The sequence below is a fragment of the Camelus ferus genome, chromosome 8, assembly GCF_009834535.1.
Source record: "Camelus ferus isolate YT-003-E chromosome 8, BCGSAC_Cfer_1.0, whole genome shotgun sequence".
Classification (NCBI taxonomy): domain Eukaryota; kingdom Metazoa; phylum Chordata; class Mammalia; order Artiodactyla; family Camelidae; genus Camelus; species Camelus ferus.
This window is the reverse complement of record NC_045703.1, coordinates 66,730,835-66,791,782: the sequence shown is the minus strand read 5'-3', so window position 1 is coordinate 66,791,782 and position 60,948 is coordinate 66,730,835. Positions and strand designations below refer to the sequence as shown.

At 41.7% G+C, this 60,948-nt stretch overlaps 2 protein-coding genes across 4 annotated transcripts in view; both read left to right on the top strand.

Moving 5' to 3' along the window:
- The first annotated feature begins 14,303 nt into the window (after positions 1-14,303).
- TAGAP (T cell activation RhoGTPase activating protein) lies at positions 14,304-27,293 on the top strand. Of its 3 annotated transcripts, XR_004322095.1 has the most exons (12): positions 14,304-14,640; positions 15,245-15,329; positions 15,417-15,470; positions 15,781-15,847; positions 17,114-17,280; positions 17,957-18,118; positions 18,611-18,720; positions 20,169-20,364; positions 20,958-21,072; positions 21,736-23,025; positions 23,845-24,066; positions 26,207-27,293. XR_004322095.1 is itself a non-coding variant. In XM_032485274.1 (11 exons), the coding sequence occupies exons 2-10, from the start codon at positions 15,303-15,305 to the stop codon at positions 22,980-22,982; spliced, it is 2,145 nt and encodes a 714-aa protein (XP_032341165.1). In that variant the 5' UTR covers positions 14,304-14,640; positions 15,245-15,302; the 3' UTR covers positions 22,983-23,025; positions 23,845-24,127. The 3 variants fall into 3 exon arrangements, 2 of the variants coding, with proteins under 2 accessions (XP_032341165.1, XP_006179068.1); XM_032485274.1 differs by lacking the exon at positions 26,207-27,293 and having other exon boundaries at positions 23,845-24,127; XM_006179006.3 differs by lacking the exons at positions 23,845-24,066; positions 26,207-27,293 and having other exon boundaries at positions 21,736-23,798.
- An 18,462-nt stretch (positions 27,294-45,755) lies between these two features.
- RSPH3 (radial spoke head 3) overlaps positions 45,756-60,948 on the top strand; it is a 20,572-nt gene continuing 5,379 nt past the window's right edge. Inside the window, 6 exon segments of the mRNA XM_014554454.2 lie at positions 45,756-45,854; positions 45,901-46,041; positions 46,043-46,572; positions 52,353-52,440; positions 58,867-59,008; positions 60,558-60,703. Of these exon segments, the coding sequence (XP_014409940.2) occupies positions 45,756-45,854; positions 45,901-46,041; positions 46,043-46,572; positions 52,353-52,440; positions 58,867-59,008; positions 60,558-60,703 (1,146 nt within the window).

Sequence of the window (60,948 nt, the reverse complement as noted above, 5' to 3'; positions counted from 1 at the left end):
CAAAGGGGAAGCTGTTGCCTTAAAAATCAGTGAGGTTGACATTTTGTGCCAGGTTCAAGCAAAGCAAAAGGTTAGCAATTACGTGATGCGTGCAGGCAGGGTCAGTAATGGTCACAGCACAAGCCCCTCGTTCATCTCGGTTAAGGGTAGTTCAGGACTAGGCAGAACACAGGACTATCTAACTACCTGGAGACATAACCAGAGATAGGGCTGGTACAGTCTTTAGAAAGCTGTGTTTGCGAGAGGAGCCAGCAGTCCTAGCAGTCAAGATGATCCTTTTCAACTAGTCATTTAGCTGCTAGTCATTTTGTTACCCACTTGTGCTCTTACTGTTCAGAATTTGTTAATTTCTTCTTTAAAACCCACATTGAGTCAGACTGAGTTAACTCTGCCCTGGGCATTTCCATCACTTGACATGAGCTTCTTAGCAACAGCCGGAGGCGGGACTTTTTGGCAAATGATGTTTATCCATCTTTGAAATGAGACATTCACTGCAAGCAGATTTAAAAGGAAATTCCTGTAAAAGCTTTTTTTTCAATGATAGTCTTTTCTTTCTTTTTTTTTTTTTTTCACTTGCCTATAACTTTCTGGAAAATTCTACCTTGGGCTGAATTTTCTCATTATTGTTTTCAGTGTAAATTTGTTTTGTTTTTTATTAATGGAAAGTTCAGAGGGGGAAAAAATCCCTTTGGTAGCTTTCGAATTATGAGAATATGAAAAAATATACTTTTTCCAATTAAAAGAAATCTTTGGCCTTTTTTACAATCAAAACTTTTACATCTGAGGACTATCGTAGACTCTAAGCAATGATTCTCAACATTGGCTTCTCTTTGGAACTGCTTGAGGGGCTTTTTAAAATGCAACTACCTGAGTCCAAAGATTCCAGAAAAATTGGCCTGGGTCCAGCCAGGGCCCTGGGAGCATTCAGAGCCTCCCGGTGGCTCTGACACCCAGACAGCGATGAGCACTGCTGTCCTAGGACACAACCACTCCAGTACCCAGCCTCAGAAAAAGATGCAGAGGCCTGGTGATTTCAGAAGGGAAAATCAATTATTAATGGGGGTAGTTTTCTTCCTGTTAAGAAAAAAAATAGTTACACTAAGTGAAGCACACAGCTCTGAGAAAGATGCGAAGGAACTTTAACTCGAAAGCCTTTATATCCCCCCAAGTGTCACCAACAATCATGGGCACAGCTCATCACTTTCTGTGGCTCCAGGAGTGACCGGCTCATCACTAACACTAGTAGTGAGGAATCCTCCATCCGGCTTCAGACGAGGGACTTCTCTCCGTGCATGTGGGCATCCGTGAACAAGAGAGAGACTCCGGGGCACTAGCCAGAGGTTTTCCTCGCTCTGTGCCACCTTCTCCCATCATTCAGGGCCTCTTCCTGAGCACTTGTAAATGTTTTCTATACAGTGCCTCTGCTGGGGCAGCTGGGATAGACGTCTCTCTACCGGTCACACTATTTGTGTGACTTCCAAGACAGACCACAGAGAAAACCAGACTCAGTACCACGTAGGAACCAGACTCAACACTAGTCTTCTCCCTTCCCATAAAGCGCCCACAGAGGGACCATGGCCCTGCTTCCCCTGCCTCCGTATTCTGGGCCAACACTTGGACGAGCCCAACTAATGATTCTGCCTCCGTTTGAGGACAGTCTGTCTCCCTTAGCTGCAGAATCATGGCCACGCGGACTGTGTGCTCACAGATGGTCCCTACTGGAATTCCTTTCTTCAACAAGCCTTAATTGGTTGCCCCTTCATGTCAGGAAATGTGGAGAGAATGTTGGTTTTTATAAGACACAGCCCCTGCCCTCACAGAGAGACAGAGGCAAACCACTGCTTGAGCCGTCCCCGGGGCCTCCTCTTCAGCCTTGTTGGAGCGTCAGGGCACCTGAAAGCCATAAGGAAGGGTTTTGATCACCATGAAGTGTTTATCTGTTGATTTAGAATAGCTACATAATTTTGTACTAAATCAAATAGCATCACGGAGTAGGTTAACGAGAGAGACAAGTGTTGGTGGCAAATTCACAACAAATATGGCAGGACAACTTAAAACGAGGCAAGTTTTCTCTCTCAGCTTCAAGTCTGTGAATCAGCAAGAGACCACCGTTCTTCCATTTAGCCACAGACCCCTGGAGACCAGTTGTGGGACACCAGGCAGGCTCTCTGGGAAGGCAGTTGAAGACCTTCTGCTGTTTGACATGCCACACACGTCCCTGCATTGCGTCAGAGGAGACTCGGGGTTCCCGAGTGATTCCCAGACATGGCTCTTTTTTGGGGGAAAAAGTAGTCCCTCTATTGAGAAGAAGCAGTACAGGAAATATTTATATGTTTTACTCATTTAATGAGCCCTGAGTGAAATGTATACACCTCTGTGCCCAGGGCTCATTGTTGTGCAAGCTCTCCGAGGCTTCCTTCTTTAATGTTTTTCAACCCCATCAAGACTAAAACAAACCCAACCAACAAACGAAAGTGTGCCGGAAGGTAAACTAACTACAGAATTAAAACCCACAGGAAGATGCCCCGTTCGGGACCCTTGTGGGGCAGTGCAGCGTTCCGCTCGTGTTGACTTCTGCCTGTGGGATTCGCTGTCTACAGGATCTGATGTTTTCATCCGGGCATTTTTGTTGACAATTCCAGTTTTAGGATTTCAATGTAACATTGTCTCACTGTCTGTTCCTGGGTAGGCTTTTCGTATTTCTTTTTCGAAACCCTGTCTTTCCTCCTCCCGCCGCCAGCAGGAGGGCGGCTCCTCCCACGGCGATGGCTCCAGCCCCTCTTGGGCAAGGCTGTGGGAAGCCCCCTTTGGCTGGCTTCAAAAGCATCCACCATGGAAGGTGAGCAAAGGTCTGTTAGACTCGTTTGGGAAAAGGTCCCTCAGGCGTGAGTATTGAATAGATTGTATAACACAATCTGTTGAGTTTGTAAAGCAATACATGATGCTGGACTTAGGCAAACAGCCTCAGTCCTGCTTTCAGATTTCCTAGTTCTCTGCAGAGTTCCCCTTCAGTTAGGAAATGTTTCCCTTATCTATCAGACAGCCTGGCTTGTTATGTGAAATGCCTCCAATGAGAGAAAATGGGAACTAAGTGACTTTCATTTAAGGAAGTCCCAACTGTCTGTCACATTAAGGAGAGTTTAAAAATGAGAAGGAAGAAAAGAGCCGCCAAAAAATGTAATTTCCTCTTTGACGGTTATTTCTGAATAGGAACTTGCACAATCTCACCCAACAAGGTGGGGTTTTTATCCCAATGAACTTGCTCAGAGGGGCATATATTAATGTTTCTCCTGAGAGCCAGGGCCCTCCAGACTTCCTGCCGCTTTCCTGGTCCCCTCTTCAGTGATTCATTCTTGAGTATCTGCTGCTTCAGAACCACCTGCTTTCCTCTTCCTTTTGCCTTTATCTGTAGGTTTTAACATAAGACAGAGAGCTGATACTAACCCAGTGACAGAGAAACAAATGCAGGCACACTCCCTGTCAATGAAAATACATATATACGCTGAATACATATCCCTCCACACACACATAAATTAATATGTTGAAACCCTAACTCGAGCGAATTACCTTAGATCGTGACTGTATTTTGAGGCCTTGTAAGGGGTGGTTAAGTTAAAAGGAGGCCATCAGGATGGGCTGTAATCCAATAAGGACTGGTGTCCTTATAAGAAGAGGAGATTAGGATACACAGAGCAATGCCAGGGATGTGCACACACACACAGGAAAGTCCATGTGAGGATGGTGAGAGGGCGGCCGTCTGCAAGCCAAGGACAGAGGCCTCGGGAGAAACCAACCCTGCAGACGCCGTCATCTTGGACTTCCAGCCCCCAGAGCTGCGAGAAATAAACTTCTCTGGTTTAGGCTGCCCAGTCTACAGGATTATGTTTGGAAGCCCTCTCAAACTATTCTGTTGCATGTGTGTGTCTGTGTGTGTGTGTGTGTGTGTGTTTCTGTGTGTGTGTGTGTGAGTGTACACACACATGCGTGTAATATAAGGAGGTAATAACATGTGAGTGGTTAGTTGCAAGGCAGAGCCTTCTCGTTTAATTAATTGTAGATGCTGAGTCCCACAAATGTGTTGCCCAGTAGAATCCCCTTTCAGGGTTGCTGGATGAGAAGTTCACTTCTCCCAGCTCCGCTCTCCCATCCACAGAACCCCCATGGAACACTGGCTCCCCTCCTTCACCTTGAAGAACCACAGGACGCTTCCACAAGAGCTGGATTTGAGTTCCAACCATCAGGATTGAGATACATATGTTGTCAGCAGCTAATAACTTGGAAAACTGGAATGATGGGATAGGAGCATGATGCCTGTCCCTTGAGTTTGGGAACCATGTCCCTTTCCAGTCTTGTCAACACCCTGTAAAGCACTTCGCCCATTGTAGGGACCCAGAACATGTTCATTGACTGAACAAGTACAGGTAATACCAGAACTAAAATTACGGAAGTACCCCAGTTCAGCTCCCTGAGCCCTGGGAGAAGGAGAAAGTCATTCTCTTCTGGAATTTGTAAATGTATTATTCAAAGTTTTGGATACTTTAGCCTTCAATTTTGCAGCTGAAAACTTTCGTATGTATAATTTGTATCCATAGGCACTGATTTTTTTTTTTGGCATCTTCCACTGATTGATTTTTATTTTAAATCTCTACAGTCTACTTTTAACTTTATTATCATGAAAAAAAATGCATCAGATGCTCACTGTGAGAAACAGCATGAAGCTACTTTAAAATAAAAACTCTGGCTGAGAAAGAGATTAAATCAGTGCCTTTGGAGTCAGCACTGGCAGGGCCATGCAAAGCTGTCCTCAGGCCTGTGTGCCAACGTCATGAGAACAGCTGGTGGAGCCACTGCTGGTTTCAGGCATTTGTTCTTGAGTGACAGCCACCCCAAAACGCAGGCTCTTAAAACAACAGCAATTTCTGATTTTCCTACTGGCGGGGCCGCTCCTTCGGCTGGTTTCACATGAGCTCACTCAGATTCAACCGGAGAGTCCCTGAGTTCTGCAAGTGGGTGCTGGCTGGGTGGGGTGCCTGGCTGCTCCTCCATGTGGCCACTCACCCTCCGGGAGGCTGGGCTGGCTGCCCACACCGTCTGGGAGCTTCCTGGCGACTGGAGGCCCATGCTCCAGAACTCACACAACATCCCTTCTGCTACATTCTACTGGTCAAAGCAAGTCATGAAACCAGCCCAGCGTCGAGGAGTGGGGAAGTAGATGCCACCTCTTGATGGGAGCAGCTGCAAAGAGTTTGTGGCTACATTTAGTCAACCAAAAGATTGCAGCAGATCCAAAGTCACCAAACTCTCTCCCTCTGTGAGCAAAAGGGCAAAGCCAGGGAAGTGGTTCCCCTGCACCAGTGTTCTTCTGAGGAGGGACACTGAGACCAGCTCCCCCTGGGCTGGGAGTGCACCTGCTGTTTCTAAGCTTGTCCGGCGCCTATGGCTGCAGAAAAGGATCCCGTTCAGAGTGAACAGCTCCATTTACCCAGAAAGCTGTTGCTGAGGTCCCTGGTTCTCAAGTTTGGCTGCAAAGCATAATTCTCTGCAGAGTTTTTTTAAAGTACTGATGTCTGGACCCTGTCTTGAGAAATTACAATTTCACTGTTATAAGGTGTGGCTTGGGTACTAGGGATTTTAAAAGCTCCCCAGGGGATTCTAGTGTGCAGCTAAGTGTGCAAAGGACTGCTTTTTAAACTTGAAACTGCCTTTTCTCATTTGGCAAGAAAGATTCAACTAACACTTATTTATTCTGTCTGCCTGGTTATTTGTGATGTGTAAGCGAAAGGGATGGTGTTACGTGCTCACACGCACACGTGCACACACGCGCACACACACGCACGGCATGTTCTGGTGGGTGATAACAAAGGAAACTTGCCTTCAAGTCAAACCAGAAGGGTGTTTTCTAGACAGATGAGCTTTCCCAGTGAGAAACAGGCACCCTGTGGGCAAAGTGCTGACTCCAAGGTTCAGAAAAGGCCAGTGTAACTTGTGGTCCATTTGGTTTCCTTAACCCAGAGCCACTGGAGGTGAGTCACCAACAGGTGATTACCACATTTATCTGAAAAATAAAAAATAAAATGAGCAAAACTTCTGATAGATCCTGGGATGCTGAGTCAAGCAGTACCTGCCTTATCTCTATAGCTGCCTATTAAAAGGGTCTTAGGATTATTCTGAATACGGACGTTGCACAATGCCTTTGGAGTAGCCCCCACATTTTTTATTTGGAAAAACAGCACTGAGCATAGCAACCAGGAGCAGAGATGCATTCAAACATCTGATAAAAGCAGAAGTATAACTTCTGTCTCGGGGAGTTGTCATTTTACTCATCCTTAAACAATGGGCATTGGTGCGCTTCCTACGGGGCCCTACAGGCCTACAGGGCTGGCTCGGGGTGTTGGAATGAGTTTCTCCCTCATGAGGGCCTGCAGGCTCACTTCAGGGGCGAGACAAATGCAGGAAAGTCAGCAAAGTGCGAGACTCACGGGATAACCTAGTGAGGGTAACAGTGTCATTAAGTAAACCAGCCCGGCGCCCAGGAAGCAGGACTAAAGTGCGTCTGCTTTTTATTTTTTCATGACACTTCACCAGGAGGCTTCCCATACCAGCAGCCTCTGCATCGCCTGGGAACAGGTAGCCCGGTCTCAGGCCTCTCTCCAGACCCGCGGAATCAGCAGCTCTGGTGTGAGGCCCATAGTCTGTGTTCAGTGAGCCCTCAAGGTGATGCTGACATGTACTCAAGTCTGAGCACCACAAACGGCAGATTTGGAAAATGGATGCCCTTTGAGATCTACTGAACTTCTCACAAAAGATACAGCTCAGAGAAATGGCATTTGGGCAAGTTTCATGATCAACATATGTAAAATTTAGGAAAGATACAAGAATTTTTTAAAAATATGTCTCATGATTCCTAGCGTTTTGTGTAACTAAAGGCAGGAAGCAAAACCTTGTGGTTCTTTTTTCTGTAGGAAGAGCCCAGGAACAGTGGGCTACAAAGAACAGAACAGGGGCCTGGTCCCTTCCACCCACCCCAGAAAAGGAGGGCTGAGCTATCATGACTATCAACTATGTGTACACACGACCAGACCTTCTCCCATGGCCTGGTGTAACTTTGTTCTCATTCTCTCGGTCCGTTTTCTCATCCCCTTTTCTCTGTGGGAGGTAATATCAGGCTCACCAGAACCATCGTGGACTCACCTTGACCCCTCTTTTCAAAGACTCTTCACAGGAACTCTATGCAGTACCCCAGGATCTAAATCAGAACCGGTCTGGACTAGAGCATCAGAAAGACTCCCATTACCAAGAAAAGGAAGCACCTCTAAGGGGTAAGGGACGTCGTGTTAAGTGGTTGATAGCTGCCCTGAACACGAGAAGACCCAGCCACCCACTGGGCCCAGAACCCTAATCACAGAGAAGCTCGTTCAAGCCAGGTTGGAGTTTGGATGGAGACCCCCCCGCCCCTCCTCCCCGGGTGGGAGCTGCAGGGATGCTGGCCACACTGCCTCACCCACGGCCACACCACCCTGAACGCCTAGCCCTGGGAGCCAGTGCCGCTTTCAGAGGCCATTCCCAGGAGACTTTCTCAGGCGACACCAAATAAGGCACAATAGCTGAGAAGGGGACCACACACATTCAAAATGACAAATACTTTTCTTTTTACAAATTTAAATAGGGAGGTAAAAGCCCTGGATAATCTTTTTCATATGACAAATGAAAAAAGCATTAAGTTTAAAAAAAAGTCAAAGGAAACTAGAGTAAATATCTCTTTAAAAGGCATTTTGGAAGCATGCGCTAACTAAACATTTTTCCATAGTTTCTACTTTTTTTGCTCAGAATTTTTTTTAAAGCCACACATGAATTTCATAGGCTACTAATAAAGAACCTCAGTTTTCATAATTTTCTTTTTCTCCCCCTAAAAGTCTGCTGAATTATGCTACAGTTAAGTGATGTTCAGGGTTGCTGACATCGAGTTTTCTTTGTACAGTTTTTCAGGCCAAAATATGATCAGGAAGGAAGGATCTTAGTTCTTATAGTGATAGATGCAAGTAAACTGGACCCTTGGCTTGCCTGTGACACCGTGGTAGTTATATCATTAGCAATTCACAGAGTCCAATCTCCTAATCTCAGGATATTTTATTTCTAATTCTTTATCTTGATCTCAGTAAGTGGAGAAGGCAGTTTAAAAAGAACATTTTGTTCTGGCTTTTCTTATTTTTCAAGCCAGCTTTCTGAAAACACAGAATTCTTCAAATATTATTTTATGCTGGGGCTATTTTATATTCCAATACAAAGACAAATTAATTATCACAAAGAACTGAGAGGCGAATTTAAAATATTTTTATTTTATCCATGTTTAAAATGTAACACAGAAACGCAGGTGTTTTTTCTGCAAGACACCATGACACTCACAATATTGAGGGATGGTGTGGCCCCAGCAAACATTGGAGACGGTCAGGTAACCCTCGTGTAGTAGCATGAGTTAAAATTTGGCTGGAGGACAGCCCTTTTCCTGCCAGGAAAAAAAATGACCTTGAAGGACATGGACTGGATTTCCTCTAGCCCAGACCGAGTCCCCACCTGCCCTCCGCCTCAGGCGGCCTTCGTGGGCCGCTGGGCTGGGGGAGGTTGGGGTGTTTCTTCCAGCCCCGTCAGACTTGCCTCGAAGTTCCTTAGGGGAGAGGCAGGCAAGGAGATTTTTACTGCTAATTCATTATCACCCCTGTCACCGAATAAAAGGAATTTAGCGGAGCTGATTGCTTTGTCAGTTAGTGGAGCCCATGCCGTCATGTAAAGGTGAGAACCGAGTCCAGTCTGGCTGGAGGACTCAGGGCAGCAGAGGGTTCACAGCAGAGAGAGGCCGAGCCTCAGGCCATCGCTGACTCCACTGTCCCCCGGTCCTTTATTCCACACCCTGGTATCCAGGCCATCTCAGGCCATGCACAGCATGGAACATGGCCCGGGGGCCATCTGGCCTCCCTTCACCTGGGGAAGATGAAGCTAGAGGGTCCAGGGTGAAACATCAGGGGCTTTCCCGCTCCGGGAGGGGGTGAGGCTTTGGTGGGCAGAAGGCGGGAGGTGAGGAGACAGCCTTGGGCCCTCCGAGTTCGCCGAGAGCTGGCATCCCAGGCTCCGTGTCGTCTCGAGCCTACCGCAGGTGACGCTGCCTTACTTCAGGCAAAACTGGAAAGACCAGGGGCCTAGTTCTAGCACACTGGCGTCAGGTGAGCCTGTGGATGACAGCGAGAGGGCTGATGACACGTCACGACCAACGTCATGGGCCCCCATGGAGGCCACTGTCGTGTCCCAACAGAGAGAAGAGCCTTCTCGACGAAGTGGAGACGGTGAGGCCACGTAACACATTTCCACACAGAGAAGCACAGTCAGATTTAAGTGCTTTCATTTAATAACAGAATTTTACTGTGGAAAACAACAGAGTACAGCAAACGCCTATTCTGTGCCAAGCACTACGCAGGGCCCTCGTGTGGACACACCGTGAAAATTGTTCTCTGCTTTCTGGAGGCGTAGGGTGAGCTGCAATGCAGAACCAAGGAAGGAGCTTGATTTATTCTGGAAGCATCTGGGGATGCCTCTTAGAGGAGCTGGGGCCGGAGCTGGACTCAGAGGGAGGGAAGGTAAGGTTCTGAAAGGCCGATGTCATGGTGAACGGCCTTCATCACAGCCATGGAGACACGTTTAGGGAAGGACAATAGAATTTGTGGCTAAAACAGGACCAAGTTGGAGGGGAGGAGAGTCATAATCAGAGAAAAGGCTGGATTCCTTTTCAATATTTTTTTATTTGTAACTTGAAGAACTTTCTAGATCACTGTATCCATCTATCATCAGGTAGCCAGGCACTGGGGTGAGGCAGAAGTCCTCGAGGACATTGTGACCTCTCTGGGAAAGCAATCCTCTCTGCAGGAAGTGGTTAATATCACTCTAATTAAGGAACTTAGGGCCCTGGGTCACTGAGCAGTCCAAGAGGGAGAAAGGTAAGGTGAGCTTGGAAAGGAAAGACGGTTCTTGAGTCAGTGTTCCTACAGGCTGGCAGGGTGGCACAACACAGTCTATCTGGGAAAGATGCTGAATGACTTACCAGTCTGGTTCACAGCAGTCAGGACTGAGGTGGTCACTGGGCCTTCGTGAAGGGGGTGTCCTGAGCCAGCCTGGAGGGGCGGGAAGAAACCCAAGTGCTCTCAGTAACACCATGGAAAGGCACCCTCAGCACAGAAATCACAGACCTGTCATGGAGTTTATTGTCATGAGACGCTCTGCACAGTAAAAACAAAGCCAGCTCTTGGGAGAAAAATCGGTTATGACCAGGAGCTAAGTCATAAATGTCCTAGCACGGAATCATCTTTGCGCGTGTGTGTTTCTTCCATCCGACCCCCTGTCTCATCTAGTTCTGTTTGCTAGCAAAAGCCACTGAAGTTCCTCTCCACATTTTGAAATCCCTTGTCATGCAGGGTAGGAACTTGCTTTGCAAAAGAAATTGTAGGAGGCAAGACCATAGAGAGAGAAACCGATCTTTCCATCTTGGTGTCTGGTTTTTGATATGGCTGCTTTCACACTCACAAATGTTTTTACTATTGTGCAGAAAACTGTAGTCAGTTTACTCTGAGATTTTTCAGAATCAGGTACAGGAACTGTCCGCTGCTACTCTATTTCCACAGCAGGAACCACATGCCAAACAGGGCAGCACTAATGCTAGGAGAATGTCCCCTCTGTTCTGCAGTTGGAGGCTTTCCATCACTTACAAAACTTACCTACTGATCAGATGATGCCTGTCAGAATCTCCCAGGAGCATCAAAAATGGCTCTTCCCTCTCAGTTCTTCCATCAGTGGTCCAGTCTATAAGAAAAGCCAAAAGATATTACTGCTTTAAAAGATGCCAGGGCCCTAATTCACTCTTCTCTATTGCCGTATTTACTACTAACTTTGCTCAAGTAGGGCACAGTAGGTTGATGGAAGAATTATAGATACATGAAAGGTGCTACTCTGTCTATGTAAAGGTCTCTGCCAGTCACTGAACTACGTGCTATGCATTTTTTAAAGATGCTGTAACTTGTATTCTATTTATTATTATTAATGAAATTGACAGAAAGAGATTTTGAAGTTTCAGGACAATTGCCCAAATCTGACTCTCTCTGCTAGGTCTGCGCTCCCCATAAGGATCCACGTGGTCTCATCAGGCCCGTATTGGTGTACTAGGTCCCAACATCGTGTTTCCCTTTATAAATGAAATCACTTAAGGGATTATCCTTAAGAGAAATCATGGAAAGAGCACTGGAATTAGTATTAAAAGACCTAGGTTCAAACCCAGCAGAGTGGCCTTGGGCAAATTAACTGCCACATGGAGTCCCAGCTGTGCCATCTGTAAGATAGGGAGAGTGACATACTTGGTGTTGTTCTGATAATGACGTGAAATGAAGTGTTTGAAAATGCCTGGGACAACCTCGGGCACACAGTAGGTGTTAGGTAAGTCAGTCTCACCACCCTCTCTTTACCCTTGAAATCTTAGCATACAGAGCTAGTGACGGATGCCAAGAAGGGGGATGGTGTTTAAAGGAACACTACCTACTTAGAAGTGTTTCTGTTTGTTTGTTATGGGGTTGGGGGGGGTGGGGCGCAGCAGGGGTTGAGTAGAAGGAGCTGAAAGTCATATCTCCCAGAACAGAATGGGCTTTAAAACAGAAAAGTTTTTCAAGACAGGCTTCACTTCGACATAACCAGGAGCCTTCTGCTGACTTAGGGAATGGCTAACTAGTAGTAGTGATGCCCTCAGAAAGAGAGGACTTCAAGGACGATCTGTAACGGAAAATTAGGTGAGGGGTTGCCGCAGAGATAAAAACATCAGGGTATGGACAGGACGTTAAATCAGTTGCTTGCTTAAAACCCATTTGGCCCTAAAATTCAATGCCAGTGAATAGCCACATCTAGTCCTGTACTTCAGCCTCAAAAAAAAAAAAAAAAAGAAGAAGAAAGAAAGAAAGAAGAAGAGAAGGAGAGGAAGAAGAAAATAAATGAGATTAGAGAGAATTTTTAATTCAATATAACTTGTAGCATTTGCATTTTCTTCCTGTTACAAAGTCCAAATGTCTTGCAACATAAATAACAAACATTCAACCCTTTATTCAGCTTTTCAAAACAATTGTTACTGAAATGAACATGTTTATATGTCTATTTCTTATTGTATTTCATGATAAATTTAAAGACGGGTTAAAGATCGTTTAAAATGATCCTCTACATGAAAAAAATATATAGTCCCCCGCAAAATCCAAATCTCACTTTAAAGTTCAAAAAGTTTTAGAATGACATGTCCAGAGGCACTTTCCTTATATCCAGCTAACTTCCTCATTTGCCCCCATGGCCATGTATTGATGGCTGAGTTTACAGTGAGGGGTGTTTGTGTCACTAGGAGGACTAAGAACTGTAGTGAAGTGATCGCCATAAAGAACATGAGGCTCAGAAGTGGAGGAAAGAGGGTGAGGACCGCTTGGGGGCAGCTGCAGGCACAGGGCCATCGTGAAAAACATGGAAAATCACATTGCAGCAGATTTAAAGGAGCAGGGAAGAGTCCCTTCTTCACTCTAAGACTATCAAAACAATCAGTAAACAGTGTGCAGTGTGGAGTGACGGACTGTCAGACAATGCACCTTGGCAATGATTTGCATTGAGAACGGCCGTGGCCGTAAGTAAGGTGAGGATAATGGGTATAATGTGTAAATGAGACAAGTATGTAGAATTTGTTTCACCTGCAAAGATGTAGATCATCAGTTTCCAAAATTTTGGGTTCTCAGGAACCCTTTACAAAATTATTGACAACTCTAAAGTGCTTTAATTTATCTAAGTTACATCTACCAATATGTATCTCAGGAGAAATTAGAACTGAGAAATGTTTAAAACACAAGAAATGCAAGCCTGCAGTCTCATAGCCGTCAGAACAGCCCACATCATGTGGCCTCTGGAAAACTCCACTATATACTCTTGAGACAATAAGGCCCAAGGGCAAACAGCATCTCAGTATTGTTGTAAAATAGTCTGACCTCGTGGGCCCTCCTGCAAGCCTCCTAAACGCCCTTTTTCATAATAATCAAAATCAGAGTTCATTTTGGAGGTTTGTTAGGGGAGAGGGAAGGTAAAAGAGCAGTAACATCTACAGATGAGGCGGGGACGTTGCGGGAAGTCGGGCAGTTTTAAGAGAGGGCGCTTCCAGCTGGAGACCTGGGCACTGGATCTGTCCTGAGATCACCCACTGAGACACTGAGCTACGGGGCAAGTTTTAACAGTGCTGTGCGTCAGTTTCTCAGCACGTGCTCAGTCATGACCTCCTTTCAGTATAAAAACAATAGCTCTATCATTATGAAAAAGGCTTAGAATTACAGGTGCTGATAATGAATTAGGTCACGATATATGTACAGACTTTTTGTTGAAGAATAACATATATTCAGAAAGGTGCACACAAGACTAGAAGCACCCAGATCAAGAGAGAGACCGTTACAAAGTCCCTCTCTGACCCCTGGGAGCCACTACCCACCCTCCAGGGAAACTGCCGTTCTGGCTTCTACTAGCACAGGTTACTTTTGCTGTTTTGGGTCTTTGCACGCAAGATACATTCTTTACGTCTGGCCTCCTTCACTCCACGTTATTTTGTGAGACCCCACCATATCGTTGAATGTAGTTAGAGACTCTCCATTCTCACAAGACTCCACTGTGTGGAAATGTCACATTAATGTATCCATCCTACTGTTGAGGTCTTTGGGTCCTGCAGAGCCTCGAGCCATAGAGAAGACCAGAGATTTGCTCTTCTCCAGGAAGAGGGATCCACAGATGAAATTCACCATCTCCTTTCTACTCTCAAATGATCTGATCAAAGGAATTTCTGTTTTCCTCCCATGCCAGGATTGGAGTTGATCTACAACTTAAGCACTGAGTTAGAGAAAGAAGAGTTTAGGCGGCTGATAGCCCGCTTAGTGGGCTGTCTTCCTAATTCCAAAGGAAACAGACCAGGTTTTTGATGGTGACTATTTTTCAAAAGAGGCAGCATGACCTGGGTTTTTTGGAGGGACTATATCCTGCACCCAAAGGGTGCTAAACAATTTTATGGTGACCTATGAACAGAGTAGGTGGTGAGTGGGAAGGGAGACAGCACCCAAACAGGATACCAAAAAGGGGGGGCACCTGAAATTACCACTTTAGATATAAAACAATGTTTACGTACAGATTAACACAATCTCTTACTCACACATCCCACCGTGACATTGATCCAGAGCCCTCACCTATGGCCACATGTCATCTTTTCCACTCTTAGTAGATCACAGATGTTTGCTTTGAAGTGGAAGAAGAAGAAAAAAAAAAAGAAAGAAAGAAAAGAACCAGAGCTGCCCTAAAAGGAATGAGGAAGTGAGAGCGCTCCAGCGTCTGGCTGGCTGTGTCCGTGTGACAGCCCGTGATGTTCTTTCCGGTCTCGGTAATATTCTGAATTTCCACCTGCCCGCCCCCTCTCCCTTATAACACAGAACACGTGAAGCTAGAGCGGTTCAGTCTTCTGTCTAACGGTGAATTCGTCGGAGCAGAGTGTCATGCTGTTTCTCGCATTTTCCACAGTTCCCAGGAGGTAAAAGATCTCTGGCTGGAGGCCCTCCGAGGGTAAGTACCATAAATTAACATGACGAGAAAGTAAGCTTTCTAGCGGGACACTGGGCTTTAAGATCACATCCAACAGAAAACAGCTGTACCGTGGAACATGCAATAGATAGTGTTATAAAGAACAAACTCGGAGAGCTTTGCTTTAACGTGAAGCCTGCACTTTGGGAGTATAGGAATTCTGTAAATGTTATCTTTGTTTTATGTCTCCTGTAAGCAGCATCCTAGGAATAAGTTCTTTCCTTTTCGGGTTAGATGGGAAAATCCATGCAAAGCACTTAATACAGACAGTACCCTGATACATAGTGAGCTGTCCAAAAAATGTTAGTTGTAATTCAAATTGTTTTCAAATTATCTCCTGACAGGAATATAATAAATGAATAACAAAGTTTGGCATAAGGAAGATATGAGACTTAAAACATTTAGCAATGTGTGCTTTGTGGTGCTGCTCTTAATAGCATAAGCTATTTGGTAATATGTAACTGACTTTAAATGAAAACTTTTCTACCTCATAGTTTCAAACTGTGTGTTTTGTCAGAGTGGCACTGAAATTGGCCAGTGCGTTATGTGTCTCCCTCCTAACGCTTTCCCATATGATTTCTCGTAGACAGAGCCAAGGCCACACGGGAGCAAAATTCATCACCAGACAGTCAGCCCCAACTCTGATGAAGTTGACCAGCAGCTGCAATGCTGTAGGTGCCCTCCCGATATTTAGAAATTCATGCTTTCTCAAGGCAGGAGTCAAAGATGTTTACCCAATGTATTTTTTTCTCTTTTAGTCAAAAACACTAAATGCCACTAATATGGAGACATTAATTGAATGTCACTCAGAGGTAAGAAAGCAATTTTTAAATCTTTTTATCTGCACTGTGAGAAGATGGAACACTTTGTTTTAATTGACTATCGCTTGTTGAGTTATCAGATTAGAAAATTAATATAATAAATGTATAAATTAAGCACTAATATTGTTGAGATCCTATATGATAAGCCAGACTGTAATATTGTTTCTAGAAGCTAGAATAAATTAATAGACTCTATGGACTAATCTTTAATATGAATAAAATGTTGAAGGTGTATTTTGTGGGGAAGACTGGGCGGATTTCTTCAATCATTACTTTTAACTAAGATAAATAATATTTCTAGGGTGATATCAAGGAACATCCTCTGTTGGCATCATGTCAGAGTGAAGACAGCCTTTGCCACCTAATTGGTGAGTTTTGAAAGCATACTGATCTTATATGTAAATGCTAACAGCAAATGCTCTTGGTTTGCAAAACCACAGTGCTTTACTAGGAATCTTTTCTAGAATTGTTCTTTTAAAGACCGCAGAGCATTAACACTTACATGGCAGGAAGGCTCCAGCTCACTGGAGAGCGAGTGCTCTGATAGAAAAACTCCTCCCCAAGCCAACGCCCCAGCAATCCGGAGGGGGTCTTCCTGGGGTTACAGACCTCCTAGCCATTTACGTCTTGACAATTAAAGTGTGCATGTGTGTGAAAAATACACAGTGCCTTTTCCATTTTCTTCCTTCTCTAATGGAGAAAATGATTCTAAGAGCCCATGAAGCAATTGTTGCTAATCGCAAATTCCAAAGAACCCACCGTTCACTCTTCATTTTTTCCACAAGTCATTGCATTATCATGTCACACTGACCCAGTTCTCCTGAACTATAAGAACAATCCAGTTCTCTGTCCCTCCTCTTCCACTTTCACTATAAGATGTATAGAAACATGTGGCAATGCATTTAGAAAATACAGCTTTTTATAACTAGAGAAAGAAGGAAACTTGTGAGATGTTCTACCCATTGCACACACGTCTTCAGGATTCTGCAAGGATAGGATATCTTGGTACAGTTTTACTGACAATTTTCCAGTTGCTGGGTCTAGTTTCAAACCTTCCCGCAGGAATTTGTGGCTGCCCTGCCCGGGAAAACCCTGCCAGTGGCTGCAGACAGGCTGAAGGTGTAGCTCCCTCTAGTGGCGCGTGCTAGCGTGGCCACAGAGGTTTAAGGGCCCGCCCAGAGCAGAGCCTTCAAAATGGTCTTGAGCAAGTCACTTCCTCTCCCTGTGTAAGTTTCATTTTCTTCACTAATCAAAGGAGGAAATCAAAATACTCTATTTCACATGAGAAATGTTCACTGTGGCTATTTAGGTTAAGATGGTTGTTTATGACCTGTTTAGCTGGGTTTTGTTAATTTTCTGTAGCAAACAGCTGGTGAAGAGTAAAAACAGGAAAGGTGGAGACTTTGAGGAACCCTGGTGTTGATGCTGAGGGGCTGGTTGCCCTGGTAACAATGTGGTTGTTTTTCGGGTCAGTTTGTCTAGATTAAGATTCACACCCTTTGCTTCCTCAGTTTTTCAAAATTATTTCCCCCACTCAGCAAACCATAGAGGACAGTATCTGTTGTCTTATCCGGACCTTCTGTGCAGTCAGTATTTTAACCTCATTTCTCTTTGCCTTGTTTTCTCGGCTGTAGAAATTAAGAAGAGAAAGAAGGTGCTGTCCTGGCTCTTTCTCATGAGAAGGCTTTCCTCTTCGTCAGACTTTCCTGGGGCTTCGGAGCCAGAGTTGAAGGCGTCGCTATTTGACCAGCCCCTGTCAGCCATCTGCAGCAACAACGACACGCTCCCCAGACCCATCCAGGTGGGCGCACGGTTACTCGTGGCCCCACCTCCGCCAGCCGGGAAAACCCTTGGGAAATCTGAATGTCACTCTCATGCCAGACTTGTTGGGGCCGTTCTTGAGTTTTTTCCACTTTGGGACATGGTGTTTCCACTTACGAGTGCAGTGGGGAGAACACCTGGCTACTTACATTCTGGAAAGCAGTTGTATTTGCCTGTGAGCTCAGGGTGATGGGCCCTCCATCCTTCTGACTTCATAGAGTTAGGAATGCTGAAAATGTGTAGCTTCTGAAAAGTCAACAGACAGAGACTTACAGAGTTTCTGATCAGAGATCCAATGTTTATATGCCATGACTTGAAAGGGAGGCCTGAAATAGTTCTAGAATGTGCAAATTCGAGTTTTCACAATTTACCTCCTCTTAGACGAATGGCAGGGTAGAGGAAGACAGTTGACAGCAACTGGACTGAAAGGGGAAACTGGCGTTAATAGCCTCTTGTTAAGACTGTCTTAGTATCCTGGAGAACTCACTGTTATGAAGAGGACTGTACTGTATGACAGTAAAGTCAGCCACGGTCACGCCCGCCGTCTTAATTCCCCTTGTCCTACCTAAGCATAGATTTCTCCTGTATTAGTAGCAGCAAAGTGTGTCTTCAAACCAAGGGTAACCATCTCCTGTTTCTGCTCCCCTTCCCTTCAGGATATCCTCACTATTCTGTGCCTTAAAGGCCCTTCCACTGAAGGGATATTCAGGAAAGCAGCCAACGAGAAAGCCCGCAAGGAGCTCAAGGAGGAGCTCAACTCTGGAGGCGCGGTGGACCTCAAAAGCCTCCCTGTGCACCTCCTGGCCGTGGTCTTCAAGGTGAGTTCCCGGCGTTGGTGCCAGATAACCTGCTGACGGGCTCTGACACACCAGCTCTCAGGAAGTAAGAGGTGGGCTCTTCGCCCTGCAAAGCAAAGGAAGCTGACCTTGGACTTAAATTTTTTTAGTTAAGCCCTTTATTATTTATTTATTTACATCAGCATCTCTGTTTCTGTGACCCCGGATTCCAACAGAAAGTGATGCATTAAATTTCCTCCAAATTGTGATAAGAAAAGGCACTTGGACCGTCCCATGGCCTAGTCCATTCCCCTTAATCTGGTGGCCCCTTGGCTGATGGCCTTACTGGGCCTGTAGTTAGGAAGTTGCTGAGAGACAAGCAGGTGAGAGAGATTCCCCTGACTAAGTGAATGCAGGAAGGAAGCGGTCGCAGCCTGCGGGAGGATGAGCAGAGTCCCTGAGATGCAACAGACAAGGTGAAAGTTAAGGTGGCAGCACGTTATGTAACACGAACCATCCCTGTCCATCCTCCAGGACTTCCTCAGAAGTATCCCGCTGAAGCTTCTGTCCTGTGACCTGTTTGAGGAGTGGATGGGCGCCCTGGAGAAGCAGAGTGAGGAGGACAGGATTGAGGCCCTGAAGCAGTAAGTTCACGGTCCCCTTCCTTTGATTCTTCACATAACTGTCAGAGTGTTGTACCAATACTGCAGTGTGTAGGGAAGTAGAAGAAATGTCCATCTACTCCCAGAGGGAAAATCAAGAGGTACCCTGGAAGTTTCTAGAAAGTACTTTTAGCCAAACGAAAGGAAGCACCTCTTCAAAAGGCAGAAAGCAAACTTCGGTGCTCACAAACTCCAAGAGGTGGGGGAGTCAAAAAATATGTCATAGGTAAAGCCTCAAAGCAGGCTAACCAGCCAGGTGTGGGAATCTGGGGTGTCCTTAACCTGTACACGCTGGTGTCACGCCAAGCAACGGTTCTCCCATAAAACATCCCTAAAAGCATAACAAACAATCTAGGATCGACTGTTCATTAAATTCCATGGCATTTCATACTCCTCTAATTAACGAAGATGAAAACAATATAAAAACAAATTCCAATGAGAGCAAAACATAATTACATACGGAAATGAAAGCATGCCGTGTTAGTGACTAGAGAATCTTAAACACCTAACTTTAAAATTTCAGCACTTTTGCCAAATCCTGTGATAGTCTGTGTATTATGATCGTCTCACGCTGCTAAGGATTTTCAAAGAAATATATGTTGAACTGAAGACATTAGAGTGTCTGTCCCCAAACTGAAAATCTGAAGATTATCACAATAAGTTTCTACTTAAAGACACAAAAGCTCTTTCATAACGATAACTTCTTATGAGAAATGAATGGTTCTTATGTAAGAGCCATCATTTCATTTTTTAAAAATGTGAGGCTTTACAAGCCTAATTTATTAGTAGTGGTACCAGTGTTGCCGTGTAAGTGCCCCTTGACCATGGTTTTGAACCTGCTCGTACAGCCAATTTATTTTCCATCAGGTTTTCTCAAAATGGTGTAGAAAATGTGTCATTTTCGTTTGATGAGCACAATTCATAAAAATTCATACATCTAAGTGGTAGAGCACATGCTTAGCATGCACGAGGTCCTGGGTTCAATCCCCAGCACCTCCGTTAAAACAAAAAAAGCAAATGATTGTGTTCTTAAAAAATCAGTCTTGCAGTGTTAGAAGCAGAGACATTCTCCATGGCTAAATGATCATTCAACAGGATAATTTTCAAAATGTATTAAACTATGGAGGTTATCGCAGGAGTTAATTCTTTATAATCTAAGATCTATATAAATAATAAAGGACTATGTTACTGGCATCCTCATCATAAAGACCATTTTCTGCGGGCTTGAAGGTTTTGTGGTTAACTTGTTCGTTCCCTGTCAGTGGCCACTGGAAGTGTCTGAATGAACATTTTGCAACATTTCTTGTGAAAATGCACCTTCCTCATTTTGAAGGAAGTCTGGGTTAGGCAGAAACTTTCAACTTGCTACACTGAAGCCGAGCAGGCCAGGAGCTTCCTCTAACACGAGCCTCCCCCGAATCCCGTTCCAGGGTTGCAGCGAAGCTCCCGCGGCCCAACCTCCTGCTGCTCAAGCACCTGGTCTCTGTGCTCCACCTGATCAGCAGGAACTCTGAGGTCAACAGGATGGATGCCAGCAACCTGGCCATCTGCATCGGACCCAACATGCTGACCCCAGACAACGACCAGCACCTGTCGTTCGAAGCCCGGAGAGACGTGAACAATAAGGTTGGCTCCTGGCTAGTTCTGAGAAATTCCCAATGTCTGGTCTCATTATCTGTTTGCAAAAGCCAAGCAGTAAAACACCTCTGACTTTCTCACACGCACTCAAGACCACCATGGAAGTGCACAATGCGAGTGCTTTCGTCATGGTTCTCTCTTGGATGCCTGCATTTGACGAAACTGAATAAAATGAGGCCTTTGTCCTCTGTCCTCCCAGACAGAGGACAAGTGCTGCCCGTCTCACGTGACTGTTCCCCCGGGTGCAAAGGCCCGTGCGTTTTTTTTTTTCTGTTTCTTGCATCACACTCTGTCAGTCCAATACCAATTTGGGAAACTTCTTACTGAAATGAAAATGTTAGTTACTTTAACGTAATAGATATTTTTTAATTCTCGAATTAAAAATGCACATCTCAAAAAGAATTTTAATATAGATGATTGTTGCTGATTTTCTGGATGCTCTTTTCAGACACATAAAGATCTCTTATGCTCACTTGGCACCTCCCTAATGACCCCCACTATGCCCCCATTCTTAACCAACCCCCCACTTCTAAAAAAAAAAGATCTCTTTAAGCTGACGACCTGTTAATTTTTCTTCACAGGTTAAGATGCTGGTGGAATTTCTCATCGATAACTGCTTGGAAATATTTGGGGAGACCATTCCAGCACATTCCAGCACTGCTTCTGATGATTCCCTGGAACACACTGACGGTTCAGGTACAGAGTGTGCTGTGGATTGATTTTGACGGTGGGGTCAAGTTCATGCCCGTCTACCAGTCCACGCCAGTAGTGGAAGGCATCTCTGGTATCTGAAGCAGAAATTACCTTCACAAATCACCAAGTCAGGGTAGACTCCAGTCTGGAGGGAAGCTCTTAAACATGGAAACTTTTCTCTCAAATTTTCCTGCAATATCACCTCAGGCTGCAGATCCCTGTTCAGCCTCAGCCAGGAACTTACCCTTCCTTCTGTAAAATCATGAGAACTGATGATTTTACTAAGTAACCTTAAGCTAGAGGGTTGGGATGAGAAACTTCTGCTTCCACACGATGGAATATGGGTCCATTAAAATAGGGGCGGACTCAATTAAATAGCCATCGAAAGGACCAGTCTTAACATTTCAGATCAGTCCGTTTTCAGTGAAATACTGCTTTCTCGCTTTTCTCTCCCTCTCTCCTTTCATTTTCCAACTTCTCTTCTCCGCCTCAGAATGCTAACTGTGGAAACAAAAGTTTAACGTGGCCAGTGTCTTTCACAGCAAGCCTCAAAGCAGCATCGCCTAATCACCCAGCGCCTCACTTGACACCAGCAGGGTGGACTGTACTAAAACTTATTTCTAAAAGTAACGGAACAAAAACTCAGCTGTCCCTTTACTTCCCCAGACATGTCAACCCTGCTGAACGACTCGGCCTACGACAGCAACGATCCCGACCCCGACATGGACTCCTCCCCCGGCAGGCGGCCCCAGGGGCCCTCGGACCCGGCTGCCGGCCTGGAGCCCAGAGGCCAGCAGCACACCTGGGAGCCCATTGCCAGCACGGTGGCCAGACTGAAGGGCTCCCTCAGTCAGGTGGACCGGAGGTACTCGGACCCCAGCATGGCATCCATCCCCAAGCACCTCGAGGGCTGGAAAACAAACCAAAAATTAACGCGAAGTGAGGATGACTTCACCCTGGCCCGGGCAGCCTCCTGTTTTGCAAGCGAGGAAGCTGAGGACCCATTTTCTGAGGAGGTGTTTCCTGCAGCTCAAGGCAAAAACCAGAGGCCCCAGGACCTGAGGGTGCAGGACTCGACTCAGGTTTTGGGGTTACCGCATAGACCGGCGCCCCAGGCCGCCTCCAGTGGCTCTCTGGACACTTCCCCCGACGGCTCGCCCGTGACTTCTCCTTCCAGTCCCAAAAGAAACTTCTTCTTCACCAGACACCAGTCTTTCACAAAGGCTGAGAAAAGTAAGCCCAGCAGAGAAATCAAAAAGCACTCCATGTCGTTCTCCTTTGCCTCTCACAGAAGAGTGCTGACCAAAACCCCCAGCTCTGAGGCTGTGAGAGCCAAGGCCATCACCAGGGACCAAGCAAATAGAGGGTTGAAAAAAGAAAGCCAGCTCGCTGGCCGAATTGTCCAGGAGAACGCCTCTGAAGTCCACGGCCAAACAGCTGGAGAGTTTCACTCGGGGTCCTGCGCCCTCTCGGTGGAGTACGTGTTCCCTCAGAGGAGCCCGGGAAGCCCACCCTCCTACGAGGAGGCCATGCGGCACCAGGCCTTGGAGCTTGCGGCCGTCGGGGCCCAGACGGTGGGCAGCATGAGGGCCAGGATGCTCAGCCTGGACTCAGGCTTGCCACCTCCTCTCCCTTCCCACCGTGGAGGGGATGCAAGAAACACGTGCAGTCAAGAGCCACTGGGCGGGCACCGACGGTGGCCCAGGACTGGGAGCTGGACGGAGAGCGGGACTGTCTGTGCTTCTATAGAAACGAGAGGACAGGTGACTGTCCCCGGGAGGCCAGAGCTGCAGCGGCCGAGAACTGTGTTGGAGCCTCGCCAGCAGGGCGAGCAGGACTCCCTGCTCCGACGGTGTTATCACCCCGTCTTTGAGGCCGAGCAGCTCCGATACGCTAAAGAATCCTACGTTTAGGCTGGTGGGCCTGACGCCAGGACACAGCTCCCGGCATCTCTGAGTGCGTGACTGTGTCATGTGAACCGCTTTTGGACTCTGTTTTCCAAAAAGTCATGAATAAGCTCCTTTAGAAAGTTGGGTAGAGGCCTCCTGAGAGAGGATAGCACACAACCACACGGTGCCCTCAGGCAGCGTCTGCGCGCACCTGCATGTGTGTGACGTGTAGCAGACGTAGAAAACACAGCCTAAACATGGCATTGGGTGCAAAGCTCTACATAAATATATGTATATATTTGTTGGTAAACTTTCGGTCAACTGCATTGCTGTCCTCCGCTTCCTGGGGCATTTTTCTATTGGTTAGTGTTTAAAAATAATGTTTTCTTTTCTTATGTTGCCCCAAATAACATGCCAATTTTCATATTTTCCACAAACTCCATTTAGGGGGAAATGTTTAAGTCTCTGTTAGAAGTTTACTCTCATAAGCAGCCTTGTAATAACTAATCACCACAGTCAGAAAGAAACAGATGACCAGGAATAGAGTTCAGTGTTTGGAGTTATCAAAGGCATTACAAACTCCAGGAAAAGAAAAGGCTGTTGTTAAAATGTATGAAAAAGACTTCAATGTGATCTTTAGTCATCTAATTTTAGATTTGGGTAGGTTAGTGAAAATGCATTACATTGTGCATTATTAACTGATTTCTAGCACTTTGAGTTTCTCTGTCTTCAGTGACATCGGCTCCAATGGTGTGGAGGCAGTGACTTTATATGCATTGAAAGTCGTATATAAAACTTCCATATAATCTCACTACAATAAATTGCCTTCCTTATATCGAAGTGAAAATGTTCCTTCTTTACTGACATGTTGCCTCCTCTCCCTCAGTTCATAGAATCCCATCAAGGAAATCATTCACACACTGATTCATCCAGCAAGCATTTCTTGAACATATATTCATTATTCTGGACTAACAGGCATAGCGAGATGGAGACTTGTGATCGGGAAGAAGAGACAATCCCTGTTGTCCAGAAATTCACACCACCATAAAGATGGACCCTCTTCAAGCCAATTTTTGGGCAAATGATCACTCAGAGACCAGAAAATTTGGTATGCAAATATAATATTTCCTGGTTTTTAGTGAATTTAAGTTTTCGGTACTTTTAAAAACCTTTTTATGATTAGTTTGCTTGATTATTAGCAAACGTAGTAGAAATATGTCATATATTAGAATTTTAATGCTCAATGATTAAGATATTTATCCAGTGTCTTGGATATACTGGACTTAAGTTTTCCTTACTTTATCAAGTTCTTTCATAAAACACTGCATGTTTTTGTGGTGAAGTATTTTCGTGGTGGGAAGCTACCAGACAGCGAAGACCGATTCTCTTCAGAGGTGGTCTATTAGTAATGTGGTATAAAGCTTAAAACCTTGTAACCCAGATTGCTCATGGCAGCATTTTCAGACCCAATAATATCACTAAAATACTTTAATAAGAACCACGGATAATCCATAAATTTCAAGGGGCAGACACCCTCCACCCCTCTGATAACTTAAGAAAAACAATTCTTTTCCAGAGTTGGGTACCAATAGTAAAAGTTGCAGATTTTTAGCACCTATCAGTGCTAAGCATCGTGCTCAGTATTTCAGGATTGAAAGAAAAAAATCCTCATGTCTTTAGTAACTTCTTATTGAGAATCAGAGAGTTCTCATCAAAAAGTGACTAAGATCATAAGCTAGGAAGCCTCCAATCTATTCCACGTTACCACTGACCTGACCTCCATGTGACCCAACTCAGATCACGAAAACCCTACCCCAAGCTTCCTTATTTTACCAAAGTAGGAGTGAGACTGAAAGTCTTCTCTTACACGTAAATAGTACAGTTTGTTGACAAACGTTTATGAGTTTCTTGCAGTCAAGCAAATGCCATTATCGCTACTGCCTTTGAACAGTGGAGGAAAAGGCAGGGCAATGATTTCAGACACTGCACGGCACAGTATTCCCACTTCTAACCACGTGGTCCGCCAGCCTTTTAAAATAGGCTCACCCAACCTGGTTCCCAAGTCGGCTAGTGCTGCCATAACAAAGTATCACAAATGAGTAGCAACAGAAATGTTCCATCTCATAGTTCTAGAGCCTAGAACTGAAATCAAGGTGGTGGCAGAGGGCACAAGCTTGCAGTGAGATCTGGGCAATATTAAAAATGATACTATGGACAAGGATGCTCACACAGAGTTCTGTTCTCCACGGACCTCTTAAGAGCCACACGGTCACAAATTGGACAGTCACCGTGGGCCTGACAGTCCAATGCAAGGTGTATGGTAAAACCAGGTTGGAAGTCAAGGCATAGGCAGGGGCTTCAACCTAAAATCCAAGTCTGATCCCCAGCTTCCAAGCCGTTGGGCACCCCCAGCAGCCATGCATTACCCTGGCCGGCCTAGGTTCGGAGGGATCCTGATCCTCTTACCAAGGAAAGAGGCAGGGGAGCACATACAGTTAAGTGCCTATTGGTGAATGTCCAGCATTCACTGTCCTGGAATCTGACTGAACAGACTGGAATTTCTCCCTCTTGGGGAAGGTACAAGATTTTCTCTCCTCCTACAAAGAGGGGGAGGGGTGGGTTTCTGAAAGCCATTGCCAGCATCCCGCGCGGTACACTGATTACCTGCAATCATGCACTGTACCCACCTCCACCTCAGCCCCACCCAGGACTTGGTCCAGAACCTGTGGATGTTAACCAACCTGGGTGCTCGCCCTGGAGCTGAACAAAACCACAATCCCTTTGGAGCTCAAACTCAGCAAATATAATGCCTGTGTTACCCTGGGGTCCCAGAGCACTGAAGTGGCGGCCATGGCTTGTAAACTAATAAAACAGATGATGGTTAATGGCCACGGATCTTCCAAGGGCCCTGCATGAGAACATCTGAAGGGTGAGCAGCACTGTTTATCCTAACACACTATTAAAATAATAAATTCTAACTGAATTTCCCTGATTGGGATCTCAGTGGAAGGACCGCCAGCACATGCTTTCCTCCTAAAGGGTCAAGTGGATGGAAACCCACATCAGATGGGATCTCACATATTTTGAGTTTCTCTTTTAATTGAATTGTGTAAGATCTTAACTCTTTATCTACAAAGGGAGAATTACTGAGGAATCAGAGTATAAACATTTTGTTAGAGACAAAAGTTAATCACTTTTTGGCAATATTTTAAATGTGAACTGATGGCCCTGTGTCTTGTCCACTCCAGAGTACAAATCAAATGTGAATGAGGAACCACCAGTGGGGTGAAGTGGGACACTCCTCCTACCATAGGCTACAAAGAGGGCGCATGGTGAGACCAGCACGCCTGCAGAATGCAACAGCTCACCGGAAAAAGGAAACACAGAATGATAACATCCCTGTAGGAAAAGAAAGCTAATGTGTCGGTACAAGAAAGAGGGTGCGATCCACATCCACAGGGCCTGAGGCCACACCCCAGATGTGCTACCGTGGACCAGGTGCCATGCTGTCTAAGCATCAGCTTCTCCACCTGTAAATAGAGGATAATCATAACACGGCATCAGTCGTGGAATGCATGTAAGAAAAACTCCAGGAAACAGAGAGCAGGGACGTGCGCTCTCTCTCTGTTAAAGGAACAGGTGGCAGCCCAGGGCTGGCATGGTAGCTCCCAGACCCCCTCGGCCCCAGTTCCTTCACACCCGAGGCCACTTCGTGGGCATGTGACCTGTGCAGTCACATAGGGCTCCATGCTTCGAAGTCATAAAACATGTCAAGTTTTCCTAAGTTAATTTATAAACTTAAGGTGTTCACAATAAAAGAACCAAGAGGAGGTTTTCGAAGTTTTTTTTTTTTTTTTTTTTGGTTGTTGCTGTTACTTATTGGAACTAAACAAACTGAATCTGAAAGTCATATTTCAAAAAGCAGTAAACTAATAGGAAAGGGAAGTGTAGAACAGAGGAGCAGTGAAGAAGGCGAGCCCTCTGATTTTATACCATGCTCTGTATAGGAATAGGTGGGTCCCAGAGCAGGACTAGACAGCAAACCAACAGAACAGAATAGAAAGCCCAAAAGCAGAGGCGAATGCATACGGGGCCTTAGTGTATGAAGGTGGCATTTCACCGCAGTGGGGAATCTAAAGATAATTCAATATATGGCATCGGTTATAAATGAGTGGCCATCTGGTGGGGGGGAAAGGTAGAACCATATCTCACAATCTATGCCAGGATAAATTCTAGATGGATCCAAGATTTAAATGTGGAAAGTAAAAGAATGCTACTGTATAGCACAGAGAACTAAATTCAATAGCTTGTAGTAACCTATGATGAAAAAGAATATGAAAAAAAATGTGTATAACTGAATCACTATGCTGTACACCAGAAACCAACACATTGTAAATCAACTATACTTGAATTAAAAAAAAAAAAAAAAGCATCTGTATGAAAAAAACACCACAAACAAAATCAAAAGACAAATGACAAACTTGGGAAAGTATTTGCATCTTACATAACAGAAAGGGCTAATTTCCGTAATATATACAGTACCTGTAAATAGATAAAGAAAAGAGGAACCCAATTTAAAATGTGCAAACGATGTGGTCAGCCAATACATAGGAAAACAAGTGGCCTTTAAATTTTTGAAAAGATGTTCAAACTCACTCATTTTTTAAAGGCAAACTAAAACTACACCAAGACACTATTTCTCCCATCAGATAGGCAAAAATCTAAAACTTTAATAACAGCGTGTTGGTGAGGCTGTGGAGAAACTAGTGATTCATTCATTTTTTGAAAGTGGAAAGTGATATGACCCTGGAGGACAGTTTGGCAATACCTATTAAAATTATAAATGCATAAGTCATTTTTCTAACCAATCCTCTTTCTAGGAATGTACTTTACAAATAAGTTCTCAGGCACACAAAATTATATGTGAATGAGGATATCTGCTTTAGCCTTGCTTATAATGACACAAATGTGTATGGTTAGAGAATAATTAAATTATGATTAATTAAATTATGGTGCATCCATTCAGCTATAAAAATTCCTGTGCAGCTATAAAAAAGAAATGAGAAAGCTTTTCAGCTATTGACACAGAAAGATCTCCAAGATACACCAAGTGGAAAAAAAGCTACATGTAACAGGTCACTGTGTGTAGTACGCTATAATTTATCTTGGAAAAAAAAAGAAATGCATAATAGTGGTTTAACATGTTTCGGGTGGGGATCAGAACTGAGATGATGGGGCCAAGAATAAATAGAAGACATTTCAATAATACATTTCTGGTTTTGGTGTTTGAAATATGTAACTATATTACCTATTCATATATTCAATATAATAATAACTAACGTTAAAGGCTTTATTTTATGCCAAGCACGTGTAAATGACCTGAGAAATACCATCTGGGGTTGGTGTTTCACCATCTGGATACAGTTGGAAAAGTAGGTCAAAGATAGATTTTGTAGGGTCTTAGTGCTTAAATGGTCTCCAAACTAGGATTCAAAGTAAGACAGTGGGAGCCACCCAAGGCCTTTGATGAAAGTGTGTTTAAGGTGATTAACTGTCAGGATTACTAGGATGGCTTGGAGGCAGGGCAATTTGAGGTAGAACAGCTGTTTTCAGAGGTTACGACCCAAACATTAGGAAGCAATCATGCTTGGTCCATAGGAAACCAGGCAGGGAAGCAGCCGTGGGAACGGAGAGCGACAACGTTTCCAGACAGTGAAGCGTGGACAGCGTATGGTCAGTGGAGAGAGGCAGGAGGGCACTCCAGGAGGACAGAACGGGATGGGTGGCGGTGGGGATAAGCATGGTGTCTGCAGGGAACAGTGACGACTCCAATCCTGGGAGGACAGCCATGGCTTAAAGGGTGTAGTCTGCACAGACAGGATGCCTGAATTAAAATCTTGAAATCTACCACCTGCCATTTAACCTCGGACAAATTACTTACTCTCTCTGTGCCTACATTTTCCCATCTGCAAAATGGGGATGACAATACGACCTAGTCCATAGGGCTGATGGGCGGACTTCATGAGATAATATGCGTAATGTACGTTACCATACCTGAAATGTATCTAGTGCCATAAATGCTAGTTTTCTCTGTGAACATAAAATGTGGGTTACTTCTCATAAACTTGTTTGTTATGTTATTTGTTTCCCATCAACTCAAGTAAAGAACCCTATATAAATTCAGACTCACAAAGAACATTTTTAAATTTCTCAATTTTTTTTTTTTTTTTTTTTTTTTTTTTTGCTATTAGAACAACAAATGCTTTTCAGAAATGTAACCGAGGCAGTTCAAGCCCTCGATGTACATAGTTAGGTCTTAGAAATTATGAAAGTTGATAATTTAACTTTGTTTAGGTAACAGATGCTGGTGAGCTCATGTTTGAGTAAGGTCTTGTCCCTTGAGTTAGCTTCCACTTTTTTTACAGTGGAATTTTAACATGATAGTCATATACAATGTGAAAATAATTTTGCATGTCAGTAATTTCAAGATGGTAAAATGTCCTCTTAGAGAAAAATATCACATTTCAATTAAAAGGGTTCTTAGACCCAATTCCAACGTGTGTGTGTAGAGGTTGCCCCACACCAACTAGCAATTCTTGGAACACCAGCTGGGTATGCCACAATTCAACTCAATTCTAATGCTATCTATCTGGAGAGGACCTCAGATTCCACAGTTTAAGGGTTCAGTCCTACAAGACAGCCCCCACCCCACCCCCACCCCTGTGGCATTCAGATGCCAGTTCCAAGTCCAGGTTGTTCCCTGTGCTTCTGACTGACAGGTTATAAATCAGAGGCTCCCAAGACCCCCTCCTTGGGTTTCATTAATTTGCTAGAGCAGCTCACGGAACTCAGAGAAATATTTCACTTGCTACAGCACTGGTGTGTCATAGAAAGATATAAGTCAGGAACAGCCAGATGGAAGAAAGGCACAGGGCAAGGCATGGGGAAGGGACAGGGAGCTTCCATGTCCTCTCCAGGTGCCATTCTCCCTGCATCTCCAATATTCATCAACATGGAAGCTCTTTGAACCTGTCCTTTTGGGGTTTTATGGAGGCTTCATCACATAGGCATGATTAATTAAACCAACTGACCACTGGTAATTGATTCCATCTCCAGCCCTCCTTCCAATCACTTGGTTGGTTCTTCTGCCAACCAGCCCCCATTCTTAGGTGGGATCCAAAAGTCACCTCATTAACATAACCAAAGACACCTCTATCACTTAGGAAATTCCAAGGGTTTTGAGGGCTGTGAACCAGGAACTGTAAATGAAAACCAAATATATATGAGAAATATATTTTGGTCATCTGAATGTCTAAATATATATTTCTCATAAATCACAATATCACACAATGAACTAGTTTTTCAGCCCAATAAAAAAGTAGAAAAAATGTGAATATAATTTAATCTATTATAATATACTAATATAATAATAATAAGCTGAAAAGTAACATTGACAAATTTACACGCTAATTCTAAAGACATTAACTCAGCACAGTCTCTGCATTTTCTGCTTCTCCCTAAATTTTTTACATATTTTTTTATCCATTTACGTAGTTTAAGCAGTTTCCAAAAGACATTCCCTGGTCATCTCAGAAACTGATAGGAATCACGCATCCAAAATGCCTTAATTACATCCCCTAATGGTATACAGTGTAAGTCATTTGAACTTTCTATTTCAACGTATATAATTCAGATCAACTCTGTTACAATTAGGGAAGAGAAAGGAAAACAAGGAAGCTATTTTAAAAGATTAAAATTTTTCACAGGTGAAAACGAGATATGTCTTAAATACTGTAGGGAAGCGTTTTGATGGCACTGGTTGGGACAAGACTAAGGGCCTGGGTTACAACATGTTGATTCTCAGGACACTTGTTTCCCTTCTGTTTTTTCCTCTTCTTCATTCCTGAATTCCATGCACAGCAGCATAATCTAATTGGAAGAGAAAATAGTCCTGGTTGAGAAAGTCTGATCCTAATGACACCATGTGAATGTCATCTTTAGAGAGTGTTTAAGCATCTTTGTGTCTTTGGTCTTTCAACAGGGTAAGAAGCAGTTTTATTCTCCCACAGGCTTATTTTTTAAGTTCAATAACTCCTTTAAAGATAGAATTGTTTTTCTATTCGACAAACATTACAGCAGAGCCAGGCAGCAAAGCAATCTGTAAAACGGGACATTTGGCCCCAAAAGAGATTCCTCTCTGCTAAGCTGGTGTTGCTAAATTCAGCAGTTCTTGCCTAAGAATTTTCACAGGTGTTCATTTGCATGCGTGCAATTCCTCCTGTTACATCAGTTTTTAAACAAATTGTTTGAGTCATGTTTCAAATCTTATTTGTGAACATTGGTGTCTGATTCTCCATCCCCATAACAGAGGTAGGAATGTTTCCAATTTCCTGGCCATTCCTAGCGATTAAAGAGTTAGAAAACAGGCAAAAATTAAATTACAATCCACTGGTCCAAGCCCATATTATCAAATGCCCAGGCTTTAAAAATGTCTTTTTTTTTCCATTTTAGAATTTACATGTATGTACTGTTCATTGTTTCTAAGAACAGTTTAGAGCTTTAGCTTTTCAAACTTCCATAGTTATCAAAAGAATAAAGCCAGCCACAAAGTAAGAATCAACAGAATGCAGTAATCCAATCATAAAGGACAGTCAAATACGCTTACACATATTCAAGAAATCAATCACCTAAGTTATAATTAGTTCATTTACATCCTTTTTCTTTTTTAGATTCCACATATAAGCAATTAAAAATGTCTTCTTAATTAATACCCTTGCCTCAACTGTCTTCCCCATGCAACTGATACAGCACACAATGAACCGAAGCCTCATCCTCCAAACCTCATTTCATCATGTTTATCAAACCTTTCAGATTCCACTCTCCTGCCTGGCCCATTAAAAGGGTGTCTATTTGCTCTTGGAGTCCCCTCCATCGCCACTGTCATTACTCCCTGATGGGGCCCCTCATAGCCCTGCTGTGAAGCATAGCAGGTGAGGCCCTCCATCATCTGGCCCTGCCTCTTCCAGATGCCCCTCCAGGTGCCCCTGGACCACACGCCATTACCGCACCTGCAGATCCCACGCGCATGCAGAGCTCATTCTCACGGCCTTTGCTCATTCCAGCACCACTACCACTCTCTACCTGGCCCGCGCTCCTCCCCTCCACTGCAGCGCAGATCCCTTCTCATCTCAAGAGTCATCTTTGCTATGGAGCATTCACTGAGCCCACCTGCTCTCTGATGTAAAACCGACCCTTACTCTTCTGTACCCCACGTTTTAATGTCCTTTTTTTTTTTTTCATGTTTCTCTCCCTCTAGTAGATTGTAACTTCTCTGAGGACAAAGCAGCATTGCATTTATGTCCTCCCTGTCCTAAAACACTTCCTGGTATATGCTAAATGTTCCTTACGTGTTTGGTGAGTTCATGAAAGAACAGACAAATGAATATGAACACTTTAATTCAACCAGGAAAACATAACAGTGGTTCCTTACGCAGAACGCATCTGCTTACACCTTAGCTTAACACAAAACTTTCTCCAAACTAGAATTTCTCCAAACTACAATCACTCATCTTTCTAGGACTTCCTTCAGTATTCATCAATTTCAAGGGCTCCACGATTTAATCCTTTCCCTTTGACCCTTCTATCCCGCCATATTCTAGATTCCAAACTCCTTGTAAGATTTAAGGCATTGCTTTTCTTTTCCTTTAAGCCTTTACTTAGCTCCTTCTTGGTGCCAGGTACTATAACTAGATAGAGGGTTTTTATTTATTTATTTTTACTTTTATCTCATTTAATTCTCACAACTTTATAAGGTGAATATTAATATCTATGTTTTATAGATGAGGAAATTAAGTAACTTGCACAAGAATGAAGTCGGCATTTGAACATGAGTATTCGGAAAACACACTTTTCTCCATCCCAGCCTGGGGGGTTGAAGGGCAAATACTCTAGGCTGGATACTAGTTTTATGTTCTTTCTGGAATAAATCTGCTATAAATAAATCTGTAATAGAGCTTCACAGACCTGAACTATTTTTAAAACCACAGAGTAGTTCCTCACTTTAAGATAAAAACCACATACATGCAAAAGTGATTTTCTTATGCAGGTCCCTTTTCCCTGTGTTTTGAAACTGTAAGACACCCAAGCACAGCGGGAGCAGGAGGGTGGTCACGGGGCTGCCCCCATGGAAAGAAATCATGGACTCGGGGCCTTATCACCACCTGCCAGATTCATTCCCAAAAATGTATTCAGGTCTCAGATCCTTTGGCAAAAACAACTCATTCTGAAGAATAGGAAGAGTGAGGGGGTTTTGGTATCTTTTTAAAAGAAATTTCCATCTGCTGGGTTTGAACCGTACTTTTTATTCAAAAGTACAGCGTGTTTTTATATTTAAAACTTCCTGGGAAGCTGGGAGCCACTTTCTTGCACTCTGAGTCATGCTTTTCCTCTGACTGGGTAAACAGCTAGCATCCTCAGACTCTTACTAGACACAGTCCCTGAAACCTTTTAGATCAAAAGGAAGTGATCGGTAAATAGCTTCTCTGATTTTGAGTTCTTCTGTAGGAAATGGAAAAACAGAGAAGTTACAATGCTAAATATTAGCATCAGATTCAAGGAACAACTTTGCAGAAGAACAAGAATTAATCTGAATCTTGGGCTCTTTCAAGCCAGACACAGGTTTTGAGATGCCTTCTATCATTTTGGAGAAAAAGGATGTAAACTTACAAATATATACTTAAGAATGAACACAAATATTTATGTAGAATGAGAAACAAATCACAAATTATAAATTTAATGAAGTTCACGTGAAATAAGTTATAAATTTAATGAAGCAGTGGTTTGACAACAAAATCCCTCCCCAAAATTACATAATATTTTGATTAACAACTTCTTAACACATTTCATTAATGCTCTTTTTGCTGTATGCCCTTCTTAATAAGATTTTGTTTGGATACCCTTTTAAATCACTTTCTCCTGTAAATAAATATGAGACTTTCTGTAAAAAGATAAAAGTTGTATCTGGGATTTTTAGTTTGATTAAAATGGGATTCTCATCAACCTTAATAGTTTAGAATAATTTATTTCAGCTTCTCAACTCATTATTGGTAACGTCATGCAAATTTTTAAGATTGTTGTCAAATCTGAAAAAATTTCTTTCAAGTTTCTTATACAGGAGCTGAAAAATCTGGAAAATTCTCCCACAAGCTACCTTCTCAAACCTTGTTTCTCCTCCACTACCCACATACTGTCAGTGTTAGGCTCTGTAAAACATGTTCTCCTGTGTTCTTAGTCGTGTCACAAGTTGGGTGAGTGGGCACACTGGCCAGTGGGAATCTCTGGGAGCCCCTTGTACCCCAGGACAGCTTACCCATTCAAGGAAGTGACTGCAAACCACGTAAATACATCTCACTGAACCCAAATTAAGTCAGCTTTCCCTTAGCCTAGTCCCCAGATCCCCATGGCCACTCCAAAGCCATCTAAGGTGGGTAGGGGGGTCAGAATGGAAAGAGACAGCAGTCTTAACTGACTGTAGTTAAAAATATCTTCTGCGTATCTTACAAAGCCGCATGACCACGTGGATCCATTTTTGACCTTGACCCTTCCCAAAACCTCAGGAGGGATCTGGGTAAGCAGAGGTTCCCGGCTCAAGCAGCCTTTGCTTCACAGTAAAAGCTACCTCTGGGCTTTTAGCTTTTTATGCCCTTGGTCTCCCACTAACAATCAGGGAAAAACATGCATGAGCTCTTAGGTTACTTCAGTCTTTCATCCCTCCCCGACCCCCCTCCCATCACTGTCACCAAGGCTGCCAGCTAAATGGTGGAGGCTGAAGGCGGAGCTTACAAGGCACAGATACCAGACACCAGTTGTTAGGTGATTTCAGGTGTATTTGTTCCATCTGTGTCTCACAGCAACACAGAGAATTGCTCCCCGTTCAGGTTAGGTCACAGGCTCAGAATTACCAAGTAGCAGAGCTCCCTGAAGTCCTCACTCTTTCTACTTTCAATGGCTGCTTCCTACAGGCATTCTTCCCTCCCATAAGAAGTGACACCCACTCATGACAGAAAATAGAGTATAGAGAAGTAGGAATATTTTTAAATTACCTATAGTTGCGTTACCTAGGTGCAACTATAGTAAGATTTTGGTATAGTCCCACATTTTATGGAACCTAGAAATTGAAATTAAATAAATCTATTTTTACTCAAAGAAACGTAAGTTCCTTCTCAAAAATACGGAAAAGAGTGAAAAGTACGAAGAAACTAAAAACAATCTACATCAGTTTTCTAGGGCTGCTATAACAAAGTCCCATAAACTGGGTGGCTTAAACACCAGGAATTTATTCTCCCACGTTTGTGGAGGCTAGAAGTCCAAGATCATGGAGTGACTTAGGTTGCTTCCTCCTGGGGGCAGTGAGGGAGTCTATTCCGGGCCTGTCCCCTGGCCTCTGGGAGCTCCCTGGGAGTCTCTGGCATCCCTTGGTTTGTAGAAGCATCACATCAATCTGTCTTTATCCTCACGGGGCTTTGTCCCTGTGTGGGGGTCTGTGTCCAAGTTCTCCTTCTTAAAAGGACACCAATCATATTGGATTAGGAGCCCACTCCATTCCAGTATGGCACTGTTCTAATTAAACTAATTATATCTGCAGAGACCCTATTTCAAAGGTGCTGAAGGTCAGGAATTTAACATATGAATTTGTGGGAGGGACACAATTCAACCTATAACACCATTCCAAAACCAATGAGCCAAAGAAAACTCATGCTAACAATTCATTATTAGGTAGTTTCTAAAATAGGGCCACGAATTTTTTGACACTCCTCCCACTGAAAGTGGAATCTATGTCCTCTTTCCTGGAGTCTGTGCAAGTTAGAAACTGCTCTGCTCAGCGGTCCTAGTATTCAAGGCACCACAACCCAGACAGGAGAGTGGAAGTGCTTGCAGATGTTTCCAGCCCCAGCTATCAAGTCATCCCCAGTTTGAGTTTTACTAGCTGTGGTCCCAGACCTTGTGGAAGAGAGACAAACCATCCCCACTGCACTCTGCTCCAAATCCTGACCCACAAAAACTGGGAGGATAAGAAAATGGTTATTATTTAAGCCACTCATTCCTGGGGGGAATAGTTACACAGCAATGGTAACTAGAAATACGATTCTCAGTCTTTTTTTCCTGTGCCTTTAAGACTACATCTCCTACTGAAATGAGTCACTAACTTCTTTGATCAAAAGGAAATGATAAATTGTGTATCTGATTCTGAGATTTTAAGAAATAGAAAAACAGATAAGCTACATTTCTAAACATCAGCATCGTATGTCTATAATGAACATGCTGTTTCCAACCATAGGTAACACAGGGACATTCACGGGTTCTAGGTGGAAGAAGAGATAAAGCGAAGCCTCAGGATTAAACAGTGGCTAATACACGGTTTGCTAGTTTTGGCCAGGCAAACGGAATTTTAAAGATGCAGAAAATATGTGAGGCTCTTGGGCATGAAAATGATCAATAAGCTGCACTACCCAGCTCTTGTTCAGAGAAAAGGGGAGTGTTTAGTTCTCAACATTGTATCTCAACAGCTAAGCCAATAATGGCAGGTGCTGGAAACCAAATCAGTTTTAAGCAGTCATCAGACAAGCCATTCCTTCCGAAACACGGGGTAAACCGTGTGGGACATGAAATACACTTCCTGGGAAATGGGATTTGCTTCAGCAGGAACAGCTTAGGAAGTTCTCACCCTCAGCCTGCAGAACTGACCATACCACACGGAGGTCAACCCAACAGCTGCATTTTGGTGCAAAGTGGATACTGTTGGTCGTATAAGTCCTTGTGGATCATTAATTTCCTCATTATTGAGTTTTTCATTTTGATTTTTTTTTTAAATGAGGGACGGGATGGTCCATGGTGCAAGGCATTGCAAATCTGAAAGTCAATAATATTGCCTTGTAAGGTAATGGATTTTAGGCAGGTATGAGGTTGTTTCCAACATTTTCCCCTGAAAAATCTATTAGATGTGTTTAATTGTCCTCTGATCTTGGGTGTTGCAGAAAAGCCTAAGGACAGTGGGATTTTTATTCCTGCAAGGCAATTTGCTTCTTTTGCCTGAATGCTTATAGGATCTGTTTTCTATATTCTTATAATCTAAAAATATTGCCATTAGTTGTCCTTGGATTGTGGTGAACACTCTTGATCTGTGTACTCAAGTACTTTTTCAACTCAGGAAACACCTGTTAAATTAAGTCTTTAGTTGTTACTTGTTTCCCCAGAGGAAGATGAGACTTAGGTTGACCTGTTATCTGCTCTCCTACATACCTGTCATCTCCCACACTGGGTCAATATTTTTAATCCTTTCCTCTAGTTCCGGGAACATTTTTCAAGATGGTTCTTTAAATCACTGATTTGAACAACATTCTCCATAATGTGGATTTGAATTCTGCTACTACATTTTTAATCTCCTTTTAATCACTTATTTCTTGATTGTCTGTACCTCATATTCTAATTCACAATAAGCTCTCAGTTCCTCACAATTCTAGGCATCCTCTCAGCTTGGGCTTCACACACGGTATTCTTTTCCCCCTCACTTCTTCTGGCAAACTCCTACAATTTCATACGGCCTGAGCTCCCGGATCCTCTTTATAACATCAACTTATTAAAGAAAAAAAAATAATAATGCAAGACTGTCTGTTTTTTTCAGAACACTTGGTTTTTTTAAAATTTGAAAGTCAGTATTAATTGACAATGGCTGTCATAAATTTGAAATTCATATTCTCTTCACCAAAATCAAGGTAATTTATAGCATCAACTTCTTCAGCTCTGGCTTCTCACCTTCTCAATCTATGGGATGTGTCATGGGGACGCCCTTCAAACTTCCTATCAAGATGTTCCCTATGAGGTGGAGAAAGCAACCAAAGAGAATACATTGTTATCAAATGTTACCAAACTTGGGTCTGCCCACCCACCGTGCAGTAAAGCCAATCTACTGAACAACCCGGTGTCAGCAGACCTCGAGTGAAGGAAGGTGCAGTGTTTATTGTCTGGCGCCAGACAAGGAGTCTGGGACAGCTAGTGCTCAAAAAGTCCGAGCTCCCTGATGGGTTTCAGCAAAGCATTTTTAAAGTCCAGGTGAGGGAGGGCAGTCTCAGGGTATGTGATCAGCATGTGCCTAATTCTCTGATTGGCTGATGGTGAGGTAACAGGAGTTGTCACAGGGGTTACCACCATCAATCCTAAGGCTCCCTAGGTCTGGGGGCTACATGCTCATGGTCATCAAGCAGTTAACTTCCTCCATTTGGTGGGGGTTTAGCATCTGTAAAACAACTCAGGAAATGTGCATCAGATATTATCTAGGTACTTCAGAGAGGAGCTAAAGCAGAGGATGGAGGAGGGGTCTGTCCTAGAAAGGCCCCTTGGGTCCTGCTGGGTTGTATCAGGCAGAAGGAAAGAGGAAAGCAGGGGGTCAGCACATTGCTGTCACTCAAATCCCTGATTCCAGTGATGCCTGAAGCCCTCCCATCCCCCAAGCTGGCATTCCTGAACCTTCAAAACATTCCCTTCCTACAAAGGAACCAAGAACATACAATGGAATAAACACAGTCTCTTCAGTAAATGGTGTTGGGAAAACTGGACAGCAGTATGTAAATCAGTGAAGCTAGAACACTCCCTCACACCATATACAAAAATCAACTCAAAATGGATTAAAGACTTGAACAAAAGACAAGATACAATAAACCTCCTAGAAGAAAACATAGGTAAAACATTATCTCACATACATCTCAGCAATGTTCTCCTATGGCAGTCTACCCAAGAAATAGAAATAAAAGCAAAAATAAACAAATGGGACCTAATTAAACTTATAAGCTTTTGCATAGCAAAGGAAACCGTAAGTAAAACAAAATGACAACCTGCGGAATGGGAGAAAATATTTGCAAAATATGAAACTGACAAAGGCTTGATCTCCAGAATATATAAACAGCTCATATGACTTAATAAGAAAAAAGCAAACAACCCAATCCAAAAATGGGCAGAAGACCTAAATAAGCAATTCTCCTATGAAGACATATGAATGACCAACAGGCACATGAAAAAAATGCTCAATATCACTAATTATCAGAGAAATGCAAATGAAAACTACAATGAGGTATCACCTCACAGCAGTCAGAATGGCCATCATTCAAAAGTCCACAAATAGTAAATGCTGGAGAGGGCGTAGAGTAGAGGGAACCCTCCTACACTGTTGGTGGGAATGCAGTTTGGTGCAGCCACTGTGGAAAACAGTATGGAGATTCCTCAAAAGACTAAAAATAGACTTACCATATGACCCAGTAATCCCACTCTTGGGCATATATCCAGAAGGAACCCTAATTCAAAAAGACACCAGCACCCCAATGTTCATAGCAGCACTATTTACAATAGCCAACACATGGAAACAACCTGAATGTCCATCGACAGATGACTAGATAAAGAAGTTGTGCTATATTTATACAATGGAATACTATTCAGCCATAAAAATGACAACATAATGCCATTTGCAGCAACATGGGTGTCCCTGGAGAAAGTCATTCTAAGTGAAGTAAGCCAGAAAGAAAGAAAAATACCATATGATATCACTCATATGTGGAATCTAAAAAAAAAGAAAAGAAGACAAATGAACTTAAATGTAAAACAGAAACAAACTCACAGACATAGAATACAAACTTTTGTTTGCTGGGAGGGAAGGTGGTTGGGAAGGGATAGACTGGGAGTTTGAGATCTGTAGATACTGACAGGTACATATACAATAAACAAGTTTATACTGTACAGCACAGGTAAATATATACAAGATCTTACAGTAGCTCACGGTGAAAAAGAATATGAAAATGAATATATGTATATTCATGTATGACTGAAAAATTGTGCTGTACACCAGAAATTGACACAACATTATAAACTGACTATAATTCAATAAAATTTTAAAAAATTCCCTTCTTGCCAAGCAAGTTCAAACTGGCTTTCTACCAGTCTTCACTAATACAACTGCTTAACGTAGTGCCTATATTGCTATAAAGTTAGGCGTAAATAATTTTTACAAAAAAAGTTTCAATCTCGTATTTATATTGCACTCCACAATTTTCTAAACGCTGTTAAACACATTTCTTTTGATACGTAAAAATAACTGGGTGGGATGAGTAAAGTGGCATCTACTCGGTTATTTCAAAGTAATAACGAAAGACAAAGAGTCAATAAAACAGAGAATCATTTAAATTTTCCCTGAGGTCACACAGCTAGTGAGTGCGTAACTGGAGTTGAACCTGAGTCTTCTAACTCCAAATCCAGTGCTCAAATCCAGAATCCTTGCCTTGTGCTCAATGTCCCTTTAGGCCTACGCACATATGCTGAATCTTCTAGAGAGTCTGGCTTTTGAAAGGAAATCTTCCCACAATGTAAACAACTACCATCTAATCAGTCTATTTGTAAATGTTATTTTTTAAAAAACAGTATTTCCTTAATACAAGGTATGCTTGTTGTTGGAAGTAGTTCACTTACCAAAAGCTAATAAAGCATTAGTGACACCTTGTGGCAAAAATGTATTAACTCATGAGCTATGACCACCCGTTTTCAGTTAATAGACTTGTCCAAAGGCCTTATGTACTTCACTAAGTAGTTAAGACAACAGCAAAACTTCTGGAAAGAATCAGCTATGTTTACAGACTCTACTTCCCACAACTAAAACTGTCCTCACCTACTCTGCTTGGTCTCAGTCCCTACCGCTTCACAGAAACAGCTATGATTGTCAAGTTCACAGACGACTTCCACGTTGGCAAACCCCCTGGTTATTTCTCAGTTCTCATCTTACTTAACTTCTCGTAATATTTGACCAGGTTGACCCCAGGGCTCCTGAAACTTTTGGTTTCAGCAAGACCACACGGTTTCCTTTTTAAAGCCTTTAAAGCTGTCTAAATGCTCATGAGTACCAAATTTATATCTCAAGATGAACCTTTCCACTGACCTCCAGACTCACATTTCTAACCTGCCAGCTTGACATACCCATCTGATGCCCAAAGCATCTCAAAGTGAGCATGCCCAAAATGAATCCTTGATTACCTACTTCTCCCACTCAGTCAACTGCATCTCAATCAATGACATGATTATCATGTCATTTTGCTCCAGCCAAAAACTTAGCAGTCATCCTTTATTCCTCCCTTCCACCTAATCCACCAGTAAGTGATCTAAAAAGTCATTCTCCAAAATATCCCCAATGCACCCTTTTCTCCATTTTCCTGACTGTCATCCTGACTCAAGACACACTGTCTCTCCAAGCTGCAGTTCTTCCCCGACTGGTTCCTCGCTCCTACCTTGAGCTCCATTCTTCACACAGCAATGGGTGATCTTTGGAAAAGAGAACTCAGATCATGTCATCCCCCCGCCTTAAAACCTTTGAATGGCTCCCCACACTCCAAAGTCCTCCCCGATCTACAAGGCTCCACACGACTGACTCCTAGCTACCTCTGAGACCTCATTTCCAACCACTCTTGCCCTTGCTCCTGCCTCCGGGGCCAGGCGCCATCTACTCCCCTCTGCCTGTGCTGCTCTGCCCCAAACTTGATGTGGTTGGTTCCTTCTTACGTCATCTAGGTCTCAAGGAGAGTTATCACCTCCTTAGGCCTTACCTTTGAACTAATCGGAAGCAGCTGCTCAGGCACTCCTCATCATAACACCCTGATTTGTCTTCATCATAGCTTTTATCACTCTCTGAAATTTTCTTCTTTCTTTCTTTTTCGTTAATTTACCAGTTATCCGCCTCCCTTCACTAGAATGAAAGCTCTTTCTATCCCCAGGTCTCACTGAAGTGCCTGGTACAAGGAAGGTACCTGATGTCTGTTAAATAATGAACTGTCCTAAGTTCTCTCTTACATCCTTTTATACTTATGCTTAGAAGTATTTCAGAAAGCACAGCCATTCGCTCACCTTTTAAAAACTCTAAAAAGATAAGCTGCTTCCTTTTCTTTTCCTTGGATAAACTATACACCTGTGCTGTTCATTCATCCATTCATCCATTCACTTCACAACCTATTAGAGCATAACATCAAGCTATGTGGCAGGACTATGAACACAAACAGGACACAGTATCTACCCTCAAGGAACTCGTGGCCTAGTTGTGGAGGCAAACATGTTAACAAATCCTTATAAATGCCATTTGATAAGTCAAAGATAGAAATATGGTTGAGGACTACGTAGAAACTAACAAAATCTGAGACTAGAAAGACAGATAGTGGAGGCTCACAGTCCATTTAAAGAGCCTGAACTCATTAGGACAAAGTGGCGAAACATCTGAGGAGGGAACCAGCATGACCAGAGTTCCACTTCGGTTAGACCAGTCTGTGGTTGCACAGAAGACCCGACTTAAGCTGGACGGGTCTGGTCAAAGGCTGGTAAGAACAGTAAGGATGCAAAGAAGAGGACTCAGAGTCAGTAACATCTAGGAGATGAAGTGGGCAGGACTTAGTGATTATTTGGGAAATGGAGATGAGAGAAAGAGAGGGAGAATGGAGTGGGAAGAATACAGAGAGCGAGGGAAAAAAAAAACAGTAAGCAGAAGAGGGGGAGAGTGGGAAGATAACAAGCACCATAAGTTGATACTTGAGTGCACAGCTTCTAGAATCAGACAGATAAGGGTTTAACTCTTGGTTCTCTCACTTACTTGCTGTATGACTTTGGTCACATGAACTTCTTTAAGCTTCACTTCCCTTGTAAGTTAAACAGAAACACTAAGAACCAACCTGAAAGGGCCATTGGAAGAACTAAATGAAATCGTGTGTGTAAAGGGCTTAGCACAGTACCTGCTATATCAGAAACCTCAATGAATTAATTATTAAGAGATTTTAAAACTACAGATCTTCCGCAACTTACAAGAGGGTTATAGTCCAAAAAACCCATCATAAGTTGAAAATGACCTAAGTTGAAAGTGCATTTACTACACATAACTTAAAGAACATCATACTTTATGCCAGCCTACCTTAAAGGTGCTCAGAACACTCACATTAGCTTACAGTTGGGCAAAATCATCTCACACAAAGCCTATTTTATAATAAACTATTGCACATCTTATGCAATTTGTTGAATACTGTACTGAAAGTGAAAAACAGAATAGTTGTCTGGATATAGAAGGCTGTATCAGTTGGTGACCCTTCTGATGGAGGGGCTGACTGGAGCTGTGGGCACTGCCTCTGCCTGGCATCGGAGAGAGGACAGTATCACATACTGCTAGCCAGGGAAGACATCTAAATTCAAAATTTGAAGCAAGGTTTCTACTGGATGCTTTCACACCCTTGTAAAGTCAAAAATTCGTGAGTCAAACCCTGTAGTTGGGGTCCATCTGTACTATCAATCTACCTGAATCTGTGATCACATATCTGCCTTTTCTCCTACTGCTATGGATAAACCATCCACACTTCTAGGCAAGGTCACTCCCTCTACCCGTGCGCAAGAGCCCCCTTCTCACCTACATCATTACATCAATTCCTCCCTCTCTTACCCATTCTGCCCTCGGCTGAATCACTCCTTTAAACATATACATACACAGTTACTTCTCCCCTTAAAAATCAGAAAACCTTCTCTTCACCCAAATTCCTTCTAGCTACCACCCTAGTTCTTCCTTTTCCTTTGCAGCAAGCCTCCCTGAGTCACAAATTTCTCTCCTCCAATTCTCTTCAGAATCCATTATAACTGACCTTTCTCCTCCGTAACGCGACTGAAGATGTGCCTTTCAGATCACCAACAACGTCTGTGTTGCTAGAGCCAATGCTCACATCCTGCTTGACCTCTGAATAGGGTTAGACATCGCTGAGGACTCCTTTCTCCTTGAAACACTTTCATCACTGGACTCCCAGGTGACCAGACTTTCTGCAATTTTCTTCCATTTCTCTGGCCACCTTTTTCAGTTTTCTTTGCTTACTCCTTACCTTTCTAACCTCTAAATATGCACAAGGGCTCATCTCTCTACTCTGTACACTCCCTTGATAATCTCAGCAAGTCTCATGGCTTTAAATGCCATCTATATGCTATTGAGTGAAAAATCTGTCTCTCTATTCAGGACCAAGCCTCTGAAACCATAAGACTCCCATACCCGACTATCTACTCAGTATCTCTACATTTACACAGTTAATATGTCTCTCAAGCTTCATGTGCCCAAAACTGAGCTTCCAATGCTGCCCCCCAAATCTGCTCCTCCCCAGTATCAGTAAATGGAAACTCCATTCTTGGCACAGCTTCTAGCTATGACTTAGTAGCCTGAATCAGACCAACCCTTCGACAGGACTATCTGTTGCTGAAAAGAAAAATAAAACAAAAAATAAGAGTAAAACAAAAACCAAGAAAAGCTAAAAATGAAAATAAGAAACAAAATAAAACAAAACCACACGGAGGCACTAGAGGGCAACCAAGCCAGTGAGGACACAAGGGACTGGGATCCCAGGGAGAAAGAGAACACATAGTAATACATAACTTCTCCATTGCTTTTTCTCCTCAGGCATTTGCTGAGTTTCTGAGCAGAGAACTTAGTGCAGAAGAAAGCAGTGACTTCAGAGTGTCAAGAGTCTTTCAGATCTAGCAAGATAAAAATTAGAGCTGAGAACTTTAGATAGGACTTGAAGGGACAAGACACCAGAGATATGGGTACCACAGAGTAGTCTGACCATTTGCTTGACGTTTATCCTTGAGACATTTGCTGAATCCTCAGCTGTAAGGGCACTAGAAATCAAGATACCAAGCAGCTGCTAAGTGGTTAAAAAGCTAAGACCTTTCCAGAATCTCACAGAGCTGGGAGTACAAAAATTAAGTTCAAGTTCCCCCAAAGATGGGGACCTGTTAAAACTCCAGGTTTTTTGTTGAGATTCCTAAAGGCCTATGCTCTTTAATTAGGGCAAACCAGAAAACTAGAAAGAGATCAGGCCTCCCAAAGCCTGAATCTTTGATTCAAGGCCATAGGCTCCCACTCCAACCACCAGTTGAATAAAATTAAATCCTCTGAAGAAAGAGAACATCAACCAGAGCCTCTCTGCTACTTTTCCTACACAAAAATCAAAAATCTTAACGTGATTTAGACTCCTTTCTTTCTCTAGTGCCCCACTACAAATCCATCTGTTTCTACACACACCAAACACAATGTAACTGTCACTTTCTCCTTTAGCCCTTTTAGAAATTACCTCAACATTAAGTGATCAGACCTAACATCTTCATGCAGTATTTTTACCTCTAGCATTTACTATACGCTTTAAGTTAGTGTCTATACAATGCCTACATCTGCTTTAGAACATAAGCTTCAAAGCACAGGAGGGATCTAGCTCTTAATAGAACGGCTTATCATTTACCAGACACAGTTCCAAGTATTTTACATTTATTAATGCTTTTAATCCTCATATGACAGACTCTAATAAAAGATAAATTCTATTAATCCCATTTTGTAGAGCAACAAGATGAAGCGCAAAAACATTAACCTGCCAGAGGTGATGGGACTAGCACATTGCAGAACCTGGATTTAAATCCAAGCAGCACTTAGCTGAACTGAAGAATGCAAATGCAAATAACTGATCACTCAGGGATACAAAACACTTCACTTACACAGACCAGTATTTTTACATTACTAATACTAAAACCAATGCATTTGCGTTTCTAAGGGCAGACCCTCCCCATGCTGCTTCATTCTTCAGGTCATAGGGGGCCTAAAACAGCGCCCAAGCTTTCCCAAAATTAGATGTCTGTCGGGCGTCCCTTCACGCTCCGGGCGCCCGAGTCTCCTGAAGGACAAACAGCGGTAGCAGAGAAGGAAGCCGGGAAATGCAGACCTGCTGCGCAGGGCGGCGGCAGGAGGCCTCTGGCGCAGGACAGGTGGCGGTGCTGGGAGACACCAGGGAAGCCCTTGTCCGGCCCTGGCACGTAACAGAGCTGGGAGCCCAGATGCCACGCGTGTGCGTTCGTTAAGTGGACGGTCCGAGTAGAGGCGTGGCGGCAGCGGCGGGAGAAACAGCTGAGGACGGCCCCTAAGGAACGGGGCCTGGGAGAACAGCGCCGACACTGGCCCCACAAAGCCAGACTCCAAAGCGGGACTGCTGACCACTGCCGTCCCACCGCAAACCTGCGCCGCCATGCCCGCCGTCTTCACGCGCAGGCGCATCTACAACGGAGGGGCGGTTGGGCGGAGTCAAGGGCCGGAAGTGGCTCTTAGCACTGGTCATCCCAGAAAACCCGACAACCGGAACAGCCCGGAGGTCCCGCCCCCAGACGGAACACTGGGTTGCTGTGCAACCGCTGGGGGCGCCGGCGCCGGGCTCGCTGCTGCGTGGAGCAAGCCGAGTGTAGCTCCCACCTCCTGCCCTGGCAACCTCCCTTCCCGCCCGCCTCCCTTCTCGCCGCCTCTCCTTGCGTCGCGGAATCCCTGCCCTTGGCACTACTTGCACCTCTCCGGCTTCCACGACGCTTTAGTGCCCACCTGCTTCGAAGCCAGGCGTCACCGAAAGCGAAGCGGTCCGAACCCGGACGTGGCCTCCAGGTTGACGGACCGCACCTCTCCGGCCATGGCCACCTACACCTACACCAGCCGGCCCCGGGCCCTGCCCTGCCAGCGCCGCCGTTACCGGGACAACCTGTTGCAGCCGTGAGTGAGCAAAGCAACCCCAGTGTGTTCTCCACCCACTCCACCATCGCGGGCCGCGGGATCCTGGCCCCTTCGCCCTGGGAAAACCTGCCTATGCTGCTTCCCTTCTCTGCGAAATAAAATTTCCTCTCTAAAGAACTCTCCCGTGGTGTAGAAGAATGAAGCAAGACAGGGCATTAGTGAACTTTTAATGATAATGATAATAGCATGATTGATAACCGTCCATGGAACCTACTTATTTCACTAAGCTTGAGGCAAATAACGTTTATTGTTGACTAACCATGTGCCAAGTACCTTCTAGGGGCATTTACATATATTTTCTTATTTAGTCCACAGTGCTGTGAAGTGGGTTTTATAACTCCTCAGTGCACATGAGGAAACTGAGGTACAAAGGTGTCACACACAATAGCATGTCCAAAATGGGAGCCAAGTAAAGCAGTCTTCGGTTTCCACAGCAGTCTTCAGGCAGGAATCAGGTTATCCATCCTTCCTGGGCCCCAGATTGTACTTTTACATGCATGAGTATTTGCAAATATTCAAATATCCGTATTTAGGAAGGACCTTAAATGTTTTGGTTCTCTTAAAGTTCTTTCCATAAGCCTCAAATTTTGGAATCAGAACTTTCCGAGAATATAGGCTCCATGGAAGCAGGAAACTTTGTGGCTTTTGTTCACTTAAGATTGTGTCTGACACATAGTTAGCACTCTACACAAATTGTTGAATTTATGATTGAATGTCAGCAATGTAACTTTTTAAAATTGTATTTGTTTTTCGTTTTCATATTCTTTTTCATTATAGGTTACTACAAGATGCTGAATATATAGTTTCCTGTGCTATACAGAAGAAACTTGTTGTTTATCTGTTTTATATATACTAGTTAATATTTGTAAACCTGAGGCTTCCCAATTTATCCCTTCCCACCCCCATTCCCCCAGTAACCATAACTTTGTTTACTATGTCTGTGAGTCTGTTTCTGTTTTGTAGATAAGCTCATTAGTATCTTTTTACTTTTTTTAGATTCCACATATGAGTGATATCATATGGTATTTTTCTTTCTCTTTCTGGCTTACTTCACTTAGAATGACAATCTCCAGGTCCATCCATGTTGCTGCAAATGGCATTATTTTATTACTTTTTACAGTTGAGTAGTATTCCATTGTATAAATATACCACAGCTTCTTTATCATCTGTCAATAGACATTTAAGTTGTTTCCTTGTCTTGGCTATTGTATACAGTGCTGCTAGGAACATTGGGGTGCATGTATCTTTTCAAATTAGAATTCCCGCCAGATAAATGACCAGGAGTAGGATTGCTGGATCAAATGGTAAATCTGTTTTTAGTTTTTTGAGGAATCCCTGTAACTGTTTTCCAAAATGGCTGCACCAAACTACATTCCCACCAACAGAGTAGAAGGGTTCCCTTTTCTCTACACCCTCTCCAGCATTTATTGTTTATGGACTTTTTAATGATGGCCATTCTAACTGGTGTGAGATGATACTTTACTGTAGTTTTGATTTGGATTTCTCTGATAATTAGCAATATTGAGCATTTTTTCATGTGCCTATTGGCCATTTGTATATCTTCATTGGAAAATTGCTCATTTAGGTCTTCTGCCCATTTTTGAATTGGGTGAGTTCTTAGAAAAACTAAAAAGAAAAGTTATTAAGTTGTATGAGCTGTTACATATTCTGGAAATTAAGCCTTTGTCTGTCATATCATTTGCAAATATTTTTTCCCATTCTGTAGGTTGTTGTTTTGTTTTGCTTATGGTTTCCTTTGCTATGCAAAAGCTTATAAATTTAATTAAGTCCCTTTTGTTTATTTTTGCTTTTATTTCTGTTGCCTGGGTAGACTGCCCTAGGAGAACATTGCTAAGATTTATGTCCAAAAATGTTTCGCCTATGTTTTCTTCTAGGAAGTTTATAGTATCTTGTCTTATATTTAAGTCTTGAAGCCAGTTTGAGTTTATTTTTGCATATGGTATGAGGGAGTATTCTAACTTCATTGATTTATATGCAGCAGTCCAGTTTTCCCAACACCATTTGCTAAAGAGACTGTCTTTTCTCCACTGTGTATTCTTGCCTCCTTTGTCAAAGATTAATTGACCATAAGTCTGTGGGTTTATTTGTGAGCTCTCTCTTCGGTTCCATTGATCCATGTCTGTTTTTGTGCCAATGTCATGCTGTTTTGATTACTGTAGCTCTGTAGTATTGTCTGAAGTTTGGGAGGGCTATATCTCCAGCTTTGTTCCTTTTCTTCAATATTGCTTTGGCAATTCTGGGTCTTTTGTGATTCCATATAAATTTTAGGATTATTTGTTCTAGTTTTGTGAAAAATGTCCTGGGTAATTTGATAGGGATCACATTAAATCTGTGGATTGCTTTGGGTAGTATGGCCATTTTAGCAATAATTCTTCCAATCCAAGAGCATGAGACATCTTTACATTTCTTTAAGTCACCTTTAACTTCCTTAACCAATGTGTTGTATTTCTTCACGTGTAAGGCTTTCACCTCCTTGGTCAGCTTTATTCCTTTTTTTTTTTTTGGATGTGATTTTAAAAGGGATTATTTCTTTACCTTCTTTTTCTGATATTTCATTGTTAATATAAAGAAATGCAGCTGATTTCTGTATGTTAACCTTGTATCCTGCTATCTTCCTGAATTCTTTTATCAGCTCTAGTAGTTATTGTGTGGAGCCTTTAAGATTTTCTATATATAGTATCATATCATCTACATATCATGACAGTTTTACCTCTTCTCTTCCTGTTTGGATCCCTTTTATTTCTTTTTCTTGTCTGATTGCTGTGGCTAGGACTTCCAATACTATGTTGAATAGAAGTGGTGAGAGTGGGCTTCCTTGTCTTGTTCTATATTTTAGTGGGAAAGCTTTCAACTTTTAACTGTGGAATATTATGCTGGATGTGGGTTTAGCAATGTAATTCTTGATGTTTATTTCAAACTCTGAGTCTAAATTCATAATTACCTTATTTTGACAATATACTTTTTAAAATAAGAAATGTCTATCACTTTAAGAAAACCAAAATAGAAAATTTAAATTTAAACTATTTATATTATTAAAAGATTCAGTTTAAAAAGGGACTTCTTTTAGAAATATTTCCTGGTGCCTTTAAGTGTTTACTTACAAATCATTCCTATTAAGTCAGACCAACATGAAATAAGAATCAATGCTGATTCATTAGGAACAATTTTTGTAAGAGTTAGTTGATTGGTATATTGAAGTAATCCATCGATTCAGATCTTTGGAAGGAGTTCTTTTATATGTGTCTATTTGATTTTTCAGTCTAAATTTATCCTTATTGGTGATTTTCAATTTATAAAAGTAATATATGCTTGTTGAAGCAAATGAAAAGTATAAAATAAGGATGAATAGAGGCAAAGTTAATTATCTTTCACCTACCTCTGCTCCTACTTCCCTGTTGTAACCAAATTTAACAATCTTATGTTATTCTTCCACACCTCGTTGCTTGTACACACATATATGAGCATATGTACGTATGTTTAGGTTTATTTCCAAAATAGAATTGTACTACACGTATTAATCTGCATTTGGCTCCTCCCCTATTTTATAAGTTCTAATTCCTTTTTTCCCTAGTTTATGTATATACATATACATACATTTATTTAATAAATGGACTCATACTATTCGTGCTTGTATGTGTTCTTAGTACAGCCTTATTCCCCAACCCCTTCCCTTGCAAACTTGCTCTCCCTCTCCAGCCCCCAAACTATGTTAATGACTTTGAATGAAAACTTTTATACTTTTCTCTATACTCACATGTTTATGTACAAATGTATGAATATATACATACAGATACACATCTGCAAGGGTTTTGTCTCCTTCATAGCAATGGTAACATATTATACACAATTCTCAACATCTTCCTTTTCTCATCTGATTCTTTGTGGAAGTTCCTCCAGTTATTTTTCATAGCAGCGTGATATCCCCTGATACATACATTATTAAAATTTTCCTCTATTGGTAGATACTCAGTTTGCTTCAGGTTTTTACCACAAAGAAGGAGGTTTCGATAAACAGTCTTATGTACTGACCTTTTTATTTCTATGAGGCGGAATCCCAGGGTGGGATTGTTAAGTTGTGTATTTTTAACACAGATAGAACAAAATATCTTTCCTCCAGGAATGTTTAAACATGTCCTTTTTTTCACATCCTCTCCAGCAATAGGTGTTATAGATTTTTTTCTTTTTGTCATTTGATAGCATAAAAATGAAATTTATCCTCGGTATTACTTTTAATTAGCACTAGGATGCTTTAATCAAGTAAGCATTATGTTTGGATTTTTTTCCATTCTAAAAGATCCCTGACTACAATGTATAGAATAGGTTGAGGGAGAAATGCTATTACAGATAGTTAAGAGACTAAGAGACTTTTGTAGTAGTCCAGATAAAAGATAGTGGTGGCAGTGAGCAGTGGATGGATGCCAGAAAGATTTTGGGGATAGAGTCAATAGAATTTGCTAGTTGTAGAAAATGGGGAAGAGGGAAGAGTCTTGGATGACCCCCAGGCTTCTAGGTTAAGCCAACTGGCTGATTACTGGTAGCACTTAATGAAATGCAAATACAGAACCCCACAGAAATAACAAATTGGAGTAGGAGAATGATAATTAGCTCAAATTTGAGATTGCCTTTGAGACATCTTAGTGAGATGTCATCTGGCTTGTCAATTGGATCTACAGCCTGGAGCTCAGAGGAGAGTTCTGAACTAAAGATAAAATTGAGAGTTTTAGGTATATGGATCTAAGTGAAGCCTTAAGAATGGATGAGGTCAACTCAGGACAAGAGGAGGCTGAACCATAAGGAAATCCTCTAGTTGCAGGGAGCTAGCAAACACAGGTTGAAAGAGAGGAGTCAGAGAAAAAGCAGAAAAGCACTCAGAATAATATAGTGGGATCATGGAGGCCTGGGACAGAGAGTGCCTCAGTGCAGGTGTGGCCCACTGAGCTGAACGCTGCCCAGAGGTCAAGTAAGAGGAGTAGTGAAGCATGTCTGGGTTTTAAGTAATACAATGTCGGCTTATCCAGTAGTTGTTTCAATGTATGATAAATAAGCAATTTACCACCCCTCACAAAATTATTTCTGATAGAGTACTGTTATTGGTATAAGTCGCTATTTGGTTTTATAGCCACAAATGGAATATCGTTGAAAGAATTTTGAATGAAAATACCAACTGTGTATTTTTCACTATTCATCATTCTGATCTCAGAAATTAAAATTTTATTAACATTTAAAGCAGTATTTTTTAAAAATATCTTTAAGATTAAAGAGCAATAAGAAATTTGACTTATTTTTTAAGCCTGATTCTATTAATGTAACTTTTCAATTCTTGAATCAAAATTTTTTCAGTCCTTTAGGGCAGGCCCCTTTTCAATTGGGCTGTTTTCGCATTAGTTAAGTAGTCTAACAGATTTACAGCCTAAATCCAGCACTGCCTCTTACCAGCTAGGTAACCTTGGGCAATTCCTTTCTGAGTCTACTTCCTCTTCAGTGAGATGGCAGCCATCGCTCCCAGCTTGAAGCTTATTTTGAGCAATAAGTAAAATAATGTCTGTGAAGGGTCCAGCATTATAATATAAGCATTCCATAAATGGTAGCCATTTGTCTCCTTATTTAATGGACTGTGCTTTAAAAAAGTCTGTTTTCTTAAAATATTTTCATCTAGCCTAAATTTTATTAAAAATGGGTTAACCTCATAGATAGTAACACTCTATTACAATCGTTATTTAGAACTTGCTTTTTTACAGAGCTGAAGAACCTGTGCATCATGGAAACATAATGTATGACCGAAGGGTGATCCGAGGCAACACTTACGCTCTGCAGACAGTACCGCTGGTGAGTGTAATTTGAATAGTCTAACACAGAGCGTTCCAAACTACCTGTGCTGAAGGACCAATTTTTTCCTTTCTTTTTATTTCTAATCTGTTACAGACTAAAACATGTATAAAATAGAATAAAGATGGATTACTAGAAAAATGAAATGAAAAAACAAAAAGACATGCCGAATGCAAACCAGATGATGGTTGCCAGGGGATTGGGGAATAGGGAGTTATTATTTAACAGGGACAGAGTTTCTGTTTTGCAAGATGAAAAGAGCTCTGGAGGTGAATGATGGCTGTGGTTGCACAATGTGAATGTAGTTAATGCCTCTCAACTGTGCACTTAAAAATAGTCAAGATGATAAATTTTATGTTATGGGTATTTTACCACAATTGAAAGTATTTTAAAAATTCAAGCCCCAATTTTTATTAGGTCAACAGAACTGTGGGAAACTGTTCTGAAAGTTTCCAAACGTTTACTCTCAACTTCTGTCATTACATTGTTACAGACCAGTTCAGACTGTTCACAGACAGTGTGAGTCTGGGGACCACACTTCGAGTAGCACTGGTCTAATATATTAGGGTTTGTTTAAATTATCTCATACTCCAATACTATTATCATTATTAAGTTAGAAAGTCTTAATTATGCTTCTTTTCTTTAGTTCACTCAACAAATGTTTATTGAGTTTTAAGTCCTGTGCTGGGTTCCCGGGCTACAGAGATGAATAAGATGTAGTGCGGTATTAAGAGTGATGATTTCTTGGTGCAGAAATGAAATACAGTTCAGTTAACCTGTAAACACTATATGACATATAAATGCTTAACACCACATGGTGATGTGTGGGATGTTAGACACTGTGAATCAGTATACATCAAAATCACCTACAAACTCATTAAAAATATATATGCTTCACCTATACCATGGATTTCCTGCATTAGAACCTCCAAAGTTGCACACAGGGTATGTAGCATTTATAAACTTCTCTAGGCAATTCTGATAGCCAGTTCAGGGACAAGCATTTAGAAACAATAGCTCAAACATGTGATATAGACATGTGCTGGAGCATTTTCTTGTGGCAGTAGCAGTGAATACTGGCAGTCCTTGAACAAGAGTAGTAATGAATTGCTGCTTTTTTTTAAAGTTAATATTGTGGCAATTTGATTTTTTTTTAGTTCATTAGTTAATCAATACCTTACCTTAAAAGTCTGTACTGAGGGGGGAAGGGAGTGAGAAGGGATAAATTGGGAGCTCTAGATTTGCAGATACTAATATACATAAAATATATAAACAAGTTTATACTGTATAGCACAGGAAACTGTATTCAATATCTTGTAGTAAGCTATGGTGAAAAAGAATATGAAAACAAATATATGTATGTTCCTCTATGACTGAAGATTGTGCTGTATACTAGAAATGAACCCAACATTGTAAACTGACTATATTTCAATTAAAACAAAGTCTGTACTGAGACTTCCAGTCCAGACAAACAGGAAGGAATTCACCAGTTCGTCCCTACTCCTCCTCTTACAACTAAAAATCCCTGCACATAGTACCACAACAAATATAGGGAGACTCTGAAAGGTGAAAAGAAGAAACTGGACTGGCAAGGGAACTCAGGACATAGCAAGGGACTTCAGGACATGGCAAGGATGGGTTCCCTAGGTGTTCTTTTTGCTTCTCACAGATCCCAGATTGCTGGAGAAACCTACAAGCTGGAACCACACACACCCGGGAACCAGGCATACCCTAAGAAAAGCCTGCTCCCTCTATCCAAAGATAGAGGGTGGCCTAGTAGGACAGGACCATTTACCATGCTGCCTCACTCCTCCAGCCAGACACTAAAGGAAAAACTGCCTTGCCTTGCCCCAGGGCATCAGTGAAGCTTAGATGGAGAGCTGGACCTCAGTCTCCACGTGGCAGCAATAATACAAATCCGTCCTCTGATTCATTACTGCCAGCACACTAAAATAAAGGGAGTGACTTCCTGCTAAATAATTAAATGAGATCCAGCGTCTCACAACATAATACCCAAAATACAGAATACTATTAAAAAATCATACATCATACCAGGAACCAGGACAGTCAAAACTTGAGTGAGAAAAACCAATCAAGAGATGACAGCACTAGGATGACTCAGATGTAGGAGTACCCTGACAAGGATTTTAAAGCAGTAATCATAAAATTGTTTCAATCAAAAATGGACAGTTATGACCACTCTTGAAATAAATGGAAAAAACAGAAAATCATAGCAAAAAATAGAAGATATGAAAATAAACCAAATGGCAAATGTAGAACTGAAAAATAGAATAACCAAAATAAAAAAACACTCACAGATGGATTCATTGGAGATGACATATGAAACAATTAGTGAATACAGAAACAAATCAACGGAATCACCTAGTCTGAAGAACAGGTATCTAGAAAATAGACCCCCCACCCACCCACCCAAAAAAAAAAAGCCTCAGATTGCTGAGGAACAATAACAAAATATCTAAATTCATCTTATCAAGTCCCAAGAGAGGGGAAAAAGTGTGGGATTGAAAAAAAATTCAAAGAAATAATGCCTGAAAACTCCACAAATTTGACATGAGGCATAAACCTACAAAGTTCACACTAAGACATATCAAAATCAAAGCTTTGAAAGCAAAAAAACAAAAAAAATCTTGAAACAAACGATAGCAATATGACCCGTTACCAGAAAGGAAACAATTACTTGAGTAACAGTGGATTTCTCCTCTGGAGCCACGGAGGCCAGAAAGAAGTAGCACAGAATTTCTCAAGCCCTGAAAGAAAAGGACTAGCACATTCTAATCCAATGAAAATATCCTTCAGGAAAAAGCAAGAAACTCAGTCATTCTTGGATGAAGGAGAACTAAGAGAATTTGTCACCAGCCCTTAAAAAAGTCACCTTCCCTTAAATAATGTCTACCCTTAAATAATGACGGCCTTTACATAATATCACCTACCCTTAAATAATGGCCAAATGAAGTTCTCTGAATAGAAAGGAAATAACAGAGGAAGTTGGGGGATTCAGGAAGGAAGATAGAACAAGGAAATGGGTGAAAATAGGGATAAATACAATCATCTGTCTTTCTCATGGTTTTTAAAAATTATATGTGATGGCTGAAGCACATCACATGATATAATGCTTAATGTATGTAGATGAAATATTTAAGATGATTGTATTTTGATTATATTGTAAAAATAGAATCAGGGAATCTAAATGGAAATAAACCATCTACATTTGAAGTGGTAAAATGTTGATACTAAATGTTGACTTTAAGAAGGTACATATTGTATATTGTAATACCTAGAGCAACTATTTTTTAAGAAACTATACAGAGATGAAAACACAACTATACAAAATCTATGGGATCCAGCAAAAGCAGTCCTAAGAAGGAAGTTCATAGTGATACAGGCCTTCCTCAAAAAATAAGAAAGATCTCAAATAAAGAACCTAACCTAACCACCAGAAAGAATTAGAAAAAGAAGAATAAATAAAACCTAAATGCAACAAGAAGGAAGGAAATCATAATGAAGATCAGAGAGGAAATAAATAAAATAGAGATTAAAAAATAGAAAAAATTAAAACCAAGAGCTGATTATTTTGAAGGGTAAACAAAATCAACAAACCTCTCACCAAGAAGAAAAGAGAGTGGACCCAACTGAACAAAATTAGAAATGAAAAAGGAGAAATCACAACCAATACTACAGAAATAACAAAAACCATAAGAGAATACTGTAAATAATTATATGCCAACAAATTGGACAACCTAAAAGAAAGAGACAATTTTCTAGAAACATACTATACACCAAAACTGATGAAGAAGAAATAATTTGAATATTAGATCACTAGGAGTGAAATAGAATCTGTAATTTGAAAAAGCTTCCTGCAAACAAAATTCCAGGACTGTATATCAGAAATCAAAAATCTAAAAGATTGAAAGGGAGGGAACACTTCCAAAGTCATTCTGTGAAGCCACCATTACCCTGATACCAAAACCAGACAAAGACAGTATCAAAAAAGAAAATTACAAGCCAATATCTTTGATGAATATTGATGCAAATATTTACAACAAAATATTAGCGAACTGAATCCAACAACATAAAAAAGATCATACATCACGATCAAGTTGGATTCATCCCAGGGTTACAAGGATGGTTCAACATATGCAAATCAATCAGTGTGATACACCACATCAACAAAGAAAAGACAAAAACTACATGATCATCTCAATAGATGCAGAAAAAACTTCTGATAAAATTCAACACCTATTTATGATAAAAACTCTTACCAAAGTGGGTATAAGGGGAACATATCTCAACATAATAAAAGCTATTTATGACAAACCCACAGCCAGCATAATACTCAACAGTGAAAAGCTGAAAGTTTTCCCGCTAAAATCTGGAACAAGACAAGGATGCCCATTCTCATCACTTCTACTCAACATAGTATTGGAAGTCCTAGCCACAACAATCAGACAAGAAAAAGAAATAAAAGGTATCCAAATTGGAAGGGAAGAGGTGAAATTGTCATATGCAGATGGCATGATACTACATATAGAAAACTCTAAAGACTCCACACAAAAACTACCAGAGCTGATAAACGAAATCAGGAAGGTAGCAGGATACAAGATTAATATATCGAAATCTGTTGTGTTTCTTCATGCTAATTAAAAAAATCAGAAAAGGAAAGTAAAAAAAAATCTCTTTAAAAATCACATTAAAAAAATACTTAGGAATAAACCTGACCAAGGAGGTGAAAGACTTATACTTAACCATAAAACATTGATAAAGAAAATTGAATTGATACGAATAAATGGAAAGATATTCCATGCTCTTGCATTAGAAGATTAATGTTTAATATTGTTACTATTAATTTGAATATTAATATTTAATATTAATATTGGAGGATTTATAATTTTGTTAAAATGGCCATACCACCCAAAATAATCTACAGATTTAATGCAATCCCTATCAAATTACCCATAACATTTTCACAGAACTGGAATAAATAATCCTAAAATTTATATGGAATCATAAAAGACCCAGGATTGCCAAAGCAATCCTTTAATTTGAGCAATGAATTTCTAAAACGAACTTGTTGCATTTTTGTTACCCTAAATCTTTGAAGGCTGACATTTATAACTCTGTTCCATTTTAAAACATGGAAATAATTCAAGCATGATATTTATAATAATCTAGAAGATATACATTTACAAAGAAAAAAGTCTCCATTAAACAATCTCAAAATGATATTAGTAATTGTATTAGAAAAATGAAACTGTAGGTGATATTTCTTTTCTTTTTGGTTATGTAGTTATTTTATTATAGAAGGAAATGATAACGAGGTAGGGGAAGAGCTATTCTGTGACAGGTATTGTATTAGCCTTGGCACATTATCATCTGATTTGTTCCTTATAATCAAAAACTTAGATGTTATTCCCATTATACAGATGAGAAAACTGAATATCTGAAAATGTGTATTATTAGTCTAAGCTTTACTAATCATAGTAATTAAGAAATTAAGGAGTTGGAATTTGAGCTTCAGAGCCAATGCTCTTCTTCCCACTGTATCATGTAAACATTGCAATAGGTGATGTTAAGTTAGAAAAAAGTATAAAATGTGTAGTATCTTCACAACTTCAAAAAGCTGTATGCTTTTAAATAACAGTAGCCATTGTGTTAGAGATATGGGATTATAGGAAATTTTCTTTTTCTTTTTAAAAATACTATAATGTCATTTCAGTGAAAATGTTTTTAGAATTCTAATTTTAAATGTTAAAATTTTTCCTGCAAAATGCTTTCATATTTCTCTTTTTCTTTTCATACTTACCTTGAGGTAAGACAGGTTAGCTATAGAGAAGGGCTACAAAATAAGATATAGATACAAAATCAGAGACCTCCAAATATTGCAGAACTACTGTGAATAATTATATTTTTAATCCCTTAGTCAGCTATTGTTTTGTGGCCTTGGACAAGCTTTGTTTGGCCATGGATGTTTTCTTTGTTAGCTAATTTTTTTTAAGGAAATTCTGCCCAAATGAAACTCAGATTTAAAAAAAAAAAGTTCTAGCGCTTTTCAGTTTCTTAACTTCACACTAAAATTTATTGTGACTGAATGGTTATATCTGTTTATTAGGCACAAGAGGAATTCATGGTAAAAAATCCTTGAATGAGGGAAAACAGTTTATTAGATGGGATTCTGCACCATTTTATTCCAATTAACAGTCATACTTTGAAGTTACTTTATATGTTTTGTCAGATACCTTTGTAATTACCTGACAAAGTTCAAATAAACTTTGAATCATCAATCACTGATAATCAGGAAGCATCATATGGCAGGTGCTTTCATATTCTCGGGGAATCACTGTGGGAACAGCAGTTCTATGTATTTTGAGAAATATTTTCTAAATTTTAGAAGCCTTTTCTGTCCCTCAGCCTGGACAGCCTGATCCTGTAGAGATTCAGAGGAAACAGCAGGCTAAGAGGAGGGCTCTTGCCAAAAAACGAGCCCAAGAACAGCTCAGACCACGAACGCCTGAACCCGTGGAAGGCAGAAAGCACGTGGATGTGCAAACAGGTATGTGGGCACGCCTGCCATTGGCCGTGTGGCTCCTGGGCGTGCTCAGTTTTCTAAGTCATTTCCTTTGGGCTTTATATTATTTATGTATCTGTTATGCTATCTAATACTTTCCCAGTCACATGGTAGGAGAAGTCCATTCACTAAACAAATTCATAGACTATATTTTATTATTATATTGGGTATGGCTAGAAGTGTGAGATGGGGTCTTTAAAAAAAAGAATTTCATGCCCAAATTAATTCTCTCTCAGCCCTTTTCATGTATTCTGTTCTCAAACTGGGGTAATTTCTTACTTTTTCTAGCCCAACATAAATCACTGGACAGGACAGGAGAGCAATATAGTTTTGTTTTGTTTTTGGTATTTTGTCTTTTGAAAGGAGTAAACCTGTTTAGATCTGAGTCCCCCACCTCTCTCACCATGGCCTCTTCTGTTCTCTCCTCTTGTTCTCCATCCACATACTCCCCAGGGCCACACGGGCTCTTCTAGGCTAGCACCAGGCTTTCCCTACTTGTCTGACTGTTGTCAGCTGTGAAGGCTTACCTGGACCTACAGTGTCTAGCAGGGTTGTTGACACAATCCTGTTAGTCAGACAGTACTTGGTGTTTTCCTTGGACCAATGTAACTACTCAAGATCCACCTTGCACCCTACCAAGATGGTGAGTGGATTCATCAGAGATGTGTCTAAATAGTAAGGACCAAAGGAAGAGAAGCATTCCACGCTTTTTCCCTACCTTGAGGCCAAGTCTAGGATGTGTGTATGTCTCTGATTAGCCAACATAGTTGTATTTCTGGGAAAGCTAAATTTTAGTGTTGTTATTATCAGAATGTTAACTTATATAACAGCAGCCACTTTTGTTGAGTATTTTCCTATACCAGATCCTTTACTTATGTATCTCCTCTATTATTACAAAGACTCATGTGACCCATCATTATGCTCCCTTTTATAGATAAAGACTCTGAGGCCCAAAGAGGATATAACGTGGCTAGGTCCTATGTTCAACATCTGGCTCCAGTTCTCATGTTCTTTGCATGATACCACACTGCCCTTGCCTCATATAAATTATTCCTGAGGTGAAATTTGTTTGCATATGTCTGTTTATAATATACAGGCTAGAGGGAACATCAAGTAACACAGTGACATGGTGCATAATTTTTTTTACATATCCAGGAATTTTCAAATCTTTATGCATTGACTATCTTAGGACTCAATTAAATAGATGGCTTTATTGACTTTCCATCTCATGTTACAGTTTGCGTCTTATATACGTCTGTGATTACATGTTCTTCTTTAGTTCAGTTTTCAAATACGAAGCTCAGTGCTTTCTCAACATTTGGTAAGTGTTCTAGCCTGACTGTTTCTGTGGTCTTCCAAATATATCAAAATATGTGGTATAATATGTGAATTAAACCCCACATTTGGGCACTTTATTCTAAGACTTATTTTCTGATCCACTCAATTCTATTTTGAAGGAGCTGTAGTTTCAAGTACACATACATACTTGAAATAGACCAGAATTTCAAACTCAATGTGTATGATGTTCTCTTAGAGTTATACCTTGAAGAAATTGCTGACCGCATAATAGAAGTTGATACGGAATGCCAGACAGATGCATTTTTGGACAGACCACCAACACCACTCTTTATTCCTGCCAAAACTGGCAAAGATGTGGCCACCCAAATACTAGAAGGAGAGGTATAGTACATTACTCCGATTTCCCTCTATCTTCTTTATAAATGGTTAAAATCAGGTTTAGTTAAAAGTTTAATATGAATACAAACCACTTCACAATCAGGAAGATTCTACTTCATTTCTTTCCAACTTTATCTATAATGGTTTTATCCTGACCTCCCCGGAAATGTTTTTTTAAATACCATGATCTGATTTCCCTTCTTTGCTGCTCAGAAATAAAAATTATTAGAAATGTTTTTAGAATATTT

Excerpts from the sequence above, each read along its gene's own strand:
- TAGAP (XM_032485274.1), top strand. The coding sequence starts at position 15,303 with ATGAAGTTGACCAGCAGCTGCAATGCT. Across the intron at positions 15,471-15,780 it reads TAATTGAATGTCACTCAGAG|GGTGATATCAAGGAACATCC; the intron begins GTAAGAAAGCAA and ends TAATATTTCTAG. Across the intron at positions 15,848-17,113 it reads CAGCCTTTGCCACCTAATTG|AAATTAAGAAGAGAAAGAAG; the intron begins GTGAGTTTTGAA and ends TCTCGGCTGTAG.